Source organism: Ruditapes philippinarum, unplaced genomic scaffold, assembly GCF_026571515.1.
Source record: "Ruditapes philippinarum isolate M1 unplaced genomic scaffold, ASM2657151v2 ctg6789_1_1_1_1, whole genome shotgun sequence".
Taxonomy (NCBI): Eukaryota; Metazoa; Mollusca; class Bivalvia; order Venerida; family Veneridae; genus Ruditapes; species Ruditapes philippinarum.
The window spans coordinates 1-72,089 of NW_026858882.1; the positions used below are offsets into that span (position 1 = coordinate 1).

The 72,089-nt window shown below is 29.9% G+C and overlaps 1 protein-coding gene across 1 annotated transcript; it reads right to left on the bottom strand.

Annotated features, from left to right (window-relative positions):
* Window positions 1-764: 764 nt before the first annotated feature.
* LOC132754564 (splicing regulatory glutamine/lysine-rich protein 1-like) lies at window positions 765-43,528 on the bottom strand. The gene is made up of 4 exons (XM_060745211.1): window positions 43,345-43,528; window positions 26,168-26,238; window positions 23,716-23,811; window positions 765-914 (listed from the first exon to the last, which is right to left on the bottom strand). The coding sequence occupies exons 1-4, from the start codon at window positions 43,526-43,528 to the stop codon at window positions 765-767; spliced, it is 501 nt and encodes a 166-aa protein (XP_060601194.1).
* Between the last annotated feature and the right edge of the window lie 28,561 nt (window positions 43,529-72,089).

The window sequence follows — 72,089 nt, forward strand, 5'->3', positions numbered from 1 at the left end:
AAAGTATCCTCTCTATCTTGACAAGTATTGACGTTCCAATTGTTTATGTCAATAATAAGTACATATAGGTAGAAAGAAAGGTACCTGGAAGTTAGAACACACGATGTTTCTATAAACAATGCTCAAAGAATTAATATACATTCTAGCTGTAAAATAAGCTATCCTAGCACGTGTGTTCTAGTCAAACAAATAAATACCAACCAGATAAAAAAATGATACTAAACTAAGAGGTACTTGATGTTGTCATGACAAAAAAATTGTTATAAATGATATAAGTTTGATTTTGCTGTATGATTACTGCAGCAAAAACATTTGATTTATGACTTAAGCACAAAAAAATTGTCAACAGACGTAGCATCTAGCTATGACATTAATACTTTCTTGTTCTCAAAGAGAACATTGTTCTCTCTTTTTGCCAACGATTGAGCATGCTTGTATTACATTGCACTTATTTCTTATTTGTTAATCGTTCATATTTGATAGCGCATGCGTAAATATAAATCAACTTTCCCTTATAATAAAAGCATTAGAGGTTAATTAATCTCACCGTTTTAACGCACATTTCAGTTAATACAAACTTCACAACTAGACAAGTGATGATGTACTGAAAACCATTCAATATCTGAATTTCCCAATATCACTTACAACATCTTATAGAAATTAAATTGAAATTCAATATCGTTTAAACGAATTTTGGCAGAAACAAATAAATCTTAGGCAAGCATTGTTTCAGGATGTTTTATATCAAATATATATGAACATTTTTATGTCAACTCTCTCTCTCCTCTCTCCTCTCTCCTCTCTCTCTCTCTCTCTCTCTCTCTCTCTCTTTTTATGTCAACTCTCTCTCTCCTCTCTCCTCTCTCCTCTCTCTCTCTCTCTCTCTCTCTCTCTCTCTCTCTATCAAAAACACCCTAAATATATGTATAGCGGTAAAGAAGTTTCAGCTTATTTGCTATATATAAACAAGCTTAGAGACAATGGTTTCTTTCTAATGAAATAATAACAATAACGTAAATGGCAATAATTGTATACAGTATTTTGGATATGTTCATATTTTTCTTCAGGAAGAAATGCAAAAGCTTCTTAATATAACTACAATACATTTCCTGCACTATACGTATATGATTCTCAGATATAACGAGGTTATGATCAAATTTCTATATGAAAAACATCTGTTTGTCACTAATAGTAATTCCTATACGACATAATACAAAACGAGAACAGTATGCAAGATAAGTATCTTGAAAACGATATAAAGAATCATACACTTTGGTGATCCTCCTGTTAATTATACTTGTATAAAGATATTTAAACCTCACTGTAACATTATAGATAAACTAGAATATTTTCTTTGGCTTTTTTATAATGAATCTTAAGTTTAAGTGATTACTAGACTACTTATTTATAAAACAAATATTTGGATTCAGTGTTCTTGTTTATAATAGAACATATACAGTGAAAATGAGTCCAACAGCCCAATGGGTCTATATAGTACGTAGACAAATTACTTGTAATTTCCATTCTAGGCAATGTCCCAAAAATGCTTTTTGTGCAGACGATCTAGTCATTCTGCAACACATTAATTTCCTTGCCTCTCTCATCATTGATATTACTTTATTTGAAATAAACTTGCATGTGGGACTGCTAAAACGTGATCGAATTCAATTCTTACAATATCGTTTGAAACAAATCGTTATCTAAGCGAAGAACAAAAACTTTTTAATTGCTGTGTCTTGAGTTCTCAAAAATGTGTTCAAAGTGACATATTCCTGAAAATTATAACTCGGTTAAAGAGTTGAGAACAAAGCATACAATAGGCTTAAGGACATTTCTTAGATTGGAGTGTATATTTCAGTTTCTTTACATACAAATGTGTTATTGTGTATTCTCTGAGCATTTTAGAATTTCCTTTTATACTTCTTTTCTTGTTACCAAAGGACATTTGGATGTAAACCCATATTTTCTTTGTTTTAATGTTACTGGTTATGTATGTAAATATGATATTTGACCGCTGGCACGAGAATTCAGTCCTTTTTTTAATTCGCATATTGAATTCTTAAAGAAATTTAAATTGACATTATGCCCACCTAAAGGTATATAGTGAGTGAACAGTCAATCTTTTGAAATATAAAGTCAATTCAGCTCAACTTGACAATAAAAATATGAGTATAATGTCACTTTAATTCTATAGTTATTGAAATAAGTAAACGAAAAAGAAATAATTTGCTTATTGTTACATATTCATATTTATGTGTACCAGTATGTGTACATTCCAACCTTATTAAGTAAGTCAATATACATGTATATGTATATTACAAGAAAACACGTATTAGAACTAAGCATAGAGATAATAGTAGATTCTGTCCCTCATTTCAAAACATCCTTTAATAATAACTACATTAATGACGGAGCTGTGGTATCATGCCATTAAATCAATGCCAAAAAATCACATGCAATTATTACCTACTATGAGTTTCCAATATGTCAAAAAAGTAGAATGTTAAATTTATTACCAAAACAAATAAATATTGCTGATGTCTATAATTACGAATTCAGGAAAACATATCATGTTAGAACAACGTCGTGTTTTGTTAATATACATTTTGATTGAATATACACAGTAAGTCACGTTTTGTCTTAAAATATATCTTGAACATTACATAGAGGATATTTGTTTAGTTCAGTGTAAGATCGGAATATATTTCACCGAGTGAGCACCAAAAGGTAATATGAACTTTTGGTGTTCACAAGGTGAAATACATGTATAATCCGATCTTACACTAAATTAAACAAATTTTCTTTTTATTAAATGCAAAGAAACGTTTTAAAAATACATTAAACCTAATACTGAATGAAAAGCGCGCCAAATAATAATACAACGTGACGTCATTTATGACGTCACGTCATTAAGTTGGTACCCAGTTCTGTGCACGCTGGTATTTAACTGAAACAACGTAAGGGGCTTAAATTCAAAACAGTGAAATTATCAAAGTGGTAATTTCACTGTTTCAAACAGTGAAATTACCAGTTTTAAATCACTGATATATTTCTATAAACCACCGAAAAGCATGTAATAAAATGACGTAAAGCAACAACTGACGTCTCTTTTGGAATGATTTTAGATTTAAATGACGTAATAACAACGTTTAAATGGCATGGTGCTCTTACTGGCCATTGATAGAGATATATTCGAAAAACAGCGTGATATTATTCAGTTCTTTGAAGTATTAATTTATCAACGAAAGAAACTATAACAATGCTTCAGAAGTCATTCGAAGAAAATACATTGTCGGGTACAGTCGAAATGGTTTAAACGATTCAAAGCAGGCCGTATGTCTACTGCAGATGATCAAAGGCTGGTCTGGAATACCAAGTGTCTCTTGTGACGAGATTACGGAAATGCTTGATGGCGAACGTCGAATGTCAGGTTGAGAAATATGGGAAAAAGTGACATCCGTAAAAAAAACCACAAATTACAAGATAATAACTCAAAATATGTCAATGACCAAATGTTTGGTAAGGAGTGGTTTTTCAATGTTCTTTTCGGTCGTGGGTGATGCGTCATCAAAAATGTATGGCAGCAGAAGGACAATACTGTGAGAAAGAGTGAACGTTAACGTCATTATCTTCAAAATGTCAGTGTAATGCGGGCCGATCCGACGATGATGTATATTTATATTGTTTTATGATTTTGTACATAATGCATAAAATTGGATAACATTGCGCATGATAGTAGAAATATGGAAGGAAATTGGGCGATTTGTTTTCCTTTTGTATTGTTACTGGTGGCGAATTGTTATCATATTTGATTAAGTAGATTAAGGTTTAAGGGGCTTCAAATAATGATAGATAAACTAGAAGCCATGTCAAATTAAACAAATAATTTGATTCTTGTTTAACAATAAAACTGAAGAATTATTTTCTTTTTTAATTAGATAAACAAATAATTTGATTCTTACTTTAACAGTAAATCTGAAGAAATATTTTCTTTTTATTAAATAAACAAATAATTGAGAGAAAACTATTGTAACATAAACATGGAATTGTAAGTATATATTGTTTTACCACCTGCGTTAATGTGTTTCACATTGTCTTATACTTTAACAGTTGCAGCTCTAACGAAGATCAACAAGGCAATGGCAACGTTCACCAGAGGCAGTCCACTACACATAAAACCAGAAGCAGAAACAATCTCAAATTCTCTTTTACAAAGTGTGCATATTCATGTCTCATTAACATAGGGTATATAATCTCATTCCGTTCTATCTTTTTGATGTTATGATAATATAATATATGGTCTGTTTGGAATTATGATACCTGTTTTGGATGTTTTCGTATATCCAGGTCAGGTAACGTGAAAAGTTATAGTTGAAGAATAGCTGCTCAGTTTCATTAGTGTATGATCACGGATTGCTGTTGTGTTTAAATTATTATTTTTACGCCGAGTTTAACACATGTTTTGGTCCTATCTCGGCGGTCAATCCATCTTATCTGTTTCTTGAAAATAACTAAACAGTAATTACTTATTTTGCCAGAAATGACCGACCACTAATCCAACATGATTTCTTTATCAGCGATGTGAGACAAATGGCCATACGACTCAAAATCAGAGATCAGTTCTCAGGGAAAAATACGCCTCGTCCGAGGTTAGACCCAGCGACCTCTGGATTACTAGTCCGTTGCTCTTTCGGCTGAGCTTAGCGGGAGGACAATAATGTTACTCATTGTATAATATTTACCAAAAAATCAGGCTAGTCATGAACTAAATACAAATATTTTTTAGCTAAACCGTAACTTTAGAAAGAAATATTTGTATTTATTGTTATAAGTGATATGGATTATCTTCATCAAAGAGATATGAATATTCCTTTCATTGAAGATAATACCACCATTAGTAAAAACTGACCATCAATAATTGTTTCCATTCTAGAGCTGTTTGTTTCAAATAATGTACATAACTATTTTTTATACCGGTGTCAGAACTCTTTAAATCCATGACTCAAATTGACGCTTATCTTTGATAACAACCCTTAATTGTGAACATAGCACTAGTATATTAATATTATTCAATTATTTATTGATTGATCTCATTTTAGGAGAGAATACTCATAGAACGAAGGGATGATAAGAAAGTAGGTAAAAGAATTGAATTCTGTATTAATTTTCCTATGAAAAAATAAATATACTTTTTCTTTTCTTTGTTTATTTCTAGATGGATTTGCAGTGGTACCAATTGGTCGCAAATTTATGTGGATTATTACAAAGTTAATGCATGTCTTTTTATAATTTGGAAAGAAAGTTAATAGTGCTGCAAATTCATAGGGTAAAATGACACCGAAGTGGTCTATGTCAGCCAACAGCAAGTTTTATATACCAAATTGTTCGTCTGGGTCTGTAGTTTCCGGAATGAATATTCATTTGGTTCAAGTCCGATGCGTAGCTTAAAAATCCAAGATGGCGTCAAAGATGGTCGCTTAATCCCTAAATACTCTAGAATATTCATTTTGGCTCATATTTGTTTCAACTTTTGTATTTCAAGTGAAATTTTGCACGGGAGATATCATTTAAAGCGTTTTATACGAAGAGATTTAATTATTTGGAGAAAACAGATTGCTTTTTGTTTTTTTTTTATACGTAAATAAGCAAAAAAATGCTAAACATATGGGTTTTTGCTATGATACTCTTCTCTTAGCTTAAACAGTGAAATATCTATTGCTTATTTTGTTATTCCACTATTGTAATGTATTCATGAGAGTAATGCTTTAATGCATTCATATCATATCTTAAGAAATCTTTCTTTGTAATTATGCAGTAAGACATATAAAATGAGAGGCGGTACATTAAAATAGTGTTTCAATGTAAGTTTGTAACTGGTACGTATTTGTTCTATCAATTATTTCCCCAAATTTTGTGTTTCTGTCAAATTATAGCTTCTTTAGTCAGTCCATGTAACTGATTAACATAATAAACCAGGAACATGATAATTTGCTTCTGATTATTTAACCCCACCCACTATGAATAAAAATCTAGAGAAACTCTGATCCCTCGATTATACTGATTATATGGAATGACAATATTTACGTAAGTTAATAAACATAAAGTGATTTTCAAAGTGTGATGCTATTACATGTATCCTGTCAGATCTAAAAATCTGTTCAAAAATGTGTTACCAATTTAATAAGCATGATTTTGTTGTAAGTTCACCTAAGGATGTGAAAAGTACAATGTTAGGAATGTATGCAAAACAACCTCTGTTCATTTATTTATATGTTACACACCTTTTTATGTCAAATGAAATGTTATTTAATTTTCAAAGTTTCTTAAATTGACAAATCAGTCATTTAAAAAGTTTGATATTTTATCTACATAGGTCATTACTCTGTTGACCTTCGGTTTCATGAAACATGCATAGTAGTCGGATAAAACATAATGTTCATATGAAAATCGTTCAGCTTGGCATTATAATTGTGTTTGTGTTATTTAAATTCCTTCTATTTGACCTTTTTCGAGTTGTGTGGTTCTAGTATTTCTTTTTAAATAGTGTATAATAACCCTTTAGATAAATAGTGTATAATAACCCTTTGGATATGTTACCTGATTTTAAAGATTACATTTTGACATTTGATCCCGTTTTAAAAATCCATTTTATTTAGTTTCGACCATTGTCCTCTATTTCTTGTGGACAATATGTTGTATGTCGTGAAATTGCACGAACATTTTACATTGAAGATACCATGATCACTTTCGTATGAATACATCTATGGACGTGTCTTCACTTCCTTTAAGTGTGCCAGTTTATGTAAACTTGAGAATTCTGCTTTAGCCGGTGCTAGGGGGTGTGGATGGTAATTTGCAATTACCACTATCGATATGTTCCTATATGACGACATAGTGTAAATAAAATAGATCCCCGCTAAGTAAAATTCTAACAATTGTTATGGTTACATTAGACGAAATAAATAAAATAATACATGGTCGTGTAAATATGTACAATTGACGTACAGCCTAATTACCATAACCAAAGTACTCGATGCCTTAAAGGAAGGCAGAACAACAAGAACATCACTTACCAAGACAGAAGACGAATTTAAAACAATTAAGAACGTACAAAACGTCAAAAATGAAAATGTTGCAGGCTCGGTTAGATTGTGCCTGTTCATGTGCATGTCAAGTGCAAACTACAGTACACAACCCCTAGCACCAAATTAAGCAGAATTCAACATTTAATCATGGTTATGGTGAACTTTTGGATTTAAAAACAACCGCAGACGCGCTTATAATGTGGTTATCATGGAACCTTCAATGTCAAACGTTAGTGTCATTCCATAAAATGCGGCGTATGGTCCCTAAGTACAAGCTAGAATGTGTGAGCCCTAAACAAGAAAACAATGAGCGGAACTAAATAAAATGGAATTTTGAAAGGGGATCAGAGGTTATGAAGCCTGCATGCCACAGATAAGCTGTCATCTCCACACAAATCAGGCCTGCTTATACCTAGACGTAAAAGAGTTTTTTAAAGTACAATTAAATTTTAGATATATCTGAGTTACGACGACAGGACTTTGTAAAATATTTAAGTAATTTATGATAGCGATAGCCTTGTTAAAGAAGTTTGCCAGTAATAAATAAATTGCGTTCATTAGAATCATCCACACGACAGCAGGTCCAGGCAAATCTAATTAACTTAGTAATATATATACCCAATATGATGTTGCATGAAGTACATGTGAACAGTTAACAATGTTATTTAAAAAACCTCAATTATCATAGATTTTAGTTACTATCTTATTGTTAATGATAGAAATGTTTAAATTTGAGAATATTAAGAGTTTGTTTTATTCATTTTACGTTCACTTGGATATATTTGATTATTTATGTTAAGAATATCATCAAGGTAGCGGTAAGTGCTATATCATGCAACGTATAGCTTCCGGTTGTGAAATAGTAGAGAGACTTAACATAAAATCCCTCTAGTAACAATATAAAAGTAAATATATATTAAACTAACATGTCATTGGCATTATGACTGTAAAAATCAGGAAAAGAGAAGATCCTTTGAGAGCAATTAAACATGGCAAGATTGATAATTCAAATTCAGTTTGATGGGGTCTGTTCATGAGAGACCATATCTCACGTCTCTTAGTACCGACTAAGTAGTATCCAATACTCAACTATAAAAGTTTTGCAATCAATGATCCCGAAGGACCAAGTCGGTTAGCTCAATAGGTAGAGCGTTGGACTGTGAATCGGGCAACCCGTGTTTGATTCCCGGACGGGGCAGGTCACTTTCGTTATGATGGATCATGAAATAGTTTCTACGGTTATTCGCACTGTACCACTGCTCTGCTATGTACAGAAGTTTCAGCTCCTTGCGAAAGTGAGGGCAACTAGTACTGGTAAACTGCTTGACATCCTGTCCAGGAACGATTCGGTGCTGAACTGTGCTCTGGTAAATTCAATATGGTTACTGCCGTGATCCGGATTGAAAACTACCGACACAAACACCACCATCCAGAAGGACCTATTAATATAACACTGTAAACCTGCTGTTGCAGACTCAGCTCCGTACTTCACTTCAGTGTTGTTATATTTTCTGGTCCTTCGGGATCATTGATGCCAACACTATAAAGTGTTGAGAATTGAGTACCGCTCAAGCCGGTGCTAGGGGGCGTGAGGGATGTTGCACTTATTCATTATCCCTCATGTACAGACTCAATCAAACCGAGTCTGCAATTCTTATGTTATTTTGTTGTGATTAATGCTTCCGAGGGATCACTTTGTTTCCGGAATTTTGTACTTCACAACAGCAGGTGTCAAGTGCCGTGTGGCAGCCGTAAAACGTTGCCCCGTACTTCACTTCAGTGTTGTTATATTTTCTGGTCCTTCGGGATCATTGATGCCAACACTATAAAGTGTTGAGAATTGAGTACCGCTCAAGCCGGTGCTAGGGGGCGTGAGGGATGTTGCACTTATTCATTATCCCTCATGTGCAGACTCAATCAAACCGAGTCTGCAATTTTTATGTTATTTTGTTGTGATTAATGCTTCCGAGGGATCACTTTGTTTCCGGAATTTTGATTAAGCCTGTTCATGGACGGTACTGAAAAGTGCATGTTACTCTACGTCCCCCTAGAACATAGTATTACTATCAAGTACCCGCCAGGGAAAATATTTGCTTTTTTCGTCCAATTGAAGGCTTTTCTTAATTCCTCGTATGAAGTTAACAACAAACTTGAAACAAAATGCTCAAAATCATACACAGGAGCTGTCAGTAGGACAGCGTGCTCGACTATTCTCAGTGCTTGATAGTAAAAAAATGGGACATAATATTGTAAAAAAGCTTGATACAGTGACCTTCTCTGTACATAGGTTGAGATTATGATGTTGAACAAGTGTGCAAGGTCTCAAAGCGATATATCGATGGAATTTTAAAATTATCTGAGGTGGTAACGTAAATTCAAAGTTGAAAAAAGGGTCATAATTCTGTCAAAATGCTTGATAGACCTCCTCCAGTGTTCAAGTGGAGGGCATGATGGTAAACAAGTGTGCAAGTTTCTGGTACGCAAACTTTAACGCCGACGCTCTGGCGACTAGGATAGTTGTCCTTAATCGTCGAATAGTTGAGCTTAAAATAAACTGCCCTCATAATATATATTTTCAATTCACTCAATATATTTATATAATATTTAATTTATAATTCAGATCCAGCTTAGCAGAAAAGTATCTTACTGTAAACTAAATAACTTACCCATTTTAAATGTTCTAGCAAATTACATTTTACATTTTAATGTATATATTATATCCGTCATCAATAAAGACAAAACTCCAAATATGGTTCAATTGTAGATTATCATATGTTAAGCCAATGCCTTAAAACAAGAAGCACGCTCGAATATTTAAAATCAACAGCCTGCATAATAAAGAAAATCTCTTATTCATAAAGTAGTATAACTCTTTGAAATAAAAAATTCTGGAAACAAAGTGATCCCTCGGAAGCATTAATCACAACAAAATAACATAAGAATTGCAGACTCGGTTTGATTGAGTCATGTTAGAGGGAAGTAACCTACAATAATGACCTCAAAGATTTTTAGAAATGTTTAGTTTCAAGTGCATCCCCTCAATGGTTGTGGAGATAAATCTTGTCCGAGAAATTCTGTAAGTTAATAAATAGATATTATTATTTCCTAATAAATGCTTAGCTTATGGGTCTTGAACAGTGACCTACAAGTATAACCAAAATCACATTTGAAGTCTTGCAATGAATGTTTATGGCTAAGGAGAAACAAACTTGCAAACAAATCCTTAACAAAAGGCTAGCACAAGGTCAACGCAAATACCGAATTGCAGGTCAGTAAATTAGTTCCATATTGTGTGCATATAACAAATAAAAGAGATATTTTAACATTTAGACACACATGCAGGGCATTTTCTATGAAAGGTAAGATGTCTTATCACTTACCAATTAAATAAAATTGTTAATCTTTTTAATATCACGATTATAATATAAAACAAAAAAAGTATTTAATTTAAAAGTGACTCCCCGTTCGTAATACCCCACCCACTTTGTATATGAATTTAATTCAATAAAACACATTTATGGCATAGTTCGCTTATTCTAACTAATTCTAAATATGTGTAGATATAGTTTTAAAGCTGTATTAATTGAAATCATGAATGTTATTCAGTTTAAACAGGAATAAAACTAATAAGTTACACATATTCAGAAAAGGACACCCAGTTTGCAACATATTTTTTCTTCTTTCGTTAAAATTAGGCCATGAAAACTAGAAAAAAAATAATAAAGTCAAAATTTATAGCATGAGTAAGTTGGAAATAAGAAATTTTATGCAAAATTTCTATTGATTTACAAAACTGAAAAAGGAAATAAGCCAACGTAAATATACTAGAATATTTAGGGATTTGGCGGCCATCTTTGACGCCATCTTGGATATCTTAGCTTCGCATCGGGGTTGGGCCAAATGAATATCCATTCCATAAACTACAGATCGAGACGAATATTTTGGTATATGAAACTTGCTGTTGGCTGACATAGACCACTTACCCCTCTAAATAGGCTAGTAAAATGGGCTGATTTGCAGCACTATAACGTTACTTATTAAATAGAGAGAAATAAGATTCCCTAAAGAAAGCCCAACACGGCAAAATTGAAAATGTTGCAGACTCGGTTTGATTGAGCCTGTTCATGGACGGTACTGTCAAGTGCAAACTACCGTCCACGCCCCCTAGCAACGGCTTAAGCAGAAGTCAACATTTAACATGAACTGGTAAAATTTAGAATTTTGAAACATCCGCAGATGTGTTCATATGGCAGTTATCATGGAACCTTCAATGTGACACGTTAGTGCCATTCCATGAAAAGAGGCACATGGTCCAAAAATAAAATAAATGCATGTGCCCTAAACTAGAAAACAATGGGCGGAACCAAATAAAATGGAATTTTGAAAGAGGATCAGAGGTGATAAAGCTTATGAAACATATGCGTTCTTATTCTATGAATACCAAACGAATTCTCAGTTACATTCAGATCATAATTTATTTTAGTTTTCACATATTCTATTTTATTATACAAGCTACCAAACAACAGATATTGTTAATTGATACCTATTTACAATAATTGTGTTAAATAGTATTATAAAATTACACCATTACAATTAGATTTATAAAAGTAAAAGTTTCGGTTTTGGAAATTGTTCAGTTAGTGTTATGTGTAACGAAGTAATAAATTACAAGGAATTGTATTTTATTATTTTTATTTATTTATTTTGTTGGGGTGGGGCTATAAGTTCATAGAACCTTTTAAAGACATGATGTTATAATTCTATGAAAGCAAGCAATAACTTTGCCAATAAAACAGACACAAAAACAACTGTAGGCGATATGTAGCAAAAAAGAATCTGGCTGTTTTTCCAGTTAATGATATCTTTTTCACTTCAATTATATTTGTTTATGTCTTATAACGTTCTTATATCTTGAACTTACAGTTGGAATATAACAATTACCAGATACAAACGTCGGATTATCTGTATTTATGCAGGCATTTACAACTATTTCTACAGACATTACTTCAAATACAATTCCCTTGGGTATCGCAAAGTACGAAAGAAGTTTGCGACCGTAAATGACTTCTAAAGATAGTCAATATCATTAGTCTCATATGCTGGTAAATGGTTTTCGATTCATATCAATTTATATTTTTTCTTCTCATTGTTTGTTAGTCAACGAAATGCAGGCTAAAAGACGCAAAAACATATATACGATGAACGATGAAGTTAAACATGTAACGAAAAAACTCGACTTTATAAATAGAAGATATATAAAATAGACAACGTTTTCTTCCCTAAAGAAACACAAATACCCTGAAATAGTGAAATAAAAAAACTGGGACCAATGTCATGCATGTTGTAGATTCAAAGAAATGTTCTCGAGTTCTCGAGAAAAAGTATTAACTATGTTAAAAACAAAACTTTACTAAAAGAACGGCGGATTTTCACAAAACGTCATAATACTTGGTTAACGGGGATTTAGGCTCAGAGTTTTTGCCTACTCTATCAATTATTTTAGACAAATCAGAAGTAATTTTAACCGAAAACTGAACATCTCTCTGGGAGATAATCTGATTAGTTATTGATTGGAAATCACTCCTGACAAGAGGTTTTTCTTCCAATATTGATGTTTTGTCATCACTTTGTTGTAATATGTGGGATTACTGCGCCTAGTGTCAGAAAATGCGTTGTTTAGCAAAATCATATAATCCGAGATATTTCATCAATGAACACATTTATCATTTATAAATTAATATAATTGATTGCATGGTGAAATATTGCAATTAATTATACAGACAGTGTATCAAACATTGTGTTTTTTTTTTGATGCAACAAAATAGATGAAAAACAAGTGTGATGAAACATGTATAAACGGTGGCAAGACTTTTTTTTAAATTGCAGAGCAGTATGTTTTAGTCATTCATGTGAAATGTAAACAAAACTGAAAAAACATATTACAATCTTTTTATTTCAAATAATAGAATTTCAATAGAATTTTTTTATAATTATTACTGAAACATGACTCGTTTTTCGATTAACTTTGTGAGACGATGAAAACGGTCAAATCGTTCGTTAATAAAACATATAGTAAGTGCGTATTCAATCAATAATTTCCATTATGCATCAACAAGCAAACCCTTATCCAAAAAGTGGCAAAACTCTTGTCTTGGCTTATACTCGACTTCGTATACACACATCATCGCTATTCTTACATGTAATTGTGATGCGATATTTCTAACAAATTTCAAACAAATGTCAGAGTGATAAATATTTTTCATTGAGATAAGATCTAAGGCATTCAGAGACTACCATAAAATGATACAATTATCGAATGATTTACGTGTACTTAAAACAATAATGCATTTTCAAATGTATTTTAATATTTGCACAATATTTGTTTAGTAACTCATTAATTTAATGACCTAAAGATTAAGATGAGAGAAATGCTGAGAAAACTTCAAAAAATGTTTGATAAATATATTAAATTAATACAATAGTATCATTCTTCAAGAAATAAAACAGAACATCTAACTTGCAGGGGCAGCTGAATCTGTCAATTCGGCAAGTGCAGCCGGCACATCCGTGTAGTCCTATCATATTTAGTACTGTTCGCTATTCAGTCAGTATTTCCTTTTGAAAGTATTCTTTCAAAAAGAAGAATCATTGTGTCCAGATTGAAACATCGTCAAGTCAAATTAACAGATTGAGTGTCAGCTGGATTCAAGTTCAATTGTTTTGCATTTGCTTTTGTCTTTATATAATAATGTTGTATTTCATATTATAGAATTATTATTATATAATGATAGTTATACAACACGAAAATACAATGAATCATCCAAGGAATTTGTCTTTTATCACTGCAATCGAAATCATCAAAATAATTGTCTAGATTATAGTTATTAATGTCTTTCCTATTATCATTCAAACCTTTCTGATTATATCAAAAACATTGTTTTCAAATATTTCCGAAAATATATTTTGGTATCTACCTTAGTCATTGTACAAAAGTACAGTTTTATAATAGAATGATTCTGTCAGTGGAATTTGCCTACTCATTTGCATGAATATATCTATGTTGGAAAGAAAACTGCCGAATTATACAGGTCTTATTTATGTTACTAGGTGTAAGTTAACACTTTCTTCACATCAGTATTATATCATAATATTTTTTCGGAGTAAGTTTGTGTATGACGTTTACAAAATTATGCTTTGATCATTATTTAGAAATGACACATTCTAGCGCATTTACATGTTCGCGTGATGTCTTACGTATTAACCGTGTTGAATGTTAATGAATATTTTGAATGACGAATGCAGCTTTGAGGTTATTAAAATGGGTATACAGCATGGAGGAACTTTGGGGGGAAAGCTGTCATCTGTTAATTTTAAATTCATACTACATTCAACACATTAACTAAAAGCAGTGAAGCAGTCTTCAAGCCCATGAAATCACATAGAAACAAGTTAATTTTCAAGAGCTTTGCATTGAATTATTTCACATGTGAAGCAGTTTGTTTCATAATTATTGTAAACTGGTTATATGATACTTTTGCATAACATAACATTATTTTATATACAAATATAAAACAAGAGGAAATATGACATGTTTCACAATCTTTATACTCACAACAGCAGGTGAGGTGCTGTAAGGTAGCTGAAAAAATTGTTTCCGCACTTCATCTCAGTGTAAATCCATCGGTAATATTAAATTTAACGGTTCCTTTGTGAGCTGAATACCGCTTCAGCCGGTGCCAGTGGGTGCACATTATCTTAATAAAACAGAGTTTGCAATCTTATATTTTTCTTGATTCCATTGCGCCGAGGAACCTTTAAGCAGTTCATTTAAAATGAGTTTATCATTCTTATATGTTAGTTATTATCCAAAATGGAAACATGTTTTTATTACTCTTAAAACTAAATGTTTAACATGAAATGGATGTCTTTCTGAAATTGCTCATCATTAGAGCCGAATCGTTAAACATATATCAAGTTATTTTAAGAAAAACAATTAAGGCAAAAATAGATCGGAATGTCAAAAAAAGGTAAAACATCACACGTGACCCGGCACAGATACAAGATTATCATTTGTCTTGGACTGACATGGCATAAACAAGTAGAAAGTTTTTTGCTCTGAATGAAAAGTGAAGACAGCATGGTAAAATCCGTGAAACTGTCTTACAAGTATGTACCTTCTGATATATAATAATAAGAGCTCTACTTTCTTGCCTCCAATTGAGTATATACTTGAAAACAATACTAGTATACTATTCCCTTGAAAATGTATTTTTTCATCTGCATGTTACAATCAATTAATAAGATTTTTTCCTTTTGTTTTAGTTTATACAAATTTGTTTTAGTTCGATTGTGTTGGAAGCTATAAGCGTATTAAAACACACTCGAATCCGTTCCTGGAACCAACCAGTACTAGGTAATGAATATAATTTTTTTTGCCAAGGAATCAACGGCTTGTCCCTTGACAGGGGTTTGAACCCACGCGGTCAGCAATCCTTAGATTACTAGTCCGTCGCGTTAACCAATTGGTCACGCGACGAGAGAGAATTATAAGAATGGAGAAAAATGTCAGTACACTTAACCTGTATCCAGAATCTGCTTTGAATCAAATTTCATATTATATTATGATAATTTATATATTATATCTTTTTACAACTTGTTGTTAGTTTACCGCGTACATATTTTCATAATATCTTTTAGGTACATTTAATATCCTTTCTAATTAATAATAGAGAATAGATGTTTCACCTTGTGTAAAATTGATATTTACCTAATTTTTCAGACCTCAAAATGTTTTTAATGAAAAAAAGTGAAAACTAGTGATGACGTCAAGCTAAACCATAAACATTATACAAGGTCACGTTTTGACACACTTACTTACACCCTTATAGATAAATTCTATACTGTCTGTATTGCATGTGTCATTTTAACATTATGACATAGCTACACAATAAAATAATGATAAGTGTGATGTCAAATTTTGATTTCATTTTTATTTTCATTTGTGTTAAGATTCCTTATTTTACAGTTGGAATTTTTTTTATTATTCTTTAGATACAATTTAACCTCTGAAGAGAGACCCTCTTTAGAGCTTTCATCGACAACAAAATGATTTATTCCATGAATATTTCCACCATATCTTACCTCTACAGGGAACCACCAGCAACCAAATATTTGTCTCCAAAAGGATGTTGCTTTGCAGATGTTCCACTGTATAATCTTAAAAAGGAAAGAAATATAAAATATAAACTGTAAAGTGTAAAGAAACGAGCGAATTCGTGCTAAAAATCATTGGTAGACAGAATTGCGGCACAATAATTCGGTACGTAAACATAGACTAATACATGTATGTCAGCTGAGTACGGGTCAAAATCACTTGAATTTACTAAATAATATTACTAAATACATTAAGTTGGACCACTCACAACTGTCAGTAGCATCTGATACACACGAGATTCGAGTTTTAAACCTTTCCACGGTCTTTAGATTCCTTTCTACGCCATTGTCAATCAGCTGTTCGATATTTTGTAACGAGTCTTCTGATTGGCCAAAGCAACGAAAACCGCAACGTTTCACACAAGGATGCCTAATGGCGTAGAAAGCGATTAAAAGACCGTGTAAATGTTTGAAACTCGAATCTAGTGTGTATCAGATGCTAATGACAGTTGTGAGTGGTCCAACTTAATGTATTTAGTAATATTATTTAGTAAATTCAAGTGATTTTGACCCGTACTCAGCTGACATACATGTATTATTCTATGTTTACGTACCGAATTGTTGTGCCGCAATTCTGTCTACCAAGGATTTTTAGCACGAATTCGCTCGTTTCCTGATAGATATTTCATGAACGGGAAGGGCTAGAGACTTGGGGTCGGTCTCATTTTGAAGCTTAATACAAACGTGAAATAGTGATAAAAGTTTTTTTTAATTGTCTGGCCAATTGTTTTCACATCGGCCCGGGAACTGAATCCCTTGCTCGTAGACTCAAATTTGGAGTTTCCGGACTTCTCTTAACTTATAGTATATTTTTAATGGGGGTCATTATTTACATTTTTTTTTTAAAATTGACACTTTTAAGATGAACACAGGTTTTTTTTATCAATCTGGTCATATTTTTTCTTCCCAGGTCCGATACTCGTGCCTGTGTACTAAAGATACTATAATATTAAAAAGTTTTTGTTAAACAACTGCAAAACAAAATATTTCCTAAACCCAGATAATTGATTATCATGCAGACAGATGTATTAGCGAAGACAAAATTAAAGTAAATAAGACAATATCACGCAGTGTTTTAGAAATTATTGAAGCAATAATTTGTAATACAAATCGTGCTTTTTTTGACAGTTAGATAGATTGATTCTCTGATATCCCTGAGAAAATGCAGAAAACCTGGCACCAATCCAATATGGATAGATGATTTTAGAGTTTTTCCTGTCAAAAAACGTGTATGAAATGTAAACAATAAACGTATTTGCTATCAATGCTTTATTGATTGATTAACCACATCTGCCACCTTATTATGAATTTCTGAGGCAAATCAATGTTCGGTGAGCGCTATCATTTATATTAAATGAATTTCCAATACTTAACATACATAATCATTTAAAGAGAAAATCGATAAATATGAGTAATCAAACTTAAATGTGGACAGTATTAAAATACATCTTAAATATGCAATCATTTGTTCATCAAATTAATTTTCTAAATAAAAAAGAAAGATAATTAAAATTAAGAAAAGTGGTGACTTCTTAATGTCCAAATTACGACAAGCCAATGTGTCACTTTGTTGCGCTCAATTGATGATTGCTTTGTATCTAAACGTTCCCCAAAACCAGCATATATTTTAGATAAAACTTTCCTATGCTTTATTTCTGTTTTTGACTAATAATAGCAGTCCGATTGCTCGTACCATTCCGTATATTTTGTAACACACAGATCCTGAAGCCTATTAAGATAAATCTCACTTGGTTATACAATTGTTTTTATTGCTATATCAAACACAGACGTTTCTGTGATAATCAAACCATTTGATTTTTTATTTGGCGCCTATAAACCGTGTCATTTAGATCGCATTGATTTTACAGTTTAAAAATTAAAAATGAGTTTTGTGAATAATTAAATGATAAATTACTTTTTCAGTCAGCTTAAGTGTGAGTTTGAAAGTAGAACGTCAGCAGAAAATGTGTTTTATTGATTGAAGACCCAGGGCAACTGTACCTGGTAGTTTGAGCACTTTAAATTCATCATGAACGAATAGAAAAAGTAAAGTGAAAACATTAAGTAAATAATTTGGTAGAACTACAATTATATTGAAAAACAGATATTAAAACATAAATTTGGGCCAGTAACACATAATCTTGTAATCTGTATTTCATACTGAAGCATCAGTTACTTAGGATTTTTTTTACTTCTCCCTATTTACCTTTTAATTATTAATTTGTTTCAGAAACCAGTCCGAGGTACAGTCACTTCATTCAGCAGATTATATGAAACGCAAAATGAGTCACTATAATTGAAGTTGAAACAATAGAATTTATATATTATTTACGAGTTGTACTTTTGATCGGCGCGTTTTTCAGACGTCCATGTCTGGAAACCAGCTCTTGTCGATGAGTCATTAATTGCTTCACAATTATTTTGTTTCAGGAGATTATGCTCCTGTAATCTTGATATAATTATAATTATATAAATGAAAAAAAACGTGTTATATTGTTTTCAGTATTAAATACAGAAAAATTAAAGAATTCATGTGAAATGCAATTTTTTCTTAATGAACTGCAGTTGTTTGAAAATAAATGACGCAAGAACACAAACCCATCACACTTAAAAAAGCGTTTTACATGGGCATGTTCATTATACGTAACAAAAGCAACACAACTCATTGATGCAGTCAAATATGCATTTCTTCCTTGAAACAAACTTGCTTTACAACAATGCTCAGTTAAAGGTGTATGTGTGAAGTTAACGTTATAATTACATGAGAACACCTTGTATTAATAAATTAACAATGTACAGTCCAGTTCATTCAACGACATATGATTTTGTAACTTGTGAGCAACACGTATGACAATATAAACATTCACATTTTCAATTAACCATCAGATGAAATGAGATCAATCTTCGTATTTTTAGTATCATTTCCTGCAGTTTCCTTTAAAGCATAAAGCTGCATTAGCTGTTTGTACAATAAGTCCATCTAAAGTAATCATTAATCAATTACTTTTGCCTGAATGTACCTAATCAGGATTTTATTGATCTTAGGAGGCTGGTGAGATGATTTGTCGAAGTTTCTGTTCAGCTTTTACAAAAAAGGCAAATTCTTTGATACTTTAGTTAATTACAAATAGGTTAGTACGTAATATTCTTTTTCAGGTCAGTATCAAGAATAAGAAGAACAATGGATACATATTTTACTGTAAATTTTTAAATTTTATTTTTCAATAAAATCCATTGAGAAAAATATATACGTATATGCATATATATTACAGTATTTAACTAAATGTAAATATTATGAAATTAAATGTCATGACAATGTCAGTGCTTTGTCTGTTTTACTCTGTGTCGTTGAGGTTTTTGTTGTTGTTGTTGTTGTTTTTAAATACATACTGTATTTTAGTACACATTACACTGAATAAAGGTAAAAGAAAACCAACTGTCCGAACAAAATAGAAAAGTTTGTTTTAAACATCTTTCTTTAAAATCGGGAAAGACCAGTTTTTAATATGGTTGTTCTTTGAGGGTCACTCCATTTAACAAATATTTAATAGCATTGTATTATATTTTTATTCCTGCACTTATTAGTTATTGAAAGGGAATTTAACATGTTTTAAATCAAATCGTTTTTAATGAAATTGCATACAGATTTGAAAGATATAAATATATATGCTGACACAGCCTCCGAATCAAAAAAGTATTTTTATACTTGTATTTCAAATTTAGTGTTAGTTATTATAAAATAAGCCTCGTCACGACAAAACCAACATAATGGGTTTGCGAACAGCATGGATCCAGACCAGCCTGCGCATCCGCGCAGTCTGATCAGGATCCATGCTGTTCGCTTACCAACCCTATTACAAGTAGAGAAACTGATAGCGAACAGCATGGATCTTGATCAAACTGCGTGGATGTGCAGGCTGGTCTGGATCTATGCTGGGCGCAAACGCACTATGTTGGTTTTGTCGTGACGCGGCTAAATGTGAATCGCTGATGAACAATGGGAATGAACATAGTATTTTATGTCAATTATGCCACTCTTATTTTGCTGACGACAGAAGTCAATGCTGTGTGCCAATTTGTTTTTCTGTTGATGCCATGCACCGATCATATAATGAAATCAATTTACATAATTGCAGGATATAACTTGACATCTTTTAGATTGATTGATTGATTGATTATATTTTTAAGAAAAAAATATCCAATGCTCATGTATATTTTTCTACTCTTTTGATAAATAGCACCGTGATGCATAAAATGGCTTTCTTCTAATTGGTCAATTGCTTATGATTATCTTAATTCTGTAATGCAAATAAATTACCATATAACATAAACGTTATCAATTTTTTAAAGAGAAAAATGACAATAAATTAACATTTCTGGCTCAAAACCTGTCATCAACAACCAATATTTTTCTCTTCCAAAGAGCTTTGCTCTGCGGAGGTAGTATTTTTTGTGAATTTGAATTAAACAAAACTATTTCCCTAAAGTAACAAACCGTTTTGCTTTATATATTTAAACATTCTGACAATAAGATGATTCCTCTGAGATAAATAAAAACAAAAACATAAACAGTTGAACGCTTCGTTTTTTAGTCAATCTTTCTTGAAATACCAATTGTAAGTGCGACATGTCTCACGTTCTCGCACTTGCTTCAACATTATATTTCAATATACGTAGAGTAGTCTACATTTAATTTTAATGATAAAGTATCATGACTAAAATTAGTTTGGTGATTAAGGATAAAAATGGTCATAACTTAATGTATGTTTCAATCGCTTTACCCGTATATCATGGCCACTGAGGAATACAGAACCTAGCAGTTTGGCAATTTATTTGCCTGTCAATTGCATTTACAACTCAACTAACACATAAAATTGAAACAATCAATACAAATAACAAGACAAATAAGAATAAGTGCCATGTCATTTTGTCTCCAGTAATTAATCAGTCAGTCAACAAGAACATCTTCATATCTACTTAACTTACAGGATAATTGGTATTGGAGATTTGTAGATTGTTTAAATACTTCTTTGAAGTATTATTCTATTTTATGCACCCAAATTAACATCAAAGTTCAGCGAATGACATTATTTTAGTATTATGCAAGTTATCAGTGACAATTCTTTCATTCAATTGTATGTAATGTCTATTGTTTATATTGATAATGGCATAGTACTTCAGTAACTTTTTGTTTCAAATACGTAAAACATATTGTTTCCATTACGAATACGTGATGAAATATGTATTTTTGAATATAAAAATGTTACTCTATATAAAATGTTATATATAATATACATGTACAGAAAAAATGTTAAGTGTTGCTTTAGACAATGAAAATTAATTATTATACTATAATGACAAGTTATAAAATAATCTTGTCTGATGTTATCTCTAACATTTAAGGTAAAATAGAAAACAAAAGAAAACTTTAAATAGTGTCTGTGCAAAAGTGTTACTTTTGTTTGGCAATATCAATGTTTAAATTTAATGCACACAGACACCTGCATGCTCTTAATTTGATTTGACTTCTTGACTTCATTTTTATTGCACTCGACCAGCTTTCAAATAAAACATTTATAGAGATGAACATTCTGTCAATGTATCACAAAGACCAGAACGTATTTTGACTTTTGAATTATGTCTTATGTATTTTGACTTTTGTATTATGTCTTATGTATTTTGACTTTTGTATTATGTATTTTGACTTTTGTATTATGTCTTATGTATTTTGACTTTTGTATTATGTCTTATGTATTTTGACTTTTGTATTTTGTATCATGACATATGTAATACGGCTTATGTATTGTGTATTACGGGTTAAGAAGTATGCATCATTTGATTTATACAGACATGTAAGAAGTAAGAAGTCTCGCAGCTTGCTCATCTATTACCCTATCTCCTTGGTGATAATTTTACTTGCGAATACTAAATTTGACTGCTATTTGCATGTCGGTTCTGTGCCAAAATAATCATAAATGTTCAAACTGTTTTCTACAACTGAATCTTAGTGCTTCGAATTATTTTGTTAATAGAATAAAAGAAGATTTTGCATGTAGGTTATTTACAGTGTTTATTTTTATATTATGTAGTCAAACATTGCAAAAATGCTTTAGAAGAATGAAAAGTCAAACATTTGTTATTTGTCATTTTCAAGAAATCTTTATCGATTTGGTAGAACCATTTCATGTATCAGATCATTCTTTAAGTGATTTTACATTTCCACCTATTGATCATGTTTAGAAAAAAACAACAAAGAATTGGCTTCAAAATGTCATATTTTAAATTATAAAAAAAATCCTTGTTTTCACCATAGATTCCTCAATATCAGATTAATAATTATCATTTATTGTACTCTTTGTATTTTCACATATTAATATACATTTATAGTAAAGTTTCATTACATAAAACATTCAATTTGGAGAGGAAAAAAGTAATATTTTGAATGATTACATACTACAAGCTGTCTTATTTTTCATATTAATTACATATCATTGCATGTATATATAGTGATATCAAAATACAACTGATTCAGGTACTCTCATATTTCATTCCTCCACAAAATATGATAAACAAAATCAACAAGTTAAGGCAGCGTTCAATGAACGCAAAAAAGACAATAGTGTGAAACTTCTTATTTATTTATATTTGAATAAGTTATGCTGAATTAATGCAATTGAATCAACCATTTCACTTAACTTGATTTTTATATTAATAAGGATTATATGGCACGTAAACTGACAAAAGAACAAAGTTGTACATGCACAAAGTATCATAGTAGATGACTTTAAGCATTAAAGATGCATGCCTCCAGATGAGTCAAAATGTTTAAAAAAAAACACTCAAACTTAAGATAAATATGCTAAGATTTTAAGAAAAGTAAAGAGATTCAAGAATTAAGTTATAATTTACATGTTGGGATAAATCACTGGTATTGCAGTATGCATCACCATAATTCTCCTAACGCGTAACGAAAGGGCTATATTTGCCAATTTAACCACCTTTGCTAATTTACGATTGTAAGTAGATTATTACTTTGTTCATAACAATATTTTCTTTTCATAATATTCATGAGAATTTTTATGAATGTTTGAAGTATGCTGCTTTAAAAGTTAAAGAGTTATTCAAATCCTTAATTATTATATATTAAATCATGACTCAGATATAGATGTACATATATGAAGACTGTTTTTTCTAAACTAAAATGATTATTTTTGTTGCAAGTTTAAGGCATGGGACATGTTCTTCACACTTCTTTAGGAGGACCCAGCAACTACCAAAGCAAAATTTATTTGGTAAAACATCATTATTCAGTATCTAGGGATTTGTACTTATAAATCATAAACCTGTTTCTTGAAAAAATACTTGTATTTTCCATTGTAAACAGAGTAACGTAACAGACTGAATGTCTCATTTTTACCTTTTTTGGATTTTCCATCATAAGCTGTTTCTTCTTCTTTTTTTGCCCTGCTATATTTTTAACTAGCTCCTTAATTCGTTTTCTTCTCACATTTTCCTGTAGGAGAAATAATGTATATTTCATACAGAATATTGCAAGAATCAAGTTTCACAAATGTATCAAAATGTGTCTGTCTTGCAAGAATCTTGTTACTTAATCTAACAAATAATATTCATTCATAAATCAGATGACCAATAATGGAATAAGACCTAGAAAACCAATCAAAACAATTTTCCTGGCAAATCTTCATAAAATTTGCGGTGAAAACGTAAATTCTAGAGAGTTAAGATTTAGGGCACTGTAAACTACTTTTTCTCACGAAATGAAATGGTCCATATTAGGACTCGTCCGAGAAATATTTGGGACAAACATCCTGACCATGTTCAACAGAGGCAAAGGAGTGACCATCAGTGTATTAATGTGGATGGACATTCATAAAACCTTACTAAGCCACTGTTTGACTGATGTGTTCTAAAAAAAAGAACCTGATATTGAGACAACTTTGCAATTAGAATCGAGGTGAAAAGTAAAACTATAAAAGAGCAAGATGGTTCTAAAATGTACGTCAGTGTTGGTATACTTTTCTGGCCCTTCGTGATCATTGATGCCAGCAGTATTAAGTGTGGATAATTGAGTACCGCTCAAGACGGTGCAAGGGGGCGTGAGGGATGTTGCACTTATTCATTATCCCTCATGTACAGATTCAATCAAACTGAGTCTGCAATTTTCGCGTAATTTTGTTGTGATTAATGCTTCAGGGGGATCACTTTGTTTCCATTTTTTTCTTTTCAGTGATACACATGCCAGTGAAGAGCTTGGAAGTTGAATTCCTTTTATTAACAAAACAATATTTTGAAATTTGGAATAATTTTTATATATCTTTATAATTACATTTTCACACATAAATCATGCTTTGTTGTTTGCTACAAAATTCAAATTCTCCGTAAGTGAGATACCAGGTGATAATAGCCGTTTCACTGAGTCACTGAGTGTATAGTGAGATATCTCACAGATGGCGGGAAAATGCAAGGGTTTCCAATACACTTTTTCTCCCAAACCTTTCCTTTTTGTAAATATTTACAAAGGTACTTTATGTTTATCTTTCCATAAATCTACTTCAAATGTTATGTTTCTCAAAATCAAAACTGACATTCCTCGCTTTTGTTATCCAATTCAGTTCTAGAGAACAATAATCCTGCTGGTCAGTTTTTTTTAATTGATTTTGTTATTGTAACTGCTTTAAAAACACTCATTAAAGGCAGTTTTAAATTAAAGTGTAGCATTCTTATAAGTACTACATTATAACATTTATACATGTCTCATATAAAGTTGTGTTATCAATTGTTATTAGCCTATGACACAGAAAGTGTTACTTCGATATGATTTTGAAATAGATATTGTTATTTTATTCTTGATAAATTATCAGTAATAATTCCTTGAATCATTTAGTGGTCTCCTGAATAAACTTGTTACACATGACTAGATTATTCCAAGTGTTGTGACTTATCAGTTCATACCGGGTCAACATTGCATCATTTTATATCTCACCTTACAGTTAATTAGCCAGCAACTTGAAAGATGTAGATAAAAGTGATTTATATTTTCCCTGTTGTTCGCATAGTTTCTATACAGACCATAGTACAGAACAAAATATACAAACTGAATTAAAGATAAAACTCTAGAAATTTAAATGATGAATTATAGATATTTTTGAAATTTTATGTGCTGTAAAAAATCATTGAGTAAAATATGATCAGACCTATAAATATTCTTTAATGTTATTGCTGTTTCTCAAAATACACATCACCTTACCACACATTACGTGTTATATATGCTAACTGGCTTTAATGACGCTGTTTCTGCCAAGTGGGACCAGTCCTTTATTAAGCCGTCAAGTGTATCATAATCCATGCTTTTTTAGGGAAATGAACCTTATTCCGCTTTTACACTCATGAATTAAGTTTATCTATCTTTGAAATTTGATTCTTATGACAAGCATTATGCGTGCTAACATAAAAAAACAGGTGGCCATAGTAAATCATGATGTTTGCAAACCTCAAAGCAGTAAAATCACTTATTAATTAATCTTGGATATTTTTATTTATTTCCTTACTATTTCAACTCAAAGAAAGTCAAAATATATTGTTCAAGTGATTGCACAGGTTAATGAACAGATATGGTGAGATAACACTGTGAGGAGTGCTTTGCACTAACAGCAGGAATATTTACCTGTTAAATTGTCTAAATTTTGTACTCTTGATGAAATCTTTGTAGTTTTAGCTGATACATGAATCGGAGCAAGTATGTGCTATAAATAAATAGCATAAATAGTGTTCGCTATAAACAAACAATAATACATTGAGAAATAAGCTTGTATAAGGAAGCCTATAACTGTTTACATTTCAACACTTACCAAATTGTCTTCTGTTTCACTATCAGATTTACCAAAATGGGCGCATGTGATGAAACTAGCCTTTTTGCCGCCTTTTTTGTCAAGTCATAATACATAAGACAAAAGTCATAATACATAAGTCATTAGTCATAAGACAAAAGTCCTAAGACAAAATGGCACTTATGGGCTTCCGTAGGATACATTCAATTTATTACATAGATAATACACGTGGAGCTCAGCTCGCAGATACAAATGAGTACACAGTAACTTTTTGATATCGTTTTAACTCTAAGAAAAATGTCGATTATTAATTGCTGACTGTTTATATTTTCTAGAAAAAGTAAGCAAAACATTATTTTGTTTCATATGACAGGAATGAATTGCATTAACAATCCTAGGTATTGTTGAAAAAACTCATTGTTTTACTTGCCAGATTAAGTAATTGGATCCCCCATCCTTGTTTGTACGCGACTGCTCGGGAAAAACATTGTTATGCTTAATAAAAGAGGTAACACTTTCTATATTTTTATCTGATATCAAGTTGTAAGAGCCAATTTTGCAGTTATATGGGTAAGAGTTCGATAAGACTCCCTACGGTCGTCTTAATACAAACTCTAACCCATACATATCGTGTGTGACGCAATGTAAAATATTTTTTAAATGATGAAAAAAGAGTTAATATTTTACCCGGATCTCCTGGATGGAGGAAAGAAAATTCATGATTTATTTTTGTGTGCGTGTCATATTCATGTTAGCGTACAAATAAATGCAATATGCAGACAAACAATTTCTAAAGTCATAAGAATAAAGGAAATGTATTTTGAAATATGTTTAAGAGTCAAAATTTATTGTAACAAATATCAATTAGCATGCATTCAAAGATTTGAGAGTTTAGTTAACATAACAAAATTCTAATAATTTTCCATTCAACACATAAAGAAGCATCATTCTATTTTGTAGCATAACGGTTCACAGATGCAAAAAAGGTTTATGTAATTTCATATTTTGACATCTTATTAAATGTATGAGTACTTATTTTCACACTTTTTCTCTCGGGAAATAACAATAAAATATCAAGTTATTGTAGCTGCTTCTACTTCAAATCGAAGAAACAAAATATTTCCTACCATCAAACTGTCGACCTATTTCCTGTTTTGTCTTACTTTCCTACATCTGTGATTTACTAAGTAATTATAACAGAAAATAAAAATCCTCGAGTTACTTTAAACCTAACAGTAAAACAGACCAATTTAAACTTTTAACGTTCTAGGAAATGCCATGTGCATTGAAAAGCTTTTTTTTTCTAAAAGAGATTTAAAAACTGATTGTTTTGCGGATTATGTGAATTGAAATTCTTAAGAAAGAGGAACGGTATTTAGTAGTTGCTAAATCTTCTCTGTTAATGTTTAATACTTTTGATTGTTTTAAGTCACTAGGAATACCATGTACATTATAAAAATATTAAAGACCAGATTTTCAATCAATTTTCACGAATCATCATGTTTTTAATAATGAACAAACAATAACTCTGAAAAGAGATTAAAAAAACGGACAAGAGCTTTGGAATCACCTAGAACACTTCCCTGATAGGTACAATATCCCAATTTATTCACATAGATTGAACTTGACTGAAAATGTGCCTACAATAAACTTGGTCCGGAAAAGATCCGTTTCATATATTGAGAATTTTATGCTTGTTATAACATCTTTCTGAGTCATGAGAAGCACCTAATTTCATACTCGTTTCTGGTTTCATAATAGGCGTCTGGTTTTCACGCCGATGTACATTTGTCATCATGCTACTCTTGAACCTGTTATGGTTTTTTAATCTATATTCAAATGTTTCCTTTACTTGAAAATGCACATTGGTCACACATATAAAGTATACAATATCTTTAATATTTATCATTTTAACACTCAAACATTATTTGCGTTATAAAAAAAATAATTGCTGTCATAAATAAGTTAATGACATAAATTGATTTTTCATCTTCAGGAACATTATCAGTTACTTTTCCAATCATATTTTAAACTTGCTTTGACTGCATTTTATGAATATATTAAACATTTTCCGTCGACATAGAAACATAAAAAGCAAGCATTCTATAGTTTCATTAGCCTTTTTAACAGTATTTTTGTAAAACTCATAAAATAACTTTAATAAATTATAATTTTAAAAGGAAATCCCCATAGTAACACTAAAGTTATCATATGAATTTTAACATGCACATCAGCTCGTGCATGTGCTGCGCCAATTTTATTACCGAAATGAAGCTACTTCCGTTTTTATGAAATTTATAAAATGCAGCTTTAAATCACTCCTACATTATAAAAGATATGATTAATTAGTGAAATATTCTTGAATACAAACTTAATATTTTGATATCATTGTTCATTAAAGTGTTCTTTACACATCAAGAGAACGAATATAAATTAATTACTTAAGAGAAATACGATGCGTCAATTCTATCTTTTAGAGGGCATCTGTGTCCATTAGCATAAATGAATAAATGTTGACTACCATTAACAACAATCAGACGCTCATTCAAATTTGTCTTGTTATTTGTATTGATTATTTCAATTTTACTTGTTCACTGAGTTGTTAATGTCACTGACAGGCAAATAAATTGTCACCCTGATTAGGTCTGTATCCCACATTGAACATGTTATACGGGTAAAGCGATTGAAACATAGATTACATAAACACCAGTTTTATCTTCAATCACCGTATTAATTTTCGTCATGATAATATATCACTAAAATTATTGATTGACTATTGTACGTTTAATGTTGAAGTTTGCGTATTGTTGAAGCTAGCGCTGGGGCGTGAGAGTTGTTGCACCTTTTTCTTTCTTAACAAAAACGGAACTCATAACTTTCAACTGTTTGTGTTTTCTTTTACTTTATTAAGTGTCTGTGTACTACAGTACGAGTATGTATAAAAAACAACAATAACAACACAGAGTTAATCAGACATAGCACTGACATTGTCATAACATTTGATTTTACGATAAAATATTTCATAATATTTAAATGTAAAAGAAAGTAATACATGCATATATTTTTTAACGGATTTCATTGAAACAAATCAAAATCTTTTGGCGTTTAAAGAATGTTGATTCTGTTGATTCAAATATAATTTGCAGTAAAACATGTTTCCTTTCTTCTTCTTATTCTGGATACTGACTCAAATAAGAATAATATTTACTAACCTATTTGTAAGTATATGTAAGTAACCTATCAAAGAATTTGCCTTTTTGTAAAAGCTGAACAGAAACTTCGACAAATCATCTCACCAGCCTCCTAAGATCAATAAAATCCTGATTAGGTACATTCAGGCAAAAGTAATTGATTAATGATTACTTTAGATGGACTTATTGTACAAACAGCTAATGCAGCTTTATGCTTTAAAGGAAACTGCAGGAAATGATACTGAAAAACAAATATTGATCTTATTCTTTTTGATGTTTAATTGACAATGTGAAAGTTTATATTTTCATCCGTGTAGCTCACGAGTTATATCATCATATATTGTCCAATGGACTATACAATGTTTATTTGATAATACAATGTGTTTTCATCTAATCATAACGCTCTATTAACATGTAGCTGAAAATAGTTGCATCTTATTGAAATCAGATATGTTTCAAGAATTAAATGCATATTTGATTATATAAATGACCTGTGCTTCTTTCGTTAAAATGAACATGCTCATGTACTCATTACATGTAAATTTCCTGAGAGAAAGCAAATTACATGAATCATCACGAGAGTTTGTTCTCTGACTTTGGATTCTTTATAAAAATTTGATCCAAACCTAACTGTAAATATAATATATAAATTATATTGTTTTAAAGTTTTGCTTTAAGTTCGCTGTTAAGTGACTCTTTTTGCGTATAAAATAATCTGCTAAAAAGTTCACTTATTTTCGGGACTTGTTTTAAACAGAATTTAATAAATTGAATGGTCAAATGTGGAGAAAAGTATTCGTATGTATTTCAATATGAAAATATACAGTATTCCAAGATTAGTTTGTACTAGTCTCAATTATAGTTTTTTATAAATTTGTTTTGCCATAATATTTAAAATTATGTTCACCAAATTTATGTTATTTTAAAGTTTTTACTTTACATTTTCTAATTGTTCAATGATCAATTAAAGTGTAAAACCATCAGGACATTTGCGTTGGGATCTTGAAAAAAACAACAAAACAAAGTGCTACTTACATTCTACTTTCAAATAGCACACTTAAGATGTCTGATAAAGTATATTGAATTAATTATTTGAGTATTCAAAAAAAAAATATTTTAAACTTTTAAACTTTGAATGCGATCAAAAAGATAAGATTTATAGGCGCCAAATTAAAATGAAAAAGTTTGATTGTAACAGAGACGTCTGCATTAAATATAGCAATAAAAACAATGGTATACACAGATGAAATTTATCTCAATTGGCTTTGGAATCTGTGTGTTACATAATATTTACAACTTTTTTTTTTCGAAGGTTGTTTAAGAAAAAGGTAAAACAGATTATTATATCCTTTATATAAGATTCATGTGTTTTATTTGAATTGATGTTAATTCAATGCCACACGCCCAAAATACATGTATATTAAATGAATTGGAAAACGGAATGGAATAAGCAACCGGACTGCTATTATTCGTCAAAAATATAAAGAAATCATGAGGATTTTTTTATATATCATGATTTTGAGGAACGTTTAAATACAAAGTAATCGTGCTTCAAGTAATCGTGTTTCAAAGCATTGATGGCAACAAAATGATAGCTTGGATTGTCGTAATTTGGACATTTAGAAGATACCATGTTGATTTTGTTTTTAATTTAAATTATCTTTCTTTTTTATGTAGAAAATGAATTTGATGAACAAAAAATTTCATTTTTAAGATGCATTTTAATAACGTCCGCATGTAAGTTTGATTATTGTATACAATTATATTGATTTTCTTTCTAAATGATAATGTATGTTAAGTATTGGAAATAAATTCGTTTATAACGATAGTGCACAGCAAACATTCATTTGCCTCATAACCAGGTAAATATAAATATCACAATTAAAGGACAGCAACTGTGGTTAATCGATCAATAACGCATCGATAGCAAATACGTTTATTGTTTACATTTCATACACGTTTATTTGACAGGAAAACACTCTGTAATCATCTAACCATATTGGACTGGTGCCAGGTTTTCTGCATTTTCTCAGGGATATCAGAGAATAAATCAATCTAACTGTAAAAAGCACAATTTGTATAACAAATTATTACTTCAATAATTTTAAAACACTGCGTGATATTGTCTTATTTACTTTAATTTCGTCTTCGCTAATACATCTGTCTGCATGATAATCAATTATCTGGGTTCAGGAAATATTTCATTTTGCAGTTGTTGAACAATAATCCTTTAATATTATAGTATCTTTTTGTATTATATTATAACACAAGGTTTCGTCAAAAGATATCGATTGCAATTTAGTGCTTTCTTTAAAAACCGTTAATTGTTTAAATTTAGTTCATGCTTGGACTTCCATGAAATGCATGTTATCGTTAGAGTCTATGTGGTACAATGTTTAAGATTTATCATTCTTTCTCTTTTTCTGTATTGTTAACATGGTATTGTTTTGTATAAGTACAACAAAAGCCATAGAGTTTTCATATGGAATTATGTCGTAATTTTACATTGCCTATATATGTACTTTACACTTGATCTATACAGTTTATCTTTTATTATATTTCTTTCCTTTGTAAGATTTTACAGTGGAACATCTGCAAAGCAACATCCTTTTGGAGACAAATATTTGGTTGCTGCTTAGAGGTGTTTCCCTGTACAGGTAAGATACGGTGGAAATGTTTACTTCTGAAAAAAAATCATTTTTTTGTCGGTAAAAGGTTATTGCTCTACAGAGGGTCTCTCTTCAGAGGTTAAATTGTATCTAAAGAACAATAATAAATTTCAACTGTAAAATAAGGAATCTTAACACTTATGAAAATATTAAAATCAAAATATGACATAACACTTATTATTAATTTATAATGTAAAAATGTCGGATGACATATGCAATATAGACATTATAGAATATCCTAGTAAGACTGTAAGTAAGTGTGTCAGAACGTGACCTTGTATGACGTTTATGGATCACTAGTTTTCTTTTTTTCATTAAAAACATTTTGAGGTCTGAAAAATCAGGTAAATATCAAATTTACAAAAAAGGTCAAGCATCTATTTTATATCATTTATGAGAAAAAGTATTACCTGTACATAAAAGATATTATGAAAATCTCTTAGTGGTAAGCAAACAAAAAATGTTAAAAGATCTATATAAAATAAATTATCATGATGTAATATGAAATTTAATTCACATAAAGGTTAATTGTACTGACATTTAACTCTATTCTGACACAAAAGAAGGAAAAAGATCTTATTAATGGATTGTTTTATGCAGTATGAGAGGAAAAATACATTTTCGAGGGAATAGTGTAGTGTTTTTAAGTATATACCAAAGTGCAATACTCAATTTGAGGCAAGAAAGTAGAGCTTTTTTTAAGATTGCCAGAAGGTACATATTTGTAAGTCAAGCTTCACGTATTATACCATGTTGTCTTAACTTTTCATTCAGAGCGAAATAACACGTTGTACTTGGTTATGCCATGTTAGTCCAAGACAAATGATAACGTTGTATCTGTGCTCGGCCACTTGTGATGTTTTAATTTTGTTTGACATTCCGATCTATTTTTGCCATAATTTTTGTGTGAAATGTTTAAAATATAACTTGATATATGTTAAACGACGAGCAATTTCAGAAAGACATCAATTTCATGTTAAACATTAAGGTTTAAGAGTTTCCGTTTTGAATAATAAATTTTAAGCATATAAGAATGACAAACTAATTTTTAATGATCTGCTTAAACACTTGAATCGAAAGGCTCCTCGGCGCAATGGAAACAAGAAAAATATAAACTTTTTAAGATAATGTGCACCCACTGGTACCGGGTTAAGCGGTATTCAGCTCACAAAGAAACCGTTAAATTTAATATTACCGATGGATTATAACTGAGATGAAGTGCGGAGACAATTTTTTTCAGCTTCCTTGCTCCAGTTCAGCTGCTGTTGTGATGTCATATTACCTCTTGTTTTTTATTTGTATATAAAATAATGTTCGGTCATGCAAAAGTATCATTAACCAGTTTACAATAATGAGACAAACTGCTTCACATGTCAAATAAATCAATACAAAGCTCTTGATAATTAACTCTTTCTGATATCAAACGCTTGAAGACCGTTTCACTGCTTTTTGTTAATGTGTTCATTCACGGATTTATATTAGTACATAAATCCGTGGTTGACTGTAGTATTGATTTAAATTAACTTAATATGAGAGTTTCCCCAATGTTCCCTAGTGCTGTATACCCATTTTTCTTATCCTCAAAGTTGCATTCCCCTTTAAAAATATTTATAAATATTTAATACGTTTACATTATCACGCGAACATGTAAATGCGCTAGAATGTGTCATTTCTAAATAATGATCAAAGCATACTATTGTAAAACATCACATACAAGCTTGATCCGGAAAAATATTATGAAATAATACTGATATGAAGAAACTGTTTACTAAAACTTAGTTATATTAATAAAACATATAAAATTCGGCAGTTTGTTTTTCCAACATAGATATGTTCATGCAAATGAGTATGCAAATTCCGCTGACTGAATCATTCTGTTATAAAACTGTTATTTCGTACAATGACTAAAGTATATACCAAAATATATTTTCGGAAATATTTGAAAACGATGTTTTTGATATTATCAGAAAGGTTTGAATGATAATAGGAAAGACTTTAATAACTATAATCTAGACAAGTATTTTGATGATTTTGATAGCAATGATAAAAGACAAATTCCTTAGATGAGTCATTGTATTTTCGTGTGTTGTATAATCCCATTATGTAATATATTATATAAAATACCATCTTATTATATAAATAGTAAGAAAACTGTTACAAGTGCAAAACCATTGACCTTTAATCCTTCACACACATAATTTATCAATTGTATCTGGTCGTCTTTCAATCCGGACATAACCATTCTTCTTTTTTAGTTAATATTTCGTAACAAGTACTGACAGAAGAGCGAAAAAACAGTGCCGACTATGATTAGACTACACAGATGTGCCGGCTGATCTAGGTCTGCACGTGGTGCATTGATAGATTCAGTTGCCGCCTGCAAGCTAAAGGCTCAGTTGTATTTATTAAAGAATGATACTATCTAATACGACATCAATCTATTACATAATATTTATCAAACAGTGTTTGCAGTCTTCTCAGCATTTCTCTTATATCAGTCTTTAGGTCATTTAATAAATGACTTATTCAAAAGAATTATACAGAAATTGTCCTAATATTAAAATGCATTTGTAATGCATATTTGTTTAAAGTACATGTAAATCATTTGACATTTGCATCATTTTATCGTAGATTCTGAATTCCTAAAATTTTATCACAAAGAAAAATATTTATCATTCTGACTTTTGTTAGAAATATTCGCATCGCGATTAAAAATAGCAATAATGTTTGTATACGAAGAGTACAAGCCAAGACAAGAATTTTGACACTTTTTGGATAAGGGTTTGCTTGTTGATGCATTATGGAAATTAATGATTGAATACGCATAATTATACTACATAGTATAGTAACGAAACAATTTAACCATTTCAGCGTCTCACAAAATTGATCTAAAAACGTGTCATGTTTCTATATATGCATATATTGTGAAATTCTAATATTCAATCAGACAATTAAGATTAAAAGAATATAATATGTTTTTGTTTTTCAGTTGTTTTATATTTGACATGAATGACTAAATCATACTGCTCTGAAACTTAAAAGGCCCTTGCCATCGTTTTATACATGTTTCAACACACTTGCTTTTTTCTCTATTGTGTTGCATCAGAAGAAACCAAGTGTTTGATGCACTGCCTGTATAATTAATTGCAATATTTCACCGTGCAATCAATTATATTACTTTATAAATGATAAATGTGTTCATTGATGAAATATCTCGGCTTATATGATTTTGCTTAACACGGCATTTTTCGACACTTTATGCGCAAGTAATTCCCAGATATAAACAACAAAGTGATGAGAAAACATCAATATTAGCAGAAAAAAAAACCCTCTTGTCAGGGAGTGATTTCCAAATCAATAAGTAATCAAATTATCTCCCAGAGAGATGTTAAGATTTTGGTTAAAACTATTTCTGATTTGCCTAAAATTATTAATAGAGTGAGCCTAATGCTTTAGATTCCTACTGTTTCCATTTAGAAAGTATTGTGCTGCAGTATGCATAAAATTCATTTACCAGTGCTAAATCCTGAAAACTTCAACGGAAGATTATAAATAGAGCTTTTTAACGACCATTTAAAATTTAAGTGTCACAGTTATTCAAACTCATTATTACAGTGAATTTGTTCATTCTTTAAGGACGAAAATCGTTTACAATAATTCATTGATGTCGAATTACAATTTTATAAAATCGCTTTTTGCTAGATGTTTAACTTCACCGTATACATGTTATTGCCTCCTTGAGCTGGCACTGTGTTCACCAACAAAACAAACAAACAAAAAAGATAGAATATCAATTGATATTAATAGAAAAAACATTTACTAGCGTATGGAATTAATGATATTGACTATCTGCATAAGTCATTTAGGGTTGCAAACTTCTTTCGTAATTTTCGATACCCAAGGGCATCGTTATGAAGTAATGTCTGTAGAAATAGTTGTAAACGCTGCATAAATAAAGATAATCAGGCGCTTATGTCTAGTAATTGTTATATTCCAACTGTAAGTTCAAGGTATTAGAACTTTTTCAGACATAAACAAATATAATTGGTGTGAAAATTATTGTCTGAAAACAAATGTTGTCTTCCTACATATCACTGCTTACAATTGTTTTTTTTGTGTTTATTCGTTTTTGTTTGTTGTTTTTTGTTACAAAGTATTGTTGTGTAATACAATTATGAAATCATGTCTATTAACAAATAGGGGAAAAAAGAGGGAAATATATTTTAATCCAAGACCTATAGACCGGCACTTCTATGAACACGTTACCTGACATATTTGGCTCTAAGTACTGAGTGACTGATTTTTCACTTCGTTAATACTGGACAGTTTTTTATAACCAAAACTTTAAATTTCTTAAATCTATTTGTTCATTGATGGTTGAAAATTGTATAATGATATTTTTAACGGCAATTGTGAATAAGTATAAATTAAACAAAAAATAATTTGTTGCTTTTATCTTGTATCATATATATATATATATCATTAATTTATACTTCTGCACGTGACTGATAATTCATTTAGTTTAGTTAGTTTAAAACAAATTTATTTCTATATTTTACATATATTACATTTTATATGTATATAATTGTTACATAAAATTTAAAAGGATAAGAACGAAAGAGTTTTTACTCTAAATTTCTACTAGATCTAGTTATGTAAACTTTCTAAATAATAAAAAAAAGACCTGCATTTATAATGTCTATTTCTTCATATATTTGTCACCAATAACTACCACTGCTAATCTATCTGATAATATATATAATCAGTTCAATAAAACAAACGCTTTTCTTAAGCTTTCGACGTTTAGTCTTCTTCAGAAAAAATTGAGGTTTTTTTTTTTTTTTTTTTTTTTTTTTTTTTTTTTTTTGTTTTTATCTGATTAATATACAAATACCAAAAAACAATCTTTATTTTTCACTTGAATACGTGTGCCTTCTTTCGGTCTATGACAAATTCCCTCCTAAAGCTGAGATTCAATCAATAAGTAATTGAATAATCTCCCAGTTGCTATATTCAAAATCCAGGGGTTATTACCAATGATAAGCGTAAATGTGAGTTATGGATATAAAGAGTTCTGACACCGGTATAAAATTAATTCTTCCCTTCATTTGAAATAAACAGCTCTAGACTGAAAGCAATTATTGATGGTCAGTTTTACTTATTGTGGAATTATCTTTAATGCAAAGAATATTCATATGTCTTTGAAAGATAATCCCTATCAGTATAAGGATTAAACCTGATAACTATAAACGAATGTTTCTTTCTGAAGATTCCATTAAGGTTAAGTAAATAAAATATTTGTATTTAGTTCATGACTAGCCTGATATATTTGGTATATTATTACAGTCTTTTGAGTGTAACATTATTGTCCTCCCCGCTAAGCTCACCCGAAAGAGCATCGGATTAGTAATCCAGAGATCACTGGTTCTAATCTCGGAGCCGAAAGGCGTATCTTTTTCCCCGAGAACTGATCTCTTGATATTGAGTCTTGTGGTGATTTGTCTCACATTGCTGATTCAGAAATCATGTTGGCTTAGTTGTCGGCCAAATAAGAAGTTACTGTTTAGTTATTTTCAAGAAACAGATAAGATGGATTGACCACGGAGATATGACCTAAAACATGCGTTAAACTCGGCGGTAAAAAACAATAATTAAAACACAACACAATAATACTGATGTAAAATGACCATCAAAAAAAAACTTCTCACGTTTTCTAACCCGGATAAATGAAAACATTTAGGAAAGGTGTCACAATTCAAAACAAACCATATATTATATTAATATTAAATCAAAAAGATATAACACAATGAGATGATATACACTCAGTTAACGAAACGTTTTATTCGCATACTATGTTAAAACATACTTTGAGATTGTCTCTGCATCTGGTTTACAGAGTTGCAGCTGCTGTTAAAGTAAAAAGACAATGTGAAACGCATTAACGCAGGTGGTAAAACAATATATGCTAACAATTCCATGTTTATGTTACAATAGTTTTCTCTCAGTTATTTATTTATCTAATAAAAAGAAAACGTTTCTTCAGTTTTACTGTTAAAATAAGAATCAAATAATTTGTTTAATTGCGACTGCTTTTGGTTATTTATACATTAAATTGTCTTTTGTCTTTGTGAATTATTAATAAAATTACTTTTTGTATCGGAGTAGATATCAATAATGGGACTTTTGGAGTGCAATAAATATATATTAAAAAGCTTACATCTACACCACTGTAGATATGCGCTTCTTGCATTACACTGACCATTATTTAAAGTCCTATAACCCTTACTCTACTGTAATGAACGTGATTAACATTCGCCACCAGTAAAGATACAGCTCGGCCTCCAAATCTGTGGAGTCTGACATAATCTTTTCTGTTAATAGACCAGTTTTTATAATTTGATATTGAAGTCCCTTAAAATTCAAATGGACTGCTCATATTGGAAAGATGAATTTTGCAGCTTAAGGGTTAATGGAACTAAATGTTAAATAAACACACGATGAATTCTTTTGAGAAAAAACTCTTAATTCATGTGTTGGTATATTTTTCTTGTCCTTCGGGATCATTGGTTTCAGCACATATATGTGTTGAAAATTGAGTACCGCTCAAGCCAGTGCTAGGAGTGAGGGATGTTGTAATTTTTTCATTCCCCTTTATGTAGACTCAATTAAACCGAGTCTGCAATTTTCATGTAATTTTGCTGTTTATAATGCCTCCGAGGGATCATTTTTGTTCCAGATATGACATTAAGCTTAAACCTTTATCTATTATCTATTAAGTACCTTTTTTTAAGGCCATGTATGTCTTAAAAGAATTGATTAACAAAATCTGAAACAAATAAGGTAAACTGGTCTAGGACTCAACATATATACTTTATGTTTAAATATTGAAAATAAATATTCACTTTCAAATGCATACCAAAGAATTATGCAACATTTGTATATTCAGTCAAAATGTAAATTTACAAAACACAACGTTGTTCTAATATGATATATTTCCCTGATTTTGTAGAGGCGGGGGCGTTGGTAACTCTGTTACAAATTCTTGTTTGAATTGGTAATAAATCTAACATTTTACTCTTTTGTCATTTTGGATCCTCATGGTAGAGAATAATTTCGCAGCTATGTCATTAATGTAGTTATTATTAAAGGATGCCTGGAACTGAGAGATATAATCTACCATCATCTCTAAGCATTAGTTCTGATGTATGCTTTCTCGTTATACACATATTAATTTACTTAATGACAGAGCTAGATTGTTTTGGAATGAACAAGTCCTAGACTGTCATTTTGTAGATAATGTTTTGAGGATGATCATGACAAAAATAATTAAAATAAATAAAATAAAAGTTAAATTTAACATGAAATATAAGGTGCACTGATCAAAGACAAAATTGTTATAATACGTGTATATTCTTTTTGAGAAAAAAAAACTTGTATATCTACACGTTATCCTAGTTAAACATGAAAACAAAATGATAGATGTGTTGCTATCGTAATAGGTTTTTGCAAGAAAAAAGTACTAATACATGTATTTAGGGTTTAGAGAATATACAATAAAACATTTGTATGAAAAGAAAAAAAGAAACATAAATATACACAACGTAAGAAATGTCCTTAATTATATTCCTATTCTTTTAATGTTTACATTGTTCTCAAATCTTAAAATGACATGTAATTTCAAGATATATGTCGCTTTCAACACATTTGTTTGAACTAATGTAAAAGCAAATAAAGAGCTTTTAGTTCTTCACTTAGATAACGATGGGTTTCTTACAATATTGTTAAAAATAATTTCGATGACGTTTCAACAGTCCCACAAGCAAATTAATTTCAAATAAAGTAACATCGTTGATGAGAGAGGCAAGGGGATCATTGTGTTGTAGACTGAATACTTCATCTGCACAAAAAAAGCATTTTTGGAACATGGCCTAGAATGGAAATGTTACAAGTTATTTGTCTACGTACTATATAGACCCACAGGGCTGTTGGACTCATTTTCACTGTACATGTTCTGTTATAAACAAGTACACTGAATCCAAATATTTGTTTTATTAATCAGTAGTCTTGTACTCACTTAAACGTATGATATATTATAAAAAAAGCCAAAGAAACGTAATGTAGTATATCTATAATGTCGCAGTGAGGTTTAAATATCTTTATACGAGCATAATTATCGGGAGGATCACTAAAATGTATGAATCTTTATTACGTTTTCAAGATACTTATCTTGCATACTGTTCTCGTTTTGTATTGTGTCGTATAGGAATTACTAGTACTGACAAACATATGTTTTTCATATAGAAATTTGTCAATAGTCTATGTTATATCTGAGAATCATATACGGTCCGACCCCAGTTATTCGACAACCCTTTATTCGAATACCCGGCATTATCCGAAGTCGATCAGCGGTCCCGTTTTATCTCTATATAAATCAATATAAATACGAGCGTATTATTCGAAACGCATTATCCGAATACCTCCTATTTTTCGAAGTAAAATTTCGGTACCGATTATACAATTATAAAAGAATTTCACACCTATTTTTCGAAGCCAGGCTTAATTATTATTCGAAGCCAAACTAATTGGCACAGATCCACTCGCTGACCGGTCGACTTGTGAAAAATATCAACAGTCATGTGTGTATTTAGATAATCATGATAATAACTCTTTGTGTGTTCTTTAATCAACTTTAATTACTGAAATTGAAAAGCTATGCACCGTGCCCGATTTTTTTAACTGTTATTGCTTGAAGATGACAGCAAAAATTTTCATACATACCGAAAATGTGAATTTGTCAAAACATCCAAACCATTTTTTACATTAATTTTAACGCTACATTAGAGCCTTTATCCTAATCGAAAATATCAGAGTTTAGCTGTAAATACCGTAGTAACAACACAGCCATTATCAAGGCTTTGCGCGAAACGTAACGATACATAATGTAGAATAAAATGCAAGTATTTATGTCTTCAATGTCAATACAATAATTGTTATGCATCTTTTCTTTAATATTTATTTTTCTCAATTGATTACAGGAAGTAAGTAGTTTGTTGTAAGGGGTAGTTTGCTATGATTGGTCAAAGTGGAGTAGTTTTCGTCTATCATAATATTACGATTTCGATTATTGGAACCCACCGATTATTCGAGTAAATATTCAGTCCCAGGCACTTCGAATAAACGGGGTTGGACTGTATAGTGCAGGAAATTATTGTGGTTATATTAATCTGGCTTTTACATTTCTTCCTGAAAAAAGTATGAATATATCTAAAATTATTGCCATTTATGTAATTGATATTATTTTATTAAAAAGAAACCATTGTCTCTAAACTTGTTTATATATGGCAAATAAGATAAAACGTCTTTACCGCTACACATATATTTAGGCATCCTGAAACAATGCTAGCACAAGATTTATTTGTTTCTGTCAACATTCCTTTTAACGATATTGAATTTGAATTTAATTTCGATAAGATGTTGTAAGTGATATTGGGAAATTCAGATATTGAATGGTTTTCAGTACATCATCACTTGTCTAGCTGTGTAATAAAGTATTTATGTCATAGCTAGATGTTACGTCTGTTGTATCATTTAACATGTTTTTGTACATAAGTCATAAATTAAATGTTCTGCTGTAGTAATCATACGGCAAAATCAAACTAATTTCATTTATAACAATTTTTTTGTCATGACAACATCAGGTACCACTTAGTTTTGTATCATTAATTTTTTTATCTGGTTGGTATTTATTTGTTCGACTAGAACACACTTGCTAGGATAGCTTATTTTACAGCTAGAATGTGTATTAGTTCTTTAAGCATTGTTTGCAGAAACATCGTGTGTTCTAACTTTCAGGTACCTTTCTGTCTATCTATATGTACTTATTATTGACAATAAACAATTGCCACGTCAATACTTATCAAGATAGAGCAAGGGTAGCTTTTTTACCCTTATACGTCAATGATGCTTCTGCTCACAATTTTTATAATAAATAAGGTAACTTTCGAAAAATAAATCAAGGTTTCACTGCGTAATGCAGTGTGAGGTTATAAATTAAATATGTAAATAAGATGTGAAATAAATATGTATATCCCATATATTCTTTAGAGTTTTCGAGCTTTATATTTTAGACCATTATAGCATAACACAGTTAGATCCTGAGATCTGACACATATTACTTGACTTTAAATGTTGATTTATATTTGACGTATAATCAGCAAAGAGCAATGAATAAAAGAAGATATAGGTAAAAAGTTATATAAAAAAAGTTATATAAGTACACATACCGTAAAAGTGCTACTTTGAAGAGTTCTGCCATTAAGTGTTAGCCACTTAAAAAATCATACGCATTATAAAACATGACTTCCGATGAAAGATATTTATTTTCTTCCTTGTCAGATGAGAACAAATCCTACATATAATCCTTGAATTATCAATCACTAGTACCTTCTAGGCTTTAAAAATTCTTTGAGTGGAAATTTGCGTTTATCATCAAACCGTAACAATTAGTATTATCATTATAAATTATTATTATTATTATTATTATTATTATTTTTATTATTATTATTTAATAATGATAATAATTATTATTATTATTATTCTAACAAATCTCTATCAGCAGCAATTTGACTCGATTTATCAGCGAAATCAGCTGATATAAAATCGATTTAAAGATAAACTTTTACATTTCAATTCTAACTGTAATAATTTAATGGTATAATTTGTCTTTTTTTTAAGTTTTGATGTTGTAAAAGTTCATTTTTGTAAGATAGCTCATAAATGCATACATATGCAGCATGCCTATAAGCTTCTGTGTTCCTTTCAAAATTTGAAAATAAAAACAACACACACGGTAGATACAAATTTGAAATGTTTCGCACATCAAACTTTTTGCTTAAATTTATGTTATGTTTAAAAGAAAAAACGCGGAACAAACAGTCTGATATAGTTCTATATGCGGATTTGAAACCATTTGCATCTCAGGTTTCAAATGTTTGTAGTTTTAAGCCATTAATTTCCCTGACTTTTTGTTCTATTGCTCTATATAATTTCATGAAGCAGGGATAAATCTGAAATTTTCTTTTAATAATTGATCAGTTGCTGAATTTTATTAAATAGATTGAAATCCAATATTTTGAATTGCTGCCGCAAAATATAATAATTCAGTTCCATGTAAACGCAGGGAAAATACAAAAGAGCAGTTGTTTAATTGTTAAATTATGTTTGTTACTTTGACATGATGTTTAATTGACAATTTCATAAGCCAGTGCTTTGGTGCTTGAACGGTAGCTTCGCTTTGCACTAAAAATACTAAGAGCATGTTTCATCAAAGCGAACCTACCCAGTCTGTGCTTTGCCTTGAGTCCTGTCCTGTTTGGTGTCGTGCTGGGCTCCTTGCCGGTAGTCATGTGTGTTGGCTGATATGGGAGTAGCGTTAACTGTACGTCGCATTCCTTAGTTGATCTTTTTTCATATTCTAACATTTTGACAGTTTCCGTTCTTTCAAGATTTCGTTCTTTTCCCATTCTGCGGTGTTATAAAAGATTATATAATCATTTTTCTTTTAAGACTTAAAAAGTTTTTTTACATGAATTCATCTAAATCAATATTTTCTCTTGAAACTTTGCATAATCTTATTATTCGTATGATAACAATTCGTAGTTTATATCACAATTGAAGCAAAATGGATCACTCAAAAGGCAGCCGATAATAATTTATGCAGCTGATAACGAGTTTGGAAAGTATAGTTCAAGCATCATCCATGCACAAAAATCTGGTGCCAGATTTTCTGATTTCCCCACGGAAATCAAAGAAACAATCTATCAAACTGTCATTCAAGCTCAGTTTTAACATTGCTCAAATGGCTTCTTAAACACAATGTTATATTGCTTAATTCACTATCATTTTGTCTCCAGTAATTAATCAGTCAGTCAACAAGAACATCTTGATTTATATTTAACTTACATACTAGGAAGTATTATTCTATTTTATGTACCTAAATTAACATCAAAGTTCAGAGAATGACAGTATTTTAGTATTATGCAAGTTATCAGTGATGATTTTCTTATTAAATGGTATTAATGTCCATTGTTTACTTTGATAATGGCATGCGCAAGTAATTCAATAACTTTTTTTAAATACGTGAAATATGTATTTTTGAATATGAAAATGTTATTCTATATAAAATGTTATTTATAATATACATGTACAGGCAAAAAATGTTAATTGTTGCTTTAGACAATTAAAATTTATTATCATATTTTAATGACATGTTATAAAAAATCTCCTCTGGTGTTATCTCTAACATTCAAGTTAAAAATAAAAAAAATAAAAAAAAAACTAAAAAAGTTTTTAAAAAAATTTTAAAAAAAAAGGTGTGTGGCAAAAGGGGTTATTTTTTGTTTGGGGAAATTTTTCAATTTTTTAAATTTTTAAAGGGCCAAGTAAGTTTAAATTTTTTTTTGGAAACAGAAAAATAAATGTTTGATAAGATTCAAAAAATAAAGACCACTTTTTAAAAAAAACCCCAATTTAGTTTATTTGAGAAATGTCTAAACATTTTTTTTAAAATTTTCCCCAAAACAAGTTTTATTATGAAACCCCTTGGATATTTTAACACCCCTTGTGTTTTTTTAGAAAAATTAAAGTAGAAAAAAAATTTAAAGAAAAAACCCCCGTGTGGGGACCAAATATTTTAAAAACTGTTTTAAAAGGAAAACTTTTTTTATTGAAAAGGGGAATGAAAAAGAAAAAAAAGATTTTAAAAAAATTTTTAGTCAAAATTTCCTTTGGATGGAGGAAAAAAAAATTTCCCAATGTTTTTGGTGTCATATTCAAAATTAAAGCCTTTAACAAAAAAATGAAATTAAAATGCAGAACAAAAAAATTTCTATAAAATCATAAAAATAAAAAGGAAAAAATTTTGTTTTTAAAAAATTTTTAAAGGGGGCAAAAAATATTGTAACATATATCAAGCAGCATACATTCAAAGATTTGAAAATGAGTTAACATAACAAAATTGTAATTATTTTCAATTCAACACATAAAGAAGCATCATTCTATTTTGTAGTTTAACGATTTACAAATGCAAAAAAAGGTTTAAGTAATTTCATATTTTGACATCTTTTAAAACGTATGAGTTCTTATTTTTACACTTTCGATTTTTTCTCTCTCGGGAAATAACAATAAAATATCAAGTTATTGTAGCTGCTTCTACTTTAAATCGGAGAAACAAAATATATTTCCTACCATCAAACTGTCGACCTATTTCCTGTTTTGTCTTACTTTTCTACATCTGTGATTTACTAAGTAATTATAACAGAAAATAAAAATCCTCGAGTTACTTTAAACCTAACAGTAAAACAGACCAATTTAAACTTTTAACTTTCTAGGAAATACCATGTGCATTGAAAAGCTTTTTTTTTTGTCGAAAAGAGATTTAAAGAACTGGTTGTTTTGCGGATTATGTATATTAAATAAAATATTAAAGAAAAGATTTCCAATAAATTTTCTCGAATGATCATGTTTAAATAATGTACAAACAATAACTCTGAAAAAGGATTAACAAAAAAGCGGACAAGAGTTTAAGAATCACACAGAACACTTTACTGATTCGTACAACATCCCAATTCTTTCAAATAGATTGAACTTTACTAAAGACGTGCCTTGACTTATAAACTTATAATAAACTAGGTCCGGGAAAGATCCGTTTCAAAAGAAGCACCTAATTTCATACTAGTTTGTTTCAATATCGACTGGTTTTCACGATGTATATTTGTCACCATGCTACTCTTTTTTAAATGTTTCCTTAACTTGAAAACGCACATTGGTCACACATATAAATATACAATATCTTTAATATTTATCATTCAACACTCAAACATTATTTGCGTGATAAAAAGATTTTTTTAATTTGTTATAAAATTTATGTTAATGATATACGTTGATTTTTTATCTTCAGGAACATTATCAGTTTCTTTTCCAATCATATTTTCAACTTGCTTTGACTGTTTCTATATGCTGTTTTCATTTGATTTTCTACTTTATGTATAATGACTTTACCGTTTTCATTTTGTGAACGAATCTTAATAAGATAAATGCTTGAATTCCCTAAAATATATTGGCATATTTCAGTTTCTTTCAGAAACATTTTCGTGATGAACATCGTAAATAAATACAAGTATTAAAATATATGCTTTGATCAGTTACAATGAAATTGCTTTATATTTGCTAATTAGTTCAATACAAATGCCTCTCACTTTCGTAACTATTAATAAGTGCAAAAATCAGGAGATGAGTAGCTCAGAGTTTACCAGTAGGCAGCAAATATAACTACAATATGTACATTTATCTAAGAAAAATGTTCTACTACTTACAGACTTTATAAGTTACATTTTTCTTTGTATTGAGGCAATACCAATCTTTTTCTTTATTTCTACAACGATGACTTTATCATTTAAAGCTGCATTTTATAAATATATCAAATATTTTCCGTCGACATAGAAACATAAAGACCAAGCATTATATAATTCATTAACCTTTTTAACAGTATTGTTGTAAAACTCATTAAATAACTTTAATAAATTATAATTTTAACAAGGAAACCCCCATTGTAACACTTAAGTTATATGAATTATAAAATGCAAATCACCCCGAAATGTAACTACTTACGTTTTCATGAAACTTATAAAATGCAGCTTTAAAACACTCCTTGTTTAAAAAGATATGATGGCTTAGTGAAACATTCTTGAATACAAACTTGATATTTTGATACCATTGTTCATTAAAGTGTTCTTTGCACATTAAGAGATCGAATATGAATTAATTACTTTAGAGAAATACGATGCGTCAATTCTATCTTTTAGAGGGCATCTGTGTCCATTAGCATAAATGAATAAATGTTGACTACCATTAACAACAATCAGACGCTCATTCAAATTTGTCTTGTTATTTGTATTGATTATTTCAATTTTAGTTGTTCACTGAGTTGTTAATGTCACTGACAGGCAAATAAATTGTCACCCTGATTAGGTCTGTATCCCGAATTGAACATGTTATACGGGTTTAAAGCGATTGAAAACATAGATTACATAAACACCAGTTTTATCTTCAATCACCGTATTAATTTTCGGCATGATAATATATCATTTAAAATTATTGATTGACTATTGTACGTTTAATGTTGAAGTTTGCGTATTGTTGAAGCTAGCGCTGGGGCGTGAGAGTTGTTGCACCTTTTTCTTTCTTAACAAAAACGGAACTCATGACTTTTCAACTGTTTGTGTTTTCTTTTACTTTATTAAGTGTCTGTGTACTACAGTACGAGTATGTATAAAAAACAACAATAACAACACAGAGTTAATCTGGACATAGCACTGACATTGTCATAACATTTGATTTTACGATAAAATATTTCATAATATTTAAATGTAAAAGAAAGTAATACATGCATATATTTTTTAAACGGATTTCATTGAAACAAATCATAATCTTTTGGCGTTTAAAGAATGTTGATTCTGTTGATTCAAATATAATTTGAAGTAAAACATGTTTCCTTTCTTCTTGTTATCCTTGATACTGACTCAAATAAGAATAATATTTACTAACCTATTTGTAAGTAACCTGTCAAAGAATTTGCCTTTTTTGTAAAAGCTGTACAAAAACTTCGACACATCATCTTACCAGCCTCCTAAGATCAATAAAATCCTGATTAGGTACATTCAGGCAAAAGTAATTGATTAATGATTACTTTAGATGGACTTATTGTACAAACAGCTAATGCAGCTTTATGTTTTAAAGGAAACTGCAGGAAATGATACTGAAAAACAAATATTGATCTTATTCTTTTTGATGTTTAATTGACAATGGTAAAGTTTATATTTTCATCCGTGTAGCTCACGAATTATATCATCATATATTGTCCAATGAACAATACAATGTTTATTTGATAATACAATGTGTTTTCATCTAATCATAACGCTATATTAACATGTAGCTGAAAATAGTTGCATCTTATTGAAATCAGATATGTTTCAAGAATTAAATGCATATTTGATTATATCAATGACCTGTGCTTCTTTCGTTAAAATGAACATGCTCATGTACTCAATACATGTAAATTTCCTGAGAAGCAATTAATGAATCATCACCGAGAGTTTGTGTCCTGACATTGGATTCTGAAAAATACTTTGATCCAAACTACAACTCGTAAATAATATATAAATTATATTGTTTTAACGTCGCTTTAAGTGACTCATTTTGCGTATCAGATAATCTGCTAAAGGAAGTTACTGTACCTCGGACTGGTTTCTGAAACAAATTAATAATTGAATGGTCAATACGGAGAAGTAAAAAAATCCTAAGTAGCCGATGATTCAATATGAAATACAGATTACAAGATTATGTGTTACTAGCCCAAATTTATGTTTTAATATTTGTTTTGCAATATTATTGTAGTTCTACCAAATTTATTTATTTAAAGTTTTTTACTTTACATTTTCTAATTGTTCATGATCAATTTAAAGTGTTTAAACCACCAGGTACATTTGCTTTGGGTCTTGAATGAATGAAAAAAAACACAAAAAAACAAATGTGCTACTTATATTCTACTTTCAAAGAGCACACTGAAGATGTCTGATAAAGTATATTGAATTGATTATTTGAGTATTCCAAAAAAATATTTTAAACTTTGAATGCGATCAAAAAGATAAGATTTATAGGCGCCAAATTAAAATGAAATAGTTTGATTATAACAGAGACGTCTGCATTTGATATAGCAATATAAACAATGGTATACCCAGATGAAATTAATCTTAATTGGCGTTGGAATCTGTGTGTTATATAATATTTACAACTTTGTTTTTTCGAAGGCTGTTTAAGAAAAAGGTAAAACAGGTTATTATATCCTTTATATAAAATTCATGTGTTTTATTTGAATTGATGTTAATTCAATGCCACACGCCCAAAATACATGTATATTAAAGGAATTGGAAAACGGAATGGAATAAGCAACCGGACTGCTAATTTTAGTCAAAAACATAAAGAAACCATGAGGATTTTTTTATACAGAACAGAACAGAACATGAATTTATTTTAGATTTGAGCATTTCGCTCCTCATCCATAACATAATTATACATTATTATGTCAAAGTCAAACAATATAATGATATAATACAATATTGAAAATATCTGTGGTACATATGACAAAAGAAGGTATAGAATATATATCAGTATCATTTAACATAAGATTCTTAACGTACATGACAATAAATTGAGCATTTATTTATTTATTATATATTTATTAATTATTTATTGTTGTAAAAGATTATGCCTAATTCTTAATGCACAATTTAGGAAACAAACTAAATTATTCAACATTTTTTCATTTCTGGTTGACAACAACTGGGTAAGTTTAAACATAGATGGTCTTTCATAATAATATTTATCAATGTAACGTTTTCTTATAAGTTTGTAGCAGGGACACACACAAATCATATGGAATTCATCCTCAATGTCTCTGGATTGACATACATTGCATGTTCTTTCACCTCTTTCAATTCTATTCTGACCATATCGTCCGGTTTCAATCCTAAGGCAATGTGCAGATATCCTAAACTTGGTAATAACAGATCTATAATTTTTTCTACCTAAGATACTCAAATACTCAGCATATTCAATATGGTCCTTTAAATGTTTATATAAATGTAATACTTGATTGCTCTCTAAATCGCTACTCCAATTCTGTGTGAATGTATCAATCAGTCTTTGTCTGAACAGAGATATAAAGTGGTTCACATTTACTGTTAACGGTGTTTCAAACACGTATCCAAAGCCATGTTCATATAATAATTTCTTCACTTTTGAAACCCAGTTAATCTTATTATTACATAAATCCTCTAATAACAGTTCATATACTTTACTTATTATACAATTATTAGAATTTTTGATCTTAAGAAAATACTTGACAATTTTAACACATCTGTTTACATACAATGGATATCGTCCTAATTCTTCATTTATAGATACACTACTGGACGTTATTTTACATTTAGAATTCTTTTGCAAAATTTATCATTTCAATGTCTTTTTCAGTAAATCCCCGAAACTGCAGAAGGGTAACTTAAATTTGAGGAAACAAATGAATCAATAAACTAAACATTGTCTTTGGGGTAAAATCAAAGTCCTTAGTATTAATTATTAAACAATTCATAGCTTTAAGCACCTTGCCGACGAGCAACTGTGTATTAGAGTTAAAATTTCCATTTGAGTCAAACACCACACCTAAATAGTTTAAGTTTTTTACAACAGCTAAATATTTGTGTCATTGTAAGTCTAATTTTCATTTTCACGCAAAAGGTCCACGTTTTCTAAAAAAAAAACATAACTTTGGTTTTGTCAATGTTAACAGTTAATACCCATCTCCTACAGTATGTGAGCAAATCATCTAAACTTTGTTGTAATCCTTCTACAGTATCCGAAAATAGTACCATATCGTCTGCGTATAAAAACAGCACCAGAGTCAAATCATCAAATGTTAAGCCACTTTCTGTTCTCGAACCAATGTACAACTATTATATATCATGATTTTGGGGAACGTTTAAATACAAAGTAATCGTGCTTCAAGTAATCGTGCTTCAAAGCATTGATGGCAAAAAAATGATAGCTTGGATTGTCGTAATTTGGACATTTAGAAATTAACATTTTGATTTTTAAAATTTAAATTATCTTTCTTTTTTATTTAGAAAATGAATTTGATGAACAAATAATTGCATATTAAAGATGCATTTTAATACTGACCACATTTAAGTTTGATTACTCTTATACATATATATTGATTTTCTTTCTAATTGATAATGTATGTTAAGTATTGGAAATTCATTTAATTTAAACGATAGCGCACATCAAACATTCATTTTCCTCAGAAATCCATAACCAGGTGAAGGTAAATATCACAATTAAAGGACAGCAAATGCGGTTAATCGATCAATAACGCATCGAAAGCAAATACGTTTATTGTTTACATTTCATACACGTTTTTTACAGGAAAAAACTCTGAAATCATCTATCCATATTGGACTGGTGCCAAGTTTTCTGCATTTTCTCAGGGATATCAGAGAATCAATCTATCTAACTGTAAAAAGCACGATTTGTATTACAAATTATTGCTTCAATAATTTCTAAAACACTGCGTGATATTGTCTTATTTACTTTAATTTCGTCTTCGCTAATACATCTGTCTGCATGATAATCAATTATCTGGGTTCAGGAAATATTTCATTTTGCAGTTGTTGAACAATAACTCTTTAATATTATAGTATCTTGAGTATTATAAAAAAAGATTTCCTCAAAAGATATCGATTGCAATTTAGTGCTTTCTTTAAAACCCGTTAATTGTTTAAATTTAGTTCATGCTTGGACTTCCATGAAATGCATGTTATCGTTAGAGTCTATGGGGTACAATGTTTAAGATTTATCATTCTTTCTCTTTTTCTGTATTGTTAACATTGTATTGTTTTGTATAAGTACAACAAAAACCATACAGTTTTCATGTCGAATTATGTCGTTATTTTACATTGCCTATACATGTACTTTACACTTTATCTATACAATATATCTTCTATATTTCTTTCCTTTGTAAGATTTTACAGTAGAACATCCGCAAAGCAACATCCTTTTGGAGACAAATATTTGGTTGCTGCTTAGAGGTGTTTCCCTGTACAGGTAAGATATGGTGGAAATGTTTACTTCTGAAAAAAAAAATCATTTTGTTGTCGTAAAAAGGTTATTGATCTACAGACGGTCTCTCTTCAGAGGTTATTTTTTTTTTAAAGAACAATAATAAATTCCAACTGTAAAATAAGGAATATTAACACTGAAATAATTTACACTAATATTGAAATCAAATATGACATCACACTTATTATTTTCTTATGTAAAAATGTCGGATGACACAAGCGATATAGACATTATAGAACACCTGTGAGTTACTGAGTCAAAACGTGACCTTGTGTTTATGGTTTAGCTTGACATCATCACTAGTTTTCACCTATTTTGTTATAAAAACACTTTGAGGCTCTAAGAAATCAGCTAAATATTCAATGTACACAAAGTTATACATACACATCTGTTTTCTTTCATTTATGTTAAAATGAGTTAACTGTATATTAAGACAATGTGTACGTGGTAAGCTATTAAAAATGTGTAATAATCTAAGTAATTATGACGTAATATGAAATTAGATTCACAGAAGATTCTGGATAAATGTGAACTGACATTTTGCATCATTCTCACAGAAAAAAGGAAAAAATCTTATTATTTGATTATAGTATGGTGTTTGAAAACAGTCAATGTAGGAGGAAAAATACAATTTCTAGGGCTTAGTTCAGTAATTACAAGTATATACCGAAGTGCAATACTTAATTTGAGGCAAGAAAGTATAGCCCTTTTTAAGATTATCAGAAGGTACATATTTGTAAGGCAAGTTTCACGTATTCTACCATGCTGTCTTAACTTTTCATTCACAGCAAAATACCTTCTATTTGGTTATGCTATGTTAGTGCAAGACAAATGATAATCTTGTATCCGTGCCCGGATGATGAGCAATTTCAGAAAGACATCTTTTTCAAGTTGAACATTTAGTTTTAAGAGTAGTACTTACATTTTTCCGTTTTGGATAATAACATTATAACACATAAACTTATTTTTAATGAACTGCTTAAACATTTGAATCGACAGGCTCCTCGGCGCAATGGAAGCAAGAAAAATATAAAATTGCAAACTTATTTGTATATAAAATAATGTTCGGTCATGCAAAAGTATCTTTAACCAGTTTACAATAATGAGACAAACTGCTTCAAATAATTCAATACAAAGTTCTTGATAATTAACTTGTGTCTTTCTGATATCATACTTTTGAAGACCGCTTCACTGCTTTTTGTTAATGTCTTGAATGTAGTACATGTATTGATTTAAATTCACTTATGAGAGCTTCCCCAACGTTCCCTCGTGCTGTATACCCATTTGTCTTATCCTCAAAGTTGCATTCCTCTTAAAAATATTTATAAACATTTTACACGTTTACATTATCAAGCGAACATGTAAAGAATTTAGAAAACATAATCAGAAAGATATGTATAATAAATACTGTCTTTATAGAAATTTAATACAGAGACATATAAAAAAAGCTAAGTCTGGATACATCTCACATCAATTACAAGAAAATAAATATAATCCAAAGAAATTGTGGTCTCAATTAAAAGACCTTGGTTACAGTAAAAAAACCAAATCTTCACCAAATATTGTACTTAACATAGATGATGAAAATTGTTTTGAACCAACAAAAATTGCTTGTCATTTTAATCAGTTTTTTACTACTGTTGCTTCTGTTTTGGTGGATAAATTGCCAAATCCATTTAACCTTTTTTCTGTAGAATCAGACATCTTTAAAGAATTCTATAAGAACAGAAATCCAGATGGAAATAAATTTCAATTACATACTGTTAGTGAAGAATATATATATAAAGAGCTTTGTAAATTAAATTTTTCTAAAAGCACAGGATTAGATGAAATTCCAGCAAAATTTCCTAAAGATGCTGCACAATTTTTAAAGATACATATTACCTTTTTAGTGAATAATTCCATTACATCTACATCAGTTCCAAATGAACTGAAATGTGCTAAAGTCAAACCATTATTCAAAAAGAATAACAGATCTGATGTTTCCAACTATACTATAGACCTGTCAGTATTTTATCTATTGTTTCAAAAATCTTAGAAAGAACTGTATATAATCAGTTAGAAAATTTTTTAGTTAAGCAGGGACTATTATATGAATTACAAAGTGGTTTTAGATGTAATTATTCTACTGACTCCTGCCTAATCCATCTCACTGACCATGTAAAAAGTCAAACTTCCAAAGGACTGCTCACCGGTATGATTATGTTAGATTTGCAAAAGGCGTTTGACACCGTGGACCATGACATCTTGTGTAGAAAGTTACAAAAAATGGGTGTGGAGTCAGTAGAATGGTTTCAATCTTATTTAACTGGTCGTAGTCAAATTGTAAATGTAAATAATACTATGTCCGAAGCTATGAATATTACATGTGGTGTTCCTCAGGGAAGTATATTGGGTCCTCTATTGTTTCTATGTTATGTCAATGATATGAGTATTAGTATTAGTAAAAAATGTAAGCTTATTCTTTATGCAGATGATAGTGCAATTTTATATTCACATAAAGATCCAGATGTTATTTGTAATGTTTTGGGTAAGGAACTAGAAAATTGTAGTAAATGGCTTGTTGATAATAAGCTATCATTACATCTTGGTAAAACAGAATGTATTGTTTTTTAGTTCTAAGAGGAAATTGTCAAAACTAGAGCAGTTTAAAATACACTGTAATAATCACACCATACAATCTCAGCCATCAGTAAAGTATCTCGGTTCTATCTTGGATAATGATCTCTCAGCCACTTCTATTGTTGATAATATAGTACAAAAAGTAAACTCTCGATTAAAATTTTTGTACAGACAAGGCAACAGTTTGAATATGGAGCTAAGAAAACTATTATGTAACTCTTTAATACAGTGTCACTTCGATTATGCCAGCTCATCTTGGTATAGTGGTCTTACTAAAACAACTTAAACATAAACTTCAAGTAGCACAAAACAAAGTTGTTCGTTATATTCATGGTTATTCCTCTAGAAAATCATTGAAAGTTATTGATTTTAGCAGTATTGGGTGGCTTAATATAGAAAATAGAGTCATGCAGTTAAGACTTAATCATGTACACAAAATATTTAATAAAAAGTGTCCATCTTATATGTATGATAACTTTTCTTTAAAGTCTGATGTTCATTGTTATAATAGTAGAAACAGTGTCGGGAACTTTCATATACCCCATGTTAATAGTTTTACAAAAAGTACATTTTTTTACCAGGGTATTAGGGATTGGAACATGCTCCCACTTGATATTAAAAAGGAAAGTAACTTTTTTAAACTTTAAAAAGAAAGTAAAAGCTGAACTAAGCAAAAATATGAAACAATTTGAAACAAGCTGATTTTATTTTTTATTAGTTTTAGAGATAATTATTTTAATCAATATAGTATGTTTTATATGTATCTTGTGATTGGTTTTGTGATATATATAAATAGATATCTTTCATTGGTGTGTTAACTAGTCATATTCATAGTATTATTCCTGCAAATATGTGATATATGTAATTAACATAATGTGCAATAGAAATTAATATTATTTGATCTTAGAAATTTAACATCAGTCCAGTATATCATCTCTAAGTATGGACCTGAATGCCAGTTCTCAAGAAAATATATTCTTTACCATCAAAGGACCCCATTGGAAATAAGTTCTCTATTTTATATTGAACTTTCATGGGTTATCCTGTGTTGTATATATTGTCTTGAAGTCAACAAGATCTTTGATTTAATTATGAATGTAAAGTTATTATTTTTCAATTAATTACTGTGTTAAAAACAATGTGATAGATATAACTGTGATAAATTGTCTTAATTTGTTTTGTAATATGACATATATATATACACAAATAAATCAATCAATCAAATGCGCTAGAATGTGTCATTTCTAAATAATGATCAAAGCATAATATTGTAAACGTCATCCGGAAAAATATTATGAAGTAATACTGATATGAAGAAACTGTTTACTAACACTTAGTTATATTAATAAAACGAATATAATTCTGCAGTTTTCTTTCCAACATAGATATGTTCATGCAAATGAGTATGCAAATTCCACTAACTGAATCATTCTGTTGTAAAACTGTTACGTATTTTGTGCAATGACTAAGTTAGATTCTAAAGTATATTTTCGGAAATATTTGATAACGATGTTTTTTGATATTATCAGAAAGGTTTGAATGATAATAGGAAAGACTTTAATAACTATAATCTAGACAAGTATTTTGATGATTTTGATAGCTATGATAAAAGACAAATTCCTTAGATGAGTCATTGTATTTTTGTGTGTTGTAAAATCCCATTATGTAATATATAATATAAAATATCATCTTATTATATAAATACAGGTGAAGTAAGAAAACTGTTACAAGTGCAAAATCATTGACCTTTAATCCTTCACACACATAATTTATCAATTGTATTTGTCCTCTTTCAGTCTGGACACAACCATTCTTCTTTTGTTTTAGTTAATATTTCATAACAAGTACTGACAGAATAGCCAACATTGCCGACTTTGATTAGACTACACAGATGTGCCGGCTGATCTAGGTCTGCACGTGGTGCATTGATAGATTCAGTTGCCGCCTGCAAGCTAAAGGTTCAGTTGTATTTATTAAAGAATGATACTATCTAATACGACATCAATATATTACATATATTTATCAAACAGTGTTTGCAGTCTTCACAGCATTTCTCTTATATCAGTCTTTAGGTCATTTAATAAATGACTTATTCAAAAGAATTATACAGAAATTGTCCTAATATTAAAATGCATTTGTAATGCATATTTGTTTAAAGTACATGTAAATCATTTGACATTTGCATCATTTTATCGTAGATTCTGAATTCCTAAGATTTTATCACAAAGAAAAATATTTATCATTCTGACTTTTGTTAGAAATATTCGCATCGCGATTAAAATAGCAATAATGTTTGTATACGAAGAGTACAAGCCAAGACAAAAATTTTGACACTTTTGGATGAGGGTTTGCTTGTTGATGCATTATGGAAATTAATGATTGAATACGCATAATTATACTATATAGTATAGTAACGAAACAATTTAACCATTTCAGCGTCTCACAAAATTGATCTAAGAACGTGTCATGTTTCTATATATGCATATATTGTGAAATTCTAATATTCAATCAGACAATTAAGATTAAAAGAATATAATATGTTTTTGTTTTTCAGTTGTTTTATATTTGACATGAATGACTAAATCATACTGCTCTGAAACTTAAAAGGCCCTTGCCATCGTTTACACATGTTTCAACACACTTGCTTTTTTCTCTATTGTGTTGCATCAGAAGAAACAAAGTGTTTGATGCACTGCCTGTATAATTAATTGCAATATTTCACCGTGCAATCAATTATATTACTTTATAAATGATAAATGTGTTCATTGATGAAATATCTCGGCTTATATGATTTTGCTTAACACGCATTTTCTGACACTTTATGCGCAGTAATCCCAGATATAACAACAAAGTGATGAGAAAACATCAATATTAGCAGAAAACCCTCTTGTCAGGAGTGATTTCCAATCAATAAGTAATCATATTATCTCCCAGAGAGATGTTAAGATTTTGGTTAAAACTATTTCTGATTTGCCTATTTTTATTAATAGAGTGAGCCTAATCTTAGATCCTACTGGTTCCATTTAGAAAGTATTGTGCTGCAGTATGCATAAAATTCATTTACCAGTGCTAAATCCTGAAAACTTCGACGGAAGATTATAAATAGAGCTTTTTAACGACCATTAAAATTTAAGTGTCACAGTTATTTAAACTCATTATTACAGTGAATTTGTTCATTCTTTAAGGACGAAAATCGTTTACAATAATTCATTGATGTCGAATTACAATTTATAAAATCGCTTTTTTGCTAGATGTTTAACTTCATCGTATACATGTTATTGCCTCCTTGAGCTGGCACTATGTTCACCAACAAACAAACAAACAAAAAAGATAGAATATCAATTGATATTAATAGAAAAACATTTACTAGCGTATGGGACTAATGATATTGACTATCTGCATAAGTCATTTAGGGTTGCAAACTTCTTTCGTAATTTTCGATACCCAAGGGCATCGTTATGGAAGTAATGTCTGTAGAAATAGTTGTAAACGCCTGCATAAATAAAGATAATCAGGCGCTTATGTCTAGTAATTGTTATATTCCAACTGTAAGTTCAAGGTATTAGAACTTTTTCAGACATAAACAAATATAATTGGTGTGAAAATTATTGTCTGAAAACAAGTGTTGTCTTCCTACATATCACTGCTTACAATTGTTTTTTTGTGTTTATTCGTTTTTGTTTGTTGTTTTTTGTTACAAAGTATTGTTGTGTAATACAATTATGAAATCATGTCTATTAACAAATAGGGGAAAAAAAGAGGGAAATATATTTTAATTTAGGAACTATAGACCGGCACTTCTATGAACACGTTGCCTGACATATTTGGCTCTAAGTACTGAGTGACTGATTTTCACTTCGTTAATACTGGACAGTTTTTATAACCAAAACTTTAAATTTCTTAAATCTATTTGTCATGATGGTTGAAAATTTTATAATGATATTTTAAACGGCAATTGTGAATAAGTATAAATTAAACAAAAAATAATTTGTTGCTTTTATCTTGTATCATATATATATATATATCATTAATTTATACTTCTGCACGTGACTGATAATTCATTTAGTTTAGTTAGTTTAAAACAAATTTATTTCAATATTTTACATATATTACATTTTATATGTATACAATTGTTACATAAAATTCAAAAGGATAAGAACGAAAGAGTTTTTACTCTAAATTTCTACTAGATCTAGTTATGTAAACTTTCTAAATAATAAAACAAAGACCTGCATTTATAATGTCGATTTCTTCATATATACTTGACACCAATAACTACCACTGCTAATCTATCTGATAATATACAAATACCAAAAACAATCTTTATTTTTCACTTGAATACGTGTGCCTTCTTTCGTTCTATGACAAATTCCCTCCTAAAGCTGAGATTCAATCAATAAGTAATTGAATAATCTCCCAGTGCTATATTCAAAACCCAGGGTTATTACCAATGATAAGTGTAAATGTGAGTTATGGATATAAAGAGTTCTGACACCGGTATAAAATTAATTCTTCCCTTCATTTGAAATAAACAGCTCTAGACTGAAAGCAATTATTGATGGTCAGTTTTACTTATTGTGGAATTATCTTTAATGCAAAGAATATTCATATGTCTTTGAAAGATAATCCCTATCAGTATAAGGATTAAACCTGATAACTATAAACGAATGTTTCTTTCTGAAGATTCCATTAAGGTTAAGTAAATAAATATTTGTATTTAGTTCATGACTAGCCTGATATTTGGTATATATTATACAGTCTTTTGAGTGTAACATTATTGTCCTCCCGCTAAGCTCACCCGAAAGAGCATCGGATTAGTAATCCAGAGATCACTGGGTCTAATCTCGGGCGAGGCGTATCTTTTCCCTGAGAACTGATCTCTGATATTGAGTCTTGTGGTGATTTGTCTCACATTGCTGATTCAGAAATCATGTTGGCTTAGTTGTCGGCCAAAATAAGAAGTTACTGTTTAGTTATTTTCAAGAAACAGATAAGATGGATTGACCACGGAGATATGACCTAAAACATGCGTTAAACTCGGCGTAAAAACAATAATTAAAACACAACAATAATACTGATGTAAAATGACCATCAAAAAAACTTCTCACGTTTTCTAACCCGGATAAATGAAAACATTTAGGAAAGGTGTCACAATTAAAAACAAACCATATATTATATTAATATTAAATCAAAAAGATATAACACAATGAGATGTTATACACTCAGTTAACGAAACATTTATTCGCATACTATGTAAAACATACTTTGAGATTGTCTCTGCATCTGGTTTACAGAGTTGCAGCTGCTGTTAAAGTAAAAGACAATGTGAAACGCATTAACGCATGTGGTAAAACAATATATGCTAACAATTCCATGTTTATGTTACAATAGTTTTCTCTCAGTTATTTATTTATCTAATAAAAAGAAAACGTTTCTTCAGTTTTACTGTTAAAATAAGAATCAAATAATTTGTTTACTTGCGAATGCTTTTAGTTATTTATACATTAAATTGTCTTTTGTCTTTGTGAATTATTAATAAAATTACTTTTTGTATCGGAGTAGATATCAATACGGGACTTTTGGAGTGCAATAAATATATATTAAAAAGCTTACATCTACACCACTGTAGATATGCGCTTCTTGCATTACACTGACCATTATTAAAGTCCTATAACCCTTACTCTACTGTAATGAACGCCACCAGTAAAGATACAGCTCGGCCTCCAAATCTGCGGAGTCTGACATAATCTTTTCTGTTAATAGACCAGTTTTTATAATTTGATATTGAAGTCCCTTAAAATTCAAATGGACTGCTCATATTGGAAAGATGAATTTTGCAGCTTAAGGGTTAATGGAACTAAATGTTAAATAAACACACGATGAATTCTTTTGAGAAAAAACACTTAAGTCATGTGTTGGTATATTTTTCTTGTCCTTCGGGATCATTGGTTTCAGCACATATATGTGTTGAAAATTGAGTACCGCTCAAGCCGGTGCTAGGAGTGAGGGACGTTGTAATTTTTTCATTCCCCTTTATGTAGACTCAATTAAACCGAGTCTGCAATTTTCATGTAATTTTGCTGTTTATAATGCCTCCGAGGGATCAATTTTGTTCCAGATATGACATTAAGCTTAAACCTTTATCTATTATCTATTAAGTACCTTTTTTAAGGCCATGTATGTCTTAAAAGAATTGATTAACAAAATCTGAAACAAATAAGGTAAACTAGTCTAGGGCTCAACATATATAATTAATGATTAATTATTGAAAATAATTATTTGCTTCCAAATTCATACCAAAGAATTATGTAACATTTGTATATTCACCAAAATGAATATTAACAAAACACAACGTTGTCCTAATATATGTTTCCTTTCTTCAACATTATACACATCAAGAGTAATTTTTGTTTGTTTTTGTTTTGGTTATTAATCTGGAATTCTACTCTTTTTTCATTTTTGATACTCGTGGTAGAGAATATAATTACATATGATCATTTGGCATTAAATTAATCACACACAGTTTCACAGCTATGTCATTAATGTAGTTATTATTAAAGGATGCCTGGAACTGAGAGATATAATCTACCATCATCTCTAAGCATTAGTTCTGATGAATGCTTTCTCGTTATACACATATTAATTTACTTAATGAGTTAGCTAGATTGTTTTAGAATGAACATTTTGTAGATAATTCTTTGAGGATAATAATAACAAAAATAATTGTAATAAATAAAAGATAAGTAAAATTTAACATGACATATAAGGTGCACTGATCAAAGACAAAATTGTCATACTACGTGTATATTCTTTTTAAAAAGAACTTGTATATCTACACGTTATCCTAGTTACATACATGAGCGGAAACATGAAAACAAAGTGATTGATATGTTTATATCGAAATAGGAGTTTGCAAGAAAAAAAGTAAAACAGATGAATACTAATACATGTATTTAGGTTAAGAGAATATACAATAAAACATTTGTATGAAAAGAAAAAAGAAACACTAACATACACAACATAAGAAATGTCCTTAATTCTATTCCTATACTTTTAATGTTTAAATTGTTCTCAAATCTTAAAATGACATGTAATTTTTAGATATATGTCGCTTTCAACACCTTTGTTTAAACTAAAGTAAAAGCAAATGAAGAGCTTTAGTTCTTCACTAAGATAACGATCATTGTTAAAAATCATTTCGATGACGTTTCAGCAGTCCCACAAGCAAATTAATTTCAAATAAAGTAACATCGTTAATGACAGAGGAAAGGGGATTATTGTGTTGTAGACTGAATAAAATGCATTTTTGGAACATGGCCTAGAATGGAAATATAACCAGCAATTTATTTACGTACTATATACACCCACTGAGCTTTTGGACTCGTTTTCATACATGTTTTGTTTTACACTGAATATATCTGTTTTATAAATATTTATCTGTATGTATATAAATATACACAAATAAATATTTGTTTTATAAATCATTAGTCTTGTACACACTTAACTTGAACTTTTTGTTCTTTATTTATTTCTTACGTTATTGTAAGAAATGAATTCGATGACGTTTCAGCAGTCCCCTTTCAAATATAATAATATCGATGATGAGAGATGCAAGGTAATTGATGTGTTGTAGACTGAATAGATCGTCTGAACAAAAAGCATTTTTGGAACATGGCCTAGAATGGAAATATATAAAGTAATTTGTCTATAAACTATGTATACACACAAGGCTGTTGGGCTCATTTTCACTATACATGTTCTGTAATAAGGAAGTACACTGAATATATCTGTTTTATTAATATATATTTATATGTATATAAATATATACAAATAGATATTTGTTTTATAAATCATTAGTCTTGTACACACTTAAACTTATGATTCATGATGAAAAGAAAAGCCTGAAAAACGTAATCTAGTATACTTTTTATTTCGCAGTGAGGTTTAAATGACTTTATTAATTTATTAATTAACGGGAGGATCTCCAAAATACATGAATCTGTTGTCTAGATTCTTATCTTGATTATCTAGATATTTACCTTGAATACTGTTCTTATTATGCTCTATGTTATATAACAATATATTTCTCATTCACATATTGACAATAAAAGATTTCACATGGAATTTTGTCAACAGTCTGTGTTATGTCTGAGTCATTCATAGTGCAGGAAATTTATTGTGTGAACTAAAGAATTATTATCTCAAATTTATGTAACCTGTTTTGATTGATAAGAAGTTTTTCTTTTTCTTTCTAAGAAAAAATTGTTATGCTTTAGATTCTCTAATTTTATTTATATCTTTAGTAATAGTTATAAACGGAATATAAAATAAAACGGCAATGAAACATACATTTCGATGTAAACTTGTTTTTATTCAACTCAAAACCGTAAGAGCAGTACTCCTTATCTAGATGGAAATTCTTCAATGCTATACAGTATTTAAAGCTATTTTTGAGACAAAATGTAGACCCAGACATAAAAAAATATTCAAATAGATTTGATATAAAACATCCTGAAACAATGCTGGCACAAGATTCACTTATTTCTGCCAAAATTTCTTTTTACGATATTGAATTTCAATTCAATTTCGATAAGATGCTGTAAAAGATATTGGGAAATTTAGATATTGAATGGTTTTTGGTACATTAACACTAGCTGTATTAAGAAATGTGTATGATCTGAAACTTGTATTGAAAGGATTATATTGGTTAGCCTCTCATGTTTTACTTTAAGGGGGATTGTTTAAGTATTCCCCATGCTCGTCATTCAGATTTAAACGACGAGCATATATCGAAATAATTTTTATAAATAACGCAATTTTAAAGTTACATTTTTAACATTTTGGTGGAGCTAAAATATGAATACAAAGACGGTGTTTAGCACCCAGCCACACAGGACCACCGGGTTTGCACCGCGCAGGACAGATGACATTTACTTGTATAACATATAACAAATAAGTACAATATGATACATGCATGCTCATTTGGCGGCAAAAAGAGAAGAATAATGTTCTCTTTGAGCAAAAGAAAGTATAAATATCATCGCTAGATGTTACGTCTGTTGTCTTATATCAGATTCCAGGTTTTGTGAGCATTTGTCATAAATCAAATGTTCTGCTGCAGTTATCAACGGCAAAATCTAACTAATATTAATATAAACGATTTTGTTGTTGTGACAAACATCAGGGACCACTTAAACATTGTTTCATTTTTTATCTGGTTGGTACTTATTTTTTGGCTCAGAACAAGTGATAGGATAGCTTATTTTACCATTTGAATGTTTATTCAGCATTTAAGCATTGTGTGTAGAAAATTCGTGTGTTCTAACTTTAAGGTACCTTTCGGTTCTATAATTGACAAGAAAACAACTGACACGACAATACTTGTCACGATAGAGCCAGTATAACATTTGTACACTTCTACATCAATGATGCTTCTGCACCAAGACATAATTCATAATTAATCAAGATTCATAATCTTTATTATCAATCAAGAAACTTTCTAACTTAAAACCTCATAACGTAGAACGCCATGTTTCTTTTAAATGATTACTGTGTTAAACAGCATGGGATATAAAGTGAATATGTACATAACATGTGAAATGATATGTATATCCCATTTTATTCTTTAGAGCTATAAACATGAAGTTTTATAAGACCATTAAATGAAACAGCATAAAACAATTAGATCATGAGATCATCAGATACTGGTCGGCTTAAAAAGTTGATTAATATTTGACGTATTATGAGCAATGAGAAATAAAAAACATAAAGATACAGGTAAACAATTATAGAAGTACACATACTATAAGTGCTACTTCTAAGAGTTCTATCATTAAGATAGCCACAAAATCCATAAGCTTTCCGATGAAAGATATTTATTGTCTTCCTCTTCAGATGAGAACAAATCCTGCATATAATCTTTGAATTATCATTCACCAATTTCTAAAAGGCTCTTTAAACTTTTTTACAACTTTACGGGTTTATAACAATATTGTTAATGTGTCTCGAGTTAGATTTATATGTACTTATCTTTTAGATATTTTGAAATGGTATCATTGCATTTCCTTGAATACATGAACAATTTTTCAGATCTGATTGTTCATAATTTCATGATAAAAAATCTTTTCAAAATCCAATGGCCTAGGACGTCTTGACTTTGTTTTGTAAGTAAAAAATTGTTAAAGAAGATAAACACACTATATACGTTATACATTGTTCTGAATCTCAGTGGTGATTTCCAATCAAAAGTAATCCGATTATCTCCCGTCGCGATGATCAGACTTCAAAATCACATATAAGTTGCTTAAATTTAGCATAATCTGATAGCGTAAGTTACATTTAGCAATCACATATAACATGATGTTTTGAGGAAACCTGATTATTTTAATAAAGTCTAACAAACAAATTTAAATTTAAATTTCACAAACCAAAATGCAATATGTTTTATGAGAGAGATAATATTTTCTCAAAAACTTCTGCTTTATCTTAAAGTATGTAATAATACCGATTTGTTTATGGCCAAATTATGAAATCTGAATGTCTTGTAGACTTACGTTACTAAAAAATGTACAAAAAGTCATGAGTAAATAATAATAATAATAATAATTATTATAATAATAATTCATCAACACAGATGATCAGAAAGTAATGTAGAAATTGTGTAACTGCAACTTAAGTTCAAAGTATGAGAACAGTTTAGACATTACACGAGCTGTCGGTAGTGCTTGAAAGTAGAACAGGAGCCTGAATAATGTAGTTCAAGAAAGGCAATAACAATAGTTTGTGCTAATCAAAATTGTCTTGACTGCATCTTAACGTCACCTGTTAATTTGTGCATCTTAAAAAGCAGAAGTGATAGAAATAGGTGTGCAATTCAACACAAATATTCCAAAGGATTGAGGCACTGCTTCCAAAACATCAGACTGTACTAACATTACAGCTACAAAGGCATTATAGAACCTGATGCTATAAATCAGTACATGAAACATAAAATATACTGCACACATTGTAAAAAGTACAAAAACGCGTGTGATTGTTTTTGTATCTTGTTTACAGAGTTGCAGCTGTTGCGGTGATAGAAATTGTGAAAATGCATAAACGTAGGTGGTAAAACAATATATGCTAACAAATCTATGTTTATGTTACTACAGTTTCTCTCATTCATTTGTTTATCTCATAGAAAAATATTCAATTCATTGTTTTTTATTGTTAATATAAGAAGCAATTGCTTTCTTGCTTTTCAAATACTCATTTGTTCTAGCCTTTTTGTAGAAGTAAGCTGAAAAGGCACACGTAAGCACGTGGCATTAAACGAACCACCCCGATTTAGTCTCTCCCAGTAACTGAAACTGGAAAATATCACTCTCGCCTCAACCAAAATCATGTTCCTGATTACACTTCATACATATAGCGATTTTGTATTTTTTCTTTTTGTTTTACATGCTTTAAATGAAATACCTTTAGTTTATAATTTTTCATTTTAGTTCGATTGTGCTGGAAGTTGGGAGCCGTTCGTGGAACTAACTTGTTCTACGACATGAGTGTAAATGTCCTTGCTTAAAAAGCAAGGCATGCCCATGGCAGGCAGGATTTGAAACGACGCCACCCGGCTACAATAATCCAATCAAAACGTGCATTTGAGGCTGTGATAAAAAAAATAAGACTACACGTGCAATTAAAAAACAACAACAAACAAACCGTAACTTAAATGTGCCTATATACAGTATTTTTTCAATAGTTGTTTTCAATATAAAATAATTTAACATATATATAATATATATATTCAATGTTATATCTTCATATGCAACGTTACGATATAAATGACAATATGGTAATTATTGAATGTTTTAAAAATTCCCAGAATATCTAGAAATACATTATTCTTTTAAAGTTGTTACCAAAGTATCAAATATTTTTATATCAAATCATTAATAAACATTTGTACAAATGCCATTTGAATGTATAATAAAACACACCGTTGTTCTAAAATGATATATTTTTTACCTGAATACATCATTATACTCATCAACAGTAATTTGTTTTTCGGTAACAAATCCAATATTTTATTCTCTTGTCAATTTAGATACTCATTCAGAGAATAATTGCATGTGATTATTTGGCATGGATTTAATCACATGGTACTATAGCTCTGTCATTTATGTACTTATTATTAAAGGATGTCCGGAAATGAGCGACAGAATCTACCATTATCTCTAAGCATTAGTTCTGATGCATATACATGTATATTGATTTACTAAATGTGATGGCTATGTACATGTACTCAACCGTCGTTTTGTAGACTATGAGAACAAAAATAGACTTGAATGTATGGTAAACAAACATGTCAAGAGACTTGTATAATTATTTGAAAACATCTGGCTGATATCAAAGAAGCTACACGGACGTAAAAAACGTACAAAATTTAAATTATTCCAGTAATCAAGCGAAGCAATCAAATGAAAAAGGATACAAATTTACGTTATATACTCAAAATTAATTGAAAATCATAAATAAGTAAATTTTATTTCTTATTTTGATAAGATTTGATTCTTACGATATCGTTAGTAATGAATTAGATACCGTTTAAGCAGTCCCACAAGCCAGTTAATTTCATATGAAGTAATATCGATGATGAGAGAGGAAATAACTGTGTTATAGACTGAATATAACGTCTATACAAAAGCATTTTTGGAATATTGCCTAGAATGGAAATGTTTCAAGTAATTTCTTGTCTTATCTATGTAGACTACTCGTAAAAGACGGTTGGGATTCATTTTAACAGAAAAAAAAAATGTTTAAAAAGATAAAGAAAACTACATGAACTATACATGTTGTGGTATAAGGAAGTGCACTGTAGACTTGTACTAAGCTTGAACTTAAACTAAATTTATGATTCATTTCAAAAAAGCCCCATAACAGTAATCTAGTATATCTATTATGTCAAAGGAAGCATTAATTGTCTTCATTAATTAACAGGAGGATTACCAACATGCATGAATCTTTATTAAGTCGTCAAGATATTTATCTTGAATACTGTTCTCGTTATGCTTTATGTCGTATAGGAATTACTGATAAAAAGATATTTTTCACATGACAACAAATCAACAGTCTATGTTATGTCTGGGAATCATTCACAGTGCATGTAATTTTTTCTGTGAACTGTTAATTGTATCTTTAATGTCTGTAACCTGTTTCTGTTTAGAAGCATTTACTTTTCTGTATAACGAAAAACTCTTAAAGTCTTAAATACTGCAGAAAATAATTGCCATCTTTTGGATTGTTATAAAAAGGAATACAAAACAAAATGGAAGTGAAACACTTTCTCCTCCATTTGTTTATATATACAATCAGAAATAATAATACAGCAGTACATCCTTATCTAGATAGTTTTTACTGCTATTAAGATAATTTTGAGACCAAATCCGGAATCAGACATAACATACATGTATTTACATAACGATTAGTTAGTTATAAAACATCCTGAAACGATGCCTAACTAGATTTTAAATGTATAACTTATTGCTGTTATGAAGCATTTTTCGATATTGATTCAAAAATATAATTGAAACTGATACTGAGGACGAGTATTGAATATTTGTTAACGACACTAAGCCAAGATGGTTTAATAGCTTGTACTAACTTAGATTTGTGATAAAAAAATAGGTACAGATTTATTATGAAAATAATAGATACATGAACCTCTTTCCTTTTTACTGAGAAAGAAATTTTCCCACGTATCAGATTAAGGCATTGAGCATACACCATCCTGACAAAAATGAATTTGAATTAGTGCTTATAATAATCTGTTGTTTATACTTTGTTAAGCACACAGTGACTTTTCATAATTTCTGTAAAAGTTATCTTAAAATTGTTCTCTCATGTTGAAATTGTTCTATATACTTTTCACAACAATAACAAAGGCATACAATGCGATACATGATTGTTCTGTTGATAGCAAAAAGTGAAACTGTTAATATTTTCCTTATGAAAATATAAATATCATAGCGAGTAGTTACGTCCGTTATTATACAAAGTTTGTCTTGTTTTTATGTGCATGTGTTATAAATCAAATGTTTTTGCTGTAGTAATAGCGTAGAAAAAGAATCAAACTTACATTATTTCTAATAATGCTACATAGATAATGTATTATTATTACTTTTTATCTATCAAGTATCATTTATTTTGCTTCTGATATCGAACACACATAAGATACGTAACTCTACTTTTTGAACTGTTTATTATTCTGTTGGAGCATTGATTATAGAAGGATCGTGCGTTCTAACCTATGAGATTTCTTTGTTTTGTATTTTCTTAATATTATTGCTACAATAAATTTCTATAGTTTGGTCCGACCTTTGTAAATAATGCATTTCTATCTATGGTGCATAAAAGCATTTTAATCTACAACCTTTCATAGATTCGTACGTTTGGTGTACAAAAATCGTATGACAAGCAAAATATAAAAAGGAATGCAACAATAAAATGTTTATACATACCCTCATTATAAAAGTATGGGGTGGTAACCACGTCTTTAGGAAGTTATATGAGGTATGAGTATAAAAAGATTAGTTCTGACACAATAGCGGGCTTAGAATATGATTTATATCTCTTTTTACATAAAATGGGCAAATAAAATTGACTGAAAAAATAAGGTTCAATTATGGTGGCTAGTTAACGCCTTGTCATTTCGTATTTTTGCAAAAGAAAATATATTAAAATGCGTAGTCTCGAAGGAACAACACACTTAAACTTTTCTAGAAGAATATCTATGACACCTAACATATGACGTGGATTATTTTGAAATACAAATTTCATTGACCCTTATTGCTTTCCTACAAAGGTCATTTTAAACGGTTTGCAGTGTCCCGTTATTTTGTCCCGCTTTTTCGCAAAGGGTGCATTTTCGTGGTTCGTTTGTACAAGCGTAAGGCTCATCAATAACAATAAAGAGAATACTAACAAATTTTTCGAGGCGGAAAAGTAAAGTGAAAATACAACATAGAGTAAATAACCGACCATAGTACAGTTATACTATTTAACTCTTAAAACCACTAAAAATACGTACATAAGCATTGGGTATGCATGCCTCCTGTGAAGTTTTTCCCTACCTGAAAGAGAACAAATCCTTCATATAATCTCAGAATTATCATTCATCAATTCCTACAAGGCTCTTAAAACTATTTTATAGTCTTTTCTGGCTTATGAAAATATTATAAATGTGTTTTCACTAAAATATTATTATCTTTTAAGACGGTTTTAAAATGGAAAGCTTATGTTCTCATAAAACTAATTATAAAGCCATGTGCATAGCTGATATTCTTTGAAAGATTTCGTCATTCTAATCATTATATAGTCTTTTTAATATGCTTGGCCTGTCAAAATTAAAATTACTGCCATCAATAAATGAAAGCGGTAATCTTAACACTTTTTGTGAAAAGTACATTGTAGCCCATGTTTTTATAATATAAATATTTTTTAAATAATCATATTTTTCTTTTAATTAACGCTTGTCAGTTTGTCATATGTTTTATGCAAGCCATATTTTCGAAAAAAAATTGTAGAGAATAGTTTACAAGCAATGAATCTACTGCAGTTCCTTTTAAATGGTGTATACTTCGAATATTCTTTTTTAGATACGGAACTTCGTTTGATTTTATGAGTTTTATTAGGAAGTTTATCCACAGCTATGGGAGTGCATGAAGTAAAACTTGTTCTGATTACCATTACAATATTTCAATTTATGTTCATTTTTATAACATTTATATTAGCCTGGTCATTAGTATTTACTGTATTAGATTGACTAAACTTATATCTTGCATTCCATTGTGAGAAACAGAAAACAAGATACGGCCTTTATATCGCTTAAATCATGAGTTATGTCATGTTTCTCAGAGCATGTACTTATTTTATTTCCGGTCTGTTTACCTCGATATAAATTAAAAGAAGTGTGCAAAATGAATAAAGGCATGTAAGGCCTTTCCGGTCGAAATATTCATTAAAATAAATATTAGAAAAGTTTACAGTCTCTTTGTTTTTATATACCAATGTTCAAAGTTTTAGGGGGTTAACAAAAAAGTATGTTCGTTATCTAATGACCTTGAATTATATAACAACATGGTATAAAAAGTTCCTGAAAAAACTGTTATTTTTGTAGGTGTTGTTATTATTCTGCCACAGATAGCAATTAAATTTATCAGAAAATATGAAACACAAGATCAACAAGGAAGGGCCGCGCTCAATAGAAGACTAAACATTAGGCGCTTTGGTAGGATTTTTTTCAATATCCTTCGAAACATAATATTATTGGCTTCAGCATTGACTGTTTAATGGAAAAATCTGCTTTCTTTCCAGTAGATTAATTTCCAATACAAAACACGCCTCCACGAGTGTGCAGTCATTTCCTATGAAAACGACTTAAAATGAAATTAAAGATTATGAGGGTATTTGCAAACAATCACTCTTATTGAAAATAATTATTCACTTTCTTAGGGCTCACATAATCAAAGAGCCATTCCAACATTAATTTGTCAATTTGTCTCATAAATATTTAGTAATGTATTCTAGTACATGTATTCATAAAAGCATAAAATGGTTAAGGAATATATTTCGCCAGTTTCGATGATATTGTATTTATTGCATTTACACACAACGAAGCATGGAATTTGAAAATTAATCAAAATTGATTTGAGACAAAATGTAGTGTTTTTATTTTGTTTTTGTTTTCACATTTAAGCATTGAAAAAAGTACTTTTATCCAGCAGCCGCTGGGTCGATTTTGAGAGAGTCGCAATTTGTACCTGATCATTGTCTCTCAAAACTACTTCTAACGTGCAATAAAATAGTAATTACTGGTAAGTTATCCAAAAAAGCCGTTCAACCATCGGTGTAAATGGAAGAAAAGCAAATCAGATTCTATAGATGGTTTAAGCTATTAAAATGAGAACAGATACTTCAAATGCAATTAATTATGTTTCGCCTGTACTTCTCATCAATATGTATATAGTAATTATCAAAAATATAATTGGCTTTAGCTTGCTATATTTTAAATCTATTTTTAATGATAACTTCACATTGTGGCAAATGTAATAATAATGGTGTTTGGTATCGCATAGCAGGAAAACCCACATTCAAATCAAGCAGCAACTAAGCAAAATGAGGAACTTGTTGTAACAGATGGAAAGGAATTCAATACGGTTGCTCAATCCAGGGTGAAAACATCATACCATAGCCTTTATAAAATGTTTTATCACACTGCTATTTATATACATTTTTATATATAATCAACGATATTTACTTCATTCGATTTTTTATGAGAATAGGTTTTTAAGTATAAAATACAAACGGATTCGACACCGTTATTTTTACGTTTTCTTTGCGAAACGTTTATGACAAATTGATTCACAAAACATCTTAATTTTCTGCGATTTCTACTTTAATTAAACAGTATCTTTAAAGGTCGTTTATCTCTCTGTTTCTATATAAAGAAGACGTTATAACTTTTAATGCCCCATCAAGCTGTCAGTACAATAGCTGTTTTGTCGCAATCAACTTCCTACGGGTTTTCTCTCTTTCTCTTTTTATGGTTTCTTCGAGATACTGAAAATGATAACATCCTTTGAGAAGACTGTTTGGTTAATGGTTAAAAAGAGATATTTTTGCCAGATTGAACTCAGAAGAACATAATCGATTCTCTGTACCATTCCATTTGTATTATGTCTTTTATGTTTTGTA

Coding starts and splice junctions, on each gene's coding strand:
- LOC132754564 (XM_060745211.1), bottom strand. CDS start 43,528: ATGGGAAAAGAACGAAATCTTGAAAGAACGGAAACTGTCAAAATGTTA. Junction 26,239..43,344: donor CAAGGCAAAGCACAGACTGG/GTAGGTTCGCTT, acceptor TTGACAAAAAAG/GCGGCAAAAAGGCTAGTTTC. Junction 915..23,715: donor TGATGGAAAATCCAAAAAAG/GTAAAAATGAGA, acceptor ACATATATTTAG/GGTGTTTTTGATAGAGAGAG.